General features: G+C 36.9%; 1 protein-coding gene across 1 annotated transcript; it reads left to right on the top strand.

Moving 5' to 3' along the window:
- Nucleotides 1–33,889: 33,889 nt before the first annotated feature.
- fut10 (fucosyltransferase 10) lies at nt 33,890–67,827 on the top strand. The gene is made up of 4 exons (XM_028805399.2): nt 33,890–34,067; nt 57,552–57,831; nt 64,967–65,802; nt 67,114–67,827. Exons 1-4 carry the CDS (start codon nt 33,987–33,989, stop codon nt 67,336–67,338), a joined length of 1,422 nt encoding a protein of 473 aa, XP_028661232.1. The 5' UTR covers nt 33,890–33,986; the 3' UTR covers nt 67,339–67,827.
- Nucleotides 67,828–72,089: the final 4,262 nt, after the last annotated feature.

The raw sequence follows: 72,089 nt of genomic DNA, 5'->3' as shown, positions 1-72,089 counted from the left end.
ACGGTATGTGATCGTCTTCGAACCTCCGACTTTCGTTCTTGATTAATGAAAACATTGTTGGCAAATGCTTTCACTTTCGCGCAAATTGTTGGTGGGCGGGGCTCTGACGTGCGTGTGCCATGGTCGACTGCTTAGTGAATTGTTGATGGGCGGGGCTCTGTGAGTTGGTGTGCGTGGCTCCGTCGTGCATATCACACGGTCTGTCTTGCGTGCAGCTTCTTGTGTGCCCTGGTCAACAAACAAACTGTTTTACATGCTGCATACAGCGATTCACATCTGCGACAAACATGCCGGCTGCCTGGCAGGTCATGGGAATAACGCTGCTGGATCGCCAGTCGGCATGGTTTATGGTCGGAATTACGACGGTATGTGATTGTCTTTGAACCTCCGACTTTCATTCTTGATTAATGAAAACATTCTTGGCATATGCTTTCGCCCTCGCATGAATTGTTGGTGGACGGGGCTCTGTCATGCGTGTGCCATGGAGATGAAAGCGACTTTTATGGTGTTTGTTGCCTGGAGAGCCAGGGTGGAAGCGGGCCAGGGAATAAGGAGTATTGTGTAGACAAACGTTTTCCATGTTCCTGTAGGACCATCTAAGAAGAAGCATGTTTGTCGTGGATGCGAATCGCTGTATGTAGCATGTAAAACAATTTGCAATGGTGGATGCGGTCGTGCGTTATAACCGAAAAGTCAATGTGGCTCAGAGGTGCATGTGGACTGTAGCAGAGACGAACGCAAATGACGTTGTGTTTTGTGAGTTGCTGCGTCCGAGTGGGTGGGCGTGGCTCTGCGAGTTGTCGTAACATGTACATGTAAAGTCTTAATTACTCTCGAGACAGCATTCTGCTGCCATCCAGAGGATAAAATAACATCGTGCTGCAAAAAAAAAAAAAAAAAAAAAGCGAATATTTCTCTGCATTTTGCAACTCTAAAGAAACTCATCAGTATTTAGAGTGGGGTGGTGCATTCATCCAAAACACACAGTGGCATGTAAATGAGAAGCGGTAAAGACCGTTTTAGATCAAACTGAAACTGAGCCATTAGTTGAATCAAGCAATAATGATGATAATGTGAATTGGTCATCAGACATTGACACAGCTAGTGAAACTACATACACACCGTATGACCAAACTGCCATGATGTGACTGGTGAATTCAGTCAAATGAGGCTTCAGCATGGCAAAACTCAAAATGATTGTGAGCAAGTGGAAGGATAAGCAAGACATTAGCCTCCTTTCACAATGTAGCAACTGTCAGTGTTCGTGTTGGTGAAAATGTGGAAGTCACTAAGCCACATGCTGTGATAGCCTACAACAACACAACGGGCACGTCTGTCGTGCTGATCAGGCATTGACATTCTATCCTCTCATGTGCAAGCAGCAGAAGTAATATTATAAAAAAAGTGTGCAAAACAAACACACTTGTACAGTCCGGATTGCAACATCGGGCTGTGTATTGCTGACTGTTTCAAAACATATCACATGAAGGACGTGTTTTTGTTTCTGCATCAGTACAGCAGTGATAGATATACCTTCCTTTCTGTATTTATGTTGATGCTTCTGTATTAACATGTTTTTGTTACACATATTAACATTTTTTCTTCTTGAAAAGAGTATGTTTTTGCCCTTATTTTTCCGAGGGTAAAGACTGTGCTAAGGAGGTCAATGACTATTAACATGTTTAGAGCAAAAATTAATAGGTATTTGTTAAGCTCAATGAATCTTCTTAACTAGAAACATATTTCTTTCTTAAATATGTGAAATTGTTTTTTGTGCAAGCTTGTTTCTGGGTTGCTTGGCCAGACTGTTGGACTCTGCAGTGTTCCTGGCGTACCTGACATTTTCAGTTTTGCCTCAAGCCTTGAAAAATTGATCCCTTTGAAGCAATCCATTGGTTGATTTTTGTGACACAATGTTGAGTGTGCGTGAACTTTCACATCTTGGTTATTTTAGAGTAGTTGTCATCATTATTATGAGTCATGTCAATTACTGATGTACAATATGATTTAGCCCTTTGCTTATTTGAACAAAAATGAGAAATGTATGAATGTTTGCATTTCTGCTTTTGGAGTTGATTATTTGATGTTGAGACATATTTTAATACTGCCCTTTGATGGTTGTAATTTAAGACAATATGTTGGTAGATCTGCATTTTTTGGCTGACATTTAATCATCACTTTTGCTGGTAGCCTAATACATTATGACATGCAGTGTCTCACTCTAACTCTCTCATCTGAGTTTTACTAAAAGCTGTCTCCTTGCTTGGCCATCCTTCAATGTCGCTACCACCGCAGAAATCTTGAATTGTTCATTCCACACTGCCTTCCTGCTCATTCATACTTCACATTTGGGGTCAGAGGTAACAAAATGTGCAATCACTTTCAACTCTGTGAGGGAATTCCAGACAGGATTCTTCCCAAGACTGCTACTAGCTGTATAGTCAGGCCAACAGATTTAAGTAGATTTAAGGTTTGCTCTTTAAGTTCTTGATCATCTCTTTCTTGTTCTCTCAGTCTGACACTCACTCTCACATAACACACCATTACACATACCTTTTGCAAAGTTTCTCTGGATATTTCTGTCACTTTTGAAAGCATCTTTCCCAAGTCCATGTGACCTCAACAAAATTTTCATGTCCAAAAAGTCACTGGACATAATAAATATTAATTTGATATGTTACACTTACACCTATTTACATGTTCATATACGAGGGATGTTCAAAAAGTTTGTGCACTTTTATATTTTCATTAGAAACGGTGAAGGCATTAGGAGTATGGTTGTGTCTGAGAGTGTCATGTGACGATTTCTGTCTGGCAAGCCAACTGCCCTTGCAGTTTAGTATAAGAGTTGTCACTCTGTGGTGAAGATGACTGTGAAACTTATAAATTGCATCAAAGAGGAACAGCATTCTGTGATATGTTTTTTGTGGGCAGAAGGTGTGATGGAAGCACAAATTTATTTCCGCATGTGTGCTCAGTATGAAGATAAAGTTCTCTATCATAGAACCGTCTATGAGTGGATTGAAATGTTTGAAAATGACCGTACTAGTGTGATGGATGCAGAGCGCTCTGGATGCTCAAAGAAGCTTTAATGGGAAGAATATTTTCATGTGATGATGATGTGAAAGCAACGGTGAATCAGTGGCTACACACTCAACCAAAAATATTTTTTGCTCATGGCATTAAAAAGTTGGTACGACACTGAGAAAATTGCACAAAGGAAAGTGACTATGTGGAAAAGTGATGTAATTTGTTTTTGAAATTCTTAACAAATAGAGTTAAAAAAACTGTAGAAACTTTTTTATATCCCTTGTATATATATTTATTTAAATGTAGCATTCAATGCGTGATGTTGTGTTCATTGTCTTTTTTGTATGTTATTGGAACTGTATTGTTTTCACTAGTGATGAGAGAAACATTAGAATATCATTTTGCATGCAGTTTTGCAAAATTGTCCTTAAAATTCATTCTGCATGCAAATTCCCAATTGTGAAAAGCAAAACTCACTGAAATTAGGAATTTGAGGGTTTGTGTAAATATTTATGGAGAGTAAAGCAAAGAATGCTGCTCCCTGAAGGTTATTTCGCAACTGAAATCTCTGTCTCCTTCCGTGTCCACCATCCAGTGCCACCCTAATCTTCCACTGGGAGCTTACATCACTGAGAAAAAAGTTTAAGGTGTCAGCCCCTGTTTTCCTTAAGAAAGGTATAAAGACATAATTGTTAGGACACACCCCAGGAATAAGAAAGCAGGAACAGGTAGAGTCACTTTGTTGGAAGGCTGGAAAGGAACTACTCCTTTTGTGCCTTGCTCCACCTGGAGTCATATAACCGCCAGTGTAGCAGACAGAACTGCAGTATGCATCTGGGCAGCAAATGACAGATGTCCTGGAACTGTGAAAGAATTATATCTGTAGGTGTCTGTTTTCAATAAAGTTCTACTACAGGCTAAAGAAATGTGGATAAATTGTTGAATTCTAACATTATGTTTTATTCCTTGTTTTCTGTCTCACCAAGCACTGTGTATCAGTCACTGTGAGTATATATATATATATGACTGGCATGATACCAGCAGAACTCCTCCAGACTGACAGATGGCAGCAAAAGGCTCCTACGTGAGCAGGAAGCAATTCTGGAGCAGGCTTGAGATCAACACACAAAATGCTGTACACTTTTTTTCTGTAATACCATTGTTTCTTCTGATTGTATGTGCATTATTGTGCATGATTAGTCCATTCAGCAGCGTATGCCATCCATACTGAGCTAAGTTTTTGTTTTTTTTTTGTTTTTTATTTCGCCTTATACAATTTCTTGTATTAGGAATTTGTTAGTTTTCACATACCCCTTGGGGTCAGAGCACAGGGTCAGCCATTGTACAGCGCCCCTGGAGCAATTACAGGTTAAGGGTCTTGCTCAAGGGCCCAGCAGAGTAGGATCTCTTTTGGCAGTGACGGGGATTCGAACCGGCAACCTTCGGGATACCAGCGCAGATCCTTAGCCTCAGAGCCACCACTCTGCCCTAAAGTTGTGCTCTAACAAGCTTGTAAAACCAAGCATTAAAGCGAATGTTTATTATGATTTGCTATTGTTTCATAGCACACAGTTTTTCATTTAGATGACTGTAATAGGGATGTATTCCTTTTACAATAATTACCTAAATGAGGAAAATTTAAATTAAAACATCAAGTCATGAAATGTATTAATTGCAGAAGTATGTTTCTTCACCTGGCCTGTGTCTATAATGTTTTGGACTGACATGTTTTGCTATGTGTATTAACAACACACAAAAAAACACACAACATAGGAAAAAAGTTAAAGCTTAATCAAGATTAGGAAAGAAAGTTCACTGATTTTGTGTGTGCAAGATGCAGAGGACAGAAAGATATGGAAGAAGATGATCCGCTGTGGCAACCCCTAACGGGAGTAGCCAAAAGAAGAAGAAGAAGAATATGGGGACTCATCCAGTATTCACTGAAGACAAATCTGAGCCAATGCCTCAGACAAATCAGGCTCTAACTGCAAATTAGAAGCCATTATTATCAGAGTACATCAAATTATATGACCAACATTTTTATTATAAAAGCAGTGGCTGGCTAATTGATTTGTTCAGGGTCACGCCAGGTTAGAGGAGAAGACTGAACAGGCAGCTCATTACCTCAGCTGCTATCTAAAACAAGATTGCACAATAATAAATCACCCAAAAAAACAAAGCTTACCCCTTATGGGAGGCATGTGAGTAGATTAATTGAGGATTGTGTAAACTGGGGAATGGGAGAACAGAGAATTTAAGACAGGCCAGGTTTAGAATTGTACATGAGGGGACAATCAATAGTGTAAAAATAAATATGCACAGTGATCGAAATTCTAACCAAAAGTTTAAGTGCAAAAGTAATATAAGTAACACATTAAAAATAGCTTGTCTGAATTCTAGGAGCATCAAAAAGAAAACAAGTAAGTTGGAGTTATATGCAGCTGTACATAATTATGATAATATAGCGATAACAGAAACCTGGCTAAATGACAAAAATGAGTATAACATACATGGGCACACATTTTTAAGAAGGATAGACAGAGCAGAAATTGGGGTGGGGTGCTGTTTATCCAAAACAGAATTTAAATGCATGTCTTCTTCTTTAGTTGGAAGATGAATCCCATCTTAGTGGGGATGTCTGGATTCATCAGGAAAGCAGTAGGGAAACAGGCCCTATTTTAGGAGTGTTCTATAGACTCCTGAATGCAGGCAGTAATTTTAGTGTGGATCTTTATAATAATATTAAAAAGACAAGTTTATAAGGGGATATTATAGTCAATCGGGTAGCTGAACTACTCAAATGCTCACTGAGCTAACTTTGCAAGGGAGTTTTTAAATGTAATTAATGACTGTTGTGACAGATTAAGGTCTCCGTGACCCCTTGAACCCTCAGACTAGACGTCAGACACCAGATAAAAGTCCAAATAATGTTTTATTGTTAATAATAATAATAATAATAATAATAATAATAATAATAATAATAATAAATGTGCACAAAGCACCCTCCACACCACAATACTTAAATAATAATAATTCCAATAACCAATACAAAATCCTCCACTCCCAGACGCGTTGCCACCCTTCCACCCAGCTCAGCTCAACGTCTGGGATTTCCCATCGTCCTTTTATATTCCCTGACCTAGAAGTGTTTCCCATCTTACAATCCATGTGATTTCTTATCACTTCCGGGTCAGATAAAAAGTCCTTCTTTTCAACCCGGAAACACGTCGTTCCCTCTGGTCATATGATTATGACGTGCTTCCGGGTTATAGGGCATGTATAAGTCCTTGAGCCTCCCTGCAGCGTCCTCTGGTGGGCCCCTCAGTGTCCAGCAGGGTTGGGAATAAAAACTCCATTGTCCATAATTCCCTGCTGGTCTTCGGGGCACTTCCATGCTACAGGGAGGGCTCCATCTAGCGGCCTGGGGGTATTGGCCGGGGTAAATGGCCGGCCATCCCTCACACTGTTTTTTAACACAGCATGTTAAAGTACCAATTTCTCTAGATTTAGTATTTTGCAATAATCAGGATAGAATTCGGGATGTAGAGGTGATTGAACTGCTAGGGTCAAGTGACCATAATAGAATAGAATTCTCAATGTCTTGGAAGAACGTAAATGCAAAGACCAAAAAAGTTAAGTTTGGTAGTACAAATTATGAGCAGATGCAGCAAAGTCTCAAAGTCATAGATTGGGATAAGCTTTTAAGTGTGGAAAATGTCGAGGAGCAGTGGAACAGGTTTAATAATGTTTTTCATATAATGCAGGACAGTTACATCATGACATTTGGAATTAGTAGCTAAACAAAAGTCCACAGTGGGTAGGTAAAGAGATAAAACAGAAACTGCAAAGGAGAAAATAACTCTATAAGGCGTATAAAACTAATTAAATCTATAATGAATCATAGGGCGTATGAGAACATGCAAGCAACCATTAAGAAGAATATTGGGGAAACTAAAAGCCTGTTACAGAGGACTATTGCAGATAAGGTACAAGCTGACCCAAAGAGATTCTTTTAATATTTTAGTAAAGGAACAGTCAAAGAGGAGGAGAAGTGCATCAGGAATAGTAAAGGTGAATTAAAATTTAGAGACAATGAAATAGCAGATGCTTTAAACTTGCATTTTTCTGAGGTCTTCACTTGTGGCAAAATGGATAACTTCTCAGCGGTAAAAGGAACTATTAAGGAGGTACTTAGTGATTTGGAAATTGCAGAGGGAGAAGTACTGCTCAGATTAAAAACACTAAAATCAAACAAATCACCCAGACCAGATAATATCTACCCTCGAGTGCAAACCACTGGTTAACCTCAGGCATAGGAAGGACAGGTTAGACTTTGACAGAAAACATTTTTTAAAGTTAATTTAAAAGTTCATAAAACATTATTTTTTAAAGTTCTGGAACAATCTTCTTTGGACAAAGGAAACTAAGGTCAATATATACCAATATGCAGGAAAGAGAATATTATGGACAAAGACAAGAAATGATCATGCATGGTTGGAAATGAAAGTCAGCCACTAGTGTTTATTGATGATATGACTGCTGGAAGAAGTAGCAGGATGAATTCTGAAGTGTATAGAGCTATACTGTCTGCTCAGATTCAGCCAAATGCTACAAAACTGGTAGGATGACGCTTCACAGCACAGATGGGTAATGAGCCAAAACATACTATGAAAGCAAACCAAGTGCTTTTCAATGCAAAGCAGAGGAATATTCTTCAAAGGCCAAATCAATAAACTGACCTCGACCCAATTGGACATGCATTTCACTTGCTGAAAACAAAACTGATGGCAGAAAGTCCATCAAACAAGCAGCAACTGAAGAGAGCTGCAGTAAAGGCCTGGCAAAGTATCACCAGAGTGGAAACGAGGCACTTGGAGATGGCCACGTGTTCTACACTTCATGCAGTCATTAACTGTAAAGGATTTTCAAGCAAATATTGAAAATGAGCATTATATTTATGATTATGTTAGTTTGTCCAAATACTTCTGAGCCCCTGAAACCCTTTAAATTAAAGCTAAAGTCTACATTTCAATCATATAATGATTGCTTAATGTCAAATTCATTGTACAGAGCCAAAATTAGGAAAATTGTGTCATTGTCCAAATACTTATGGACCTGACTGTAATTTTGCACAGATACTAGGAAGGTTTTCTTCACACAGAAAACCATTGATACACGGCATAAGCTACCAAGTATTGTGGTAGACAGTAAGACTTTAGGGATCTTCAAAAGTTTTGAATTTGGAAAAATTAAATGAATTGGACTGGCAAGCTTTGTTGGGCTGAATGGTCTGTTCTCGTCTAAATATTATATTCTCGTCTTTAATCCAACAAACTAACATTTTGCTATGCCATGAAGTTTCAGTCCAGAAAACTATAGGAATAGAGCTTTTGCAGCTTTTCATAACTTCTGGATGCAAAATGCCTAATATTTCTAATCAGTCATTTTCAATGTGCTTTGTCCTGAACAGGGTCGTGAGGGTCCTGGACCCTATCCCAGCTACCATAGGATGCAAAGCAGGAACAAAACCTGCACAAGGTGTCATTCAATCGCAGGGTGAACACACATACACCCCAGCCACACACTATGGCCAATTTAGTATGGCCAATCCACCTAACCTTCATGTCTTTGGACTGTGGGAGGAAACTGGAGCACACAGAGGAAACCCACACAGACATAGGTTGAACATGCAAACTCCAGGGAGGACCCAAGAAGGGAACCCTGGTCTACTTATTGTGAAGCAGCAGTACTACCAGTGTACCACAATGCCACGCAGAATGCCTATTATATGTATCAAATGAGGCTCTCTCATTCCAGCCCAGACTGACATTAAAATGAATTTACTCTCTAGAATTAACTTTGTTAGCTCTATAACAACAACAGCATTTATTTATATAGCACATTTTCATACAAATGATGTAGCTCAAAGTGCTTTACATAATGAAGAAAGAGAAAAAAAGACAAAAAAAATAAATTAGAAAATAGAATTAGGGAACACTAGTTAACATAGAGTAAAAGTAAGGTCTGATGGCCAGGGAGGACAGAAAAAACAAAAAAACTCCAGACGGCTGGAGAAAAAAATAAAATCTGCAGGGGTTCCAGGCCACGAGACCACCCAGCCCCTTTAGGCATTCTACCTAACATCAATGACCACACGGAAAACCGGAAAAAGAACAGAAGAGAAAGTAGGGGTTTGTACGGATTATGGGGCCACCGGGAATGATATTGATAATTAAATGCACATACAGAGTATCAGGATTAAACTAAAATGAAGCTATGATAAAGCCATGTTAAAATAATGAGTTTTTAGCAGTTTTTTTAAAGTGCTCCACTTTATTAGCCTGGCGAATTTCTATCGGTAAGCTATTCCAGATTTTAGGTGCATAACAGCAGAAGGCCGCCTCACCACTTCTTTTATGTTTAACGTTTGGAATTATAAACAGACACTCATTTGAAGATCTAAGGTTACGATTTGGAGTGTAAGGTGAAAGACATAATGAAATATAGGATGGAGCAAGATTATTTAATGCTTTGTAAACTATAAGCAGTATTTTAAAGTCAATTCTAAATGACACAGGTAACCAATGTAGTGACATCAAAACTGGAGAGATGTACTCGGATTTTCTTTACTATACTCCCTCTTCTCCCCCTCCTAAGTTCTGGCAATCTCTTAAGTCTCTGGTGTCTTCATTCCTTTGGATTCATTATTAAACATCCCACTCTGATCCACAACAGGTCAGACGGTGGCATCTCCCATCCAGATTTTTAGCTATACCACCTTGTCTTTACTCTAAGATCAGTCTGGGGCTGGGTATGCTATCCCCAGCCTCATCCTACCTGGTTTCCCATAGAAACAAAAATGATTTCTACCCATTGCTCAACTTCATTTACATTTCTTTCTAATAAAGGTAAGTCCCTTTCTTGTATTATTGACCCATTGTGTCTTATTCCCTTCAAACATGGACAGACAAATGTTGAAAAAATCAATGGGTCCTCTGCCAAGATGGCACCTCCATGCTCCTTTATTTTGTAATTCTGCCCTAAGTATAGAAGGTCTTCCAAGTTCCTCCTCCCCTTGGTGTCAATCTGGTATATCTGTGCTAGGAGATATGTTCAGTGAGTCATCCTATCCATTCCACTTCCTACTTTTTCTATTTACAACTGAAGTCTGTGATCAGAACATGTAGAGTCTCCCTGTCTTCTCTTCTTTCAATTCATCCCCGGTACTCATTTGTTTCATCCCTTTCTCGTCCCTTTCTTCTAATCACTAAATTTAAATCTGTTCATAGATTATACTCGACCCCCAGAGACTTTATCTAATGGGACTAGAATTGGTCCCCTTCAAATCTCTGGCACTTTCCTCCACATGATCTGGGTATGTTCTCCAGCCATGACTCTCTGGCACAATGTAGCTGAATTCCTTTCTATAATTCTTTCTTTCACCCATTTTCTCCCATTCACCTCAAGTTCTTCTCTTCCTAGACCTTTCTTCTCTTTCCTCACTTTCCCTTTCTCCCCCGCAGTGGTGGTTTTTAATGACTGCTGCCATTGCAGCTAAGATGCTTTTAACCTTTTGCAGGAAATGCCCTGCCTTATCTTTCTTGAAGTCTGGAAGTCTTCATTTTACAGTGTTACCCTTCTTGAACCTTCTGCATCACAGATCAACAACTCTTTTAGATCTAATATCTACAATTGGCTTCAAATTAGTTCTCCACCTTTCACCCCACTTACTTCACCATGCACTCCTGTGTGGGGTATGTTGTACACATCTGTGGGTGCCAGTTAACCTGTTGACTCTTTTTTTTTTCTCTCTCTTATTATATTTCTTTTTAATCAGCCATCTTAGTTATTTCCAATGGGGGTTTGTTTTTGTTCTTACATAACCCACAAATCAGTTATTATTGTTGATTTCCTTTTACTATATTTCTTTTTCACTTTATCAATGAATACTTGATGACATTATTAGATACACAGATGAATAGCATACTATGACCACTTAGAACAAGTTATAACAGTACACAGCAGGGCTCCTTAAGATAATACATGAAAAATGATGCACAGAATTCTTCCTTCAAGTTTTTTGCTCTGTCTTGTAGATAGTTGCAATGTGTTTAATTTAAAACTAAAGTGTCTATATTATGGTCATACAATAAAACGAGATAATTTTTGCCAGTATTATTAGTTATACAGTATATACTACATACAGTATAAACAGGTTAGACAAAAGATTTGAATGCAAAGGCATTGCAATTCAGGGAAATAGAGAAGATCAGATGTTTGCATTTGATTGTATTAATGTATATTAAAAAACTGATAATGTCAATGCCACTCAAATAATCCAATTTGGCTGAATGTGCTAATTGTGAGTTATATCCTAGCACTAATTTCCTCTGCTTTTCCTCACAAAGTGTCTTCCTTATGCATGGTTCACAGGGTCCAGTTTTCATTGTGTTTCGGAAGATTTACTTTGTTCCATTTGAATCAAAATTATACTATTAATCTTTGTTTGTTTCACTCTGTATCAGAGAAGAAGATAATGCTTGATGCTGAGTCAGTGTGGCGGAGCAGGGTGTGAGGGATAAGTGTTTGATGAAACATCGATTACCATGAAGGCTGAATGCTTTTAGTCCACTTAGGCATTAATCCAGCATTAATTTATGTGTTTTCATTATAATAGGTAATAAAATAATTAATTTTTTTACTTTAAAATGCATATCTATAATTCACTTATTATTTATAGTTCGCTTAAAAAGAAACTGATTTTATTTTATAAAATATTTTATTTTCAAACACTAATTATAGTTTGAAGATATTCTCCTGTGAATCAGTAGTATAAGTTGTCATTATTTTTTCTAATTAACAATAATAATTAATAACAATAATAATTATAAATATAAAAATAATAAATATAATAATTATGCATAAAATAATTTATTATGCAGTTAAGCATTTTTGAATCTCACATGATCAGCATATGTTTCTTTAATTCTAATTTAATAATGTTTATAAAAATATTCAATCAATAGTTTTCTTAACCTGCTTAATCTAAGCACTCTGTGTCTGTCTCCAAAAAGCTCACTACATGTGAAAAAACTGAACTGATAAAAGCTTCCATATGTTCAGATGAATAAGAAATTATTAACACTTTGTCAGCTACACGGGTTTCAAGAAATAGCTGACTAAATTCAATCGCTGAGGCAAATGTAAAGTGAACCATTTATTAATTACACACTGTAGAAGTGATGAGCTGAGAAGTTATAAATAATATGTGGTGAAAAGGTCAGCAAAGACCCAGATGTGAACACTCTCAAAAAACATCAATAATTTTATTTTAATTTTTCACTTTTCTGTTTAAAATATTTATGAGTTAATTAATTGATTAATCACTTACTGAGGCTGATAAGTGCTTCAGTCATGATGTGGTAATTAATTGCAAATGTGGTATGCAGCAAATATTGACATTGAGAGGTTCACCTAAAAACAAATGAGTTGTGTGTGGATATTTTTTCTTTCTTTTTGTTTTTAAATTAAACAAATTTCTTGTCCAATTTGTTACCTTCCTGTGAGCTCAGGGACCACAGGAAGGGAGCATACTGTCTTATCCCTGGCCATGATCTCTAAGTTAACACTCCATGTGCACACCACATAGACTAGTATATGGATACTGGACATTTACAATATTTCTTCAGGATGTGAGTGGGCACTAGACCAGAATTGTGGCATCTGGAAAACAGAGTCCAGGTAACCCCGAACATTACAATGTTGCTAAACCTTCGACTGGAGAATGTCGCTGGCAGATGTTTAGAGGTCTAACATAACATTTTCAAACCCGCTTAAACCATTTCAAGAATGAGGTGGGATAGAGCCTGTCTTGGCATTATTGGGCAGAAGACAGGAAACAACCCTGGATGTGAGATGCTAGTTGATTGCAAAATTCTCTTACTCACCTGCCTTCATCAAACTCAGCATAGCAGAATTGAACTAACACACAAAACTATCGCAGAAACAGGGAACCCATACAGCCATACAGACATAAAATAACATAAATAATGCTAACTTCATATAAACAACAACCAGGTATGGTATTCAGACCTAGAACACCAGATGCATTGGGCAGCTTCACCAACTACTAGGTCAGACCCAATGTAGGCAATTCCTCTAAGTCATGCCACAAGAAACTGGGCTCTGTATGTCTTGGGTTGCACTAGTACTCTTTATGTAAGAAATAGTTCTGGGTATTTACAAAGGTAATTTTTATCTATTACTTTTTGTCCGTTTTATGCCAGTTTTGTTACTGTTTGTGTTCACCAGTCCTTTAAGTGGTAGAAAATAGCAGCTATGAAGTTAATGGTTCATTGGTGTCTCCTTGTCCTAGCTACAGATTATTTCTCTTATTTCATAATTTGTACCGTTTTGAGGCACTTTTTTAATTGCTAAACAATCAAACATTTACAAAACATTGAGGTCTCTTATCATTTGCTCAACTACAACAAAGTTAACTTACCTAATGTGTGACTGTAATGGAGTTTTGTGTATCTGTCGAAGAAATGTTATGGCTTTGTTTACACATAAGCAGACCCAGTGATTTACTGGCAGTTCTAACAGGTCTTGACCTTGAAAATTACTGAGTTTAGTTTAAAAGGATACTTCATTCTGGTTTTGTTCACATATGTCCTTGAACTGGTGATTCATGTGATAATCTCTATGAGAAAAATGGGATCTAAACTGATGTATAAACACAAAAAACATCATTTGAAAATGAAGATAGATCCCAAAAGTGAGTGTTCAGAGCTAACCAGAAAGCAATGTTTTTTTTTAAATTCCTTTTTTATTTGGAAACAAAATATTATACTGCGGTGGGTTGGCACCCTGCCCAGGATTGTTTCCTGCCTTGTGCCCTGTGTTGGCTGGGATTGGCTCCAGCAGACCCCCGTGACCCTGTGTTCGGATTCAGCGGGTTGGAAAATGGATGGATGGATGGATGGACAAAATATTATAAGGGAGCACAGACAGACAAATGGGAATAACATAGCAAGTATAATATCATTCATATAATGCCCCCAATCAACAAAGTGAGATATACAACTAAACAGTTCCTCTAAAATGGGTAAAACAGCAATTAATTAAAAGGGTTTAGCAGATGTTTACTTTAGGATTATATAAATAACTGAACAGATTCTCATAATGAGAATATGATTTTTCTTAATTTCAGATAATATAGAATTATTATCTTCCATCTGAGCAAAATAACTCATGTAAAGTAGTGTGCAATAGATAGATAGATAGATAGATAGATAGATAGATAGATAGATAGATAGATAGATAGATAGATAGATAGATAGATAGATAGATAGATAGATAGATAGATAGATAGATAGATAGATAGGAGGGGTTTTTATACTTCAGCATCTCATGATTAATAAGACAGAAAAACATTCTTATCATCTAAGTAGAGTTAAACAATATGTCTGTTGAGCTAAGCATTATCTGTGTTCTCAAAGCTAAGCACAGGAGAGACGCCTTTGCATAAACTACATGTACTTTTCTGCAACCTTGTGACCTTGTCCCTGAAACATTCACTCTGAGAAAGGGAAAACAAGAAACAGCTTTGATTTTATTCATGTGGACACTATTTCTCCTGAACCCTGGAATAACATATTTTTGTTAGTTCATAAGCCAATGCGTCTCTCACTGGCAAGTTATAAATTAGTTGTTATAAAATTCTAATTAACTATACATGGTGCTGAGGAGAACATTCTTCTTCTACATTCCCCCCTTTTTGAACCAACAAAAATATGGGTTACATAGGAGTAACGTGGGAAAGAGTAGGAGAAGGGGAAGGAGTGGAAGAAAAGGAGGAAGAAATTGGAAGCATGCATTCTTCATGTAACATATAAGCCATGGCCACGGAGGCAGTGAAATACTGGGACACAATATATCTGATCAGGGGAATGATACAGCAGGCCACAAGCAACAGAATGATAAAAGCAACGGCCAGTGAAATAAAAACTGACCTGAGCCATCAGCCCCAGGATCCAAAAGTAGACATAAACCATTGATCCCAGGGGTTAGAAATACCAGAATTGGTAGCTAACTCATTTGAAAGGGCAGTTAAACCTGTCAAAGCACAGGTGATTGATACATCGGGAGCCGTATTATTAGGGATGCAAGTGCAGCACGCATCACCGAACATAGCACATACACCCCCCTTTTCGGCGAGAAGCATGAAGGGGGAACTATAATTACTAGAGAAGCAGGTATAATTGCCTTCATGAGACTGGAACATCGGGGGAGTCATATGAGAAGTGGGGGGAAAGAGGAGAGAAAGTGTAATGCAGTTAGAGTCTTTTGGTGTGGATGGAGAGGTAAAAAGGGCAAGGAGACAAGTAAGACCAACAGGGTCAGAAATATTAGAAAGAGGGGAAGGGACGGTAGCCAAATGTGGCCTGGCCGTAGCACAGGCGTAGCAATCAGATTGATTTACTTGCTTAGCCGAATATAATACCCACTGCAACCAACGGTTCTGATTGCCATAGCCAGTTTCAATTGAAAAAGTGGATGAAAGGGTGGAAATATTCATAATCGTAACAGGAGAAAAGTCTGAACCAGAAGTTGGGGAGACGGGTGTGTGTGCAGGAGAATGAGAGGTGTTAGTAACAGGATTGTGAATCTTAATTAGAAATCTCCCTAAAGGGTCTGTTCCAGATACATATGCCCCTAATATATAGGTTACTGAGTCATGTAAAGAGGGGTTCTTCAAAGTGATGATCAAGGGGTTACAATGGTTGTCAGCACATTCATGAGAGGCATGTCCTTTTATGATAGAAAACCGATTTTTTCAAACTGTATTTTTGGGCCTCAAAGGGTTGATAACCCCAGTCCTCAGTTCCAGTGTTAGCAAAAACCCATTGCCAGTTGTCGCAGTTACTTCCCCAATAATACTTCGTAACAGTCATACACACGTATTTGTCAGACCAGGTCCACTGGGCTTGTCGACCAGTCCCACAGTTGATAATAGAGCAGAAATCAACCTGCACTGATGTGGTGATTCCTAATGGGAAAGTCAAGGTGAGCAGGGCAGTAGACAAGGGAAAAGAAAAGCATAGTAGCATAGCAATCAAGGGTGCCATCTCTTGCAATGTGAGGCGTGAATCCAGGCGGGCAATCCTTCCATTTTCACTGCATGTGGTGTGGACAGAAGAACTTGGAACGGTCCTCTCCACCTCGGCTGATGCCAATGTTTCCTCCGAGTGTCACGGACGAGGATCCAAGTGCCTAAGGGAATCGGCGTGTCTTTAGATGGAAGATTAGTCCTCCAGGCCTGGTTAACCTGCTCGTGGACTTCTTTCAGAGAAGCTCGGAGACCTGTAAGACAAGAGAGAAGATCATTGTTCACAGTATGCAGGTTAACATTTCCCATAACCATGCCCACAGGCATGGGTCGTCCGGTCAGAATTTCAAACGGCGACAGTCCTAATTGCCGGTGTGTTCTTCCCCTCAATCCCATTAAGGCCAGAGGCAAAGCGTCCGGCCAGGATAAATTTGTCTGCTCACAGATTTTTGCTAATTTAGATTTTAGGGTGCCATTATCAGTTTGTAATTTCTGTGGTATGCCCCACCTAGGAATAATTGTCTTTGATTAAAGCTTTGGCTACAGTTTTAGCATCAGCATGTTTAGAAGGAAAAGCTTCTACCCATCGGGAGAACACATCAACAATTACTAGACAATAACGGTAACCTTTAGACGGAGTTAGTTCAATGAAATCCATTTGGAGGTGTTCAAACCCATTGGATTAGGTGTAACGGTGGGACTTACCTGGACTTACCTGGGTGCCCTTTTCCTACATGAAACTTTTGACATAATGCACAGTGCCTGCAGAACTGCTCTGCATATGTAGAGAAGCCTACAGCTTCCCAGTGTTTTTCAACATCTTGAATCATGGCGTCCTTTCCAGCATCGTCTAGGCCATGAGCGATTTTTGCCATACCTGGGAAAGAAGCCTTTGGGAGGAAAGGTTTGTTAGTTTGCCTATGGGTCCAGACACCATCAGAGAGGGACCCTTCTTTGGACCATTTTCTTTTTTCTCTGTCCATGGCTGCACTCTGTAAAGAAACAAGTTGATTATCAGGGTCCTGGTTATTTCTCTATTGGAATAAAGAGATTGGTGTGTTATTATATGCAGCCTGTTTAGCAAAGTGATCAGCTAATTCGTTTCCTTTGCTGACAGGATCTTGTTTTCCTATGTGAGCTTGACATTTAACGATTGCTAACTTTGATGGTTTAGTTATAGCTTCTAAGAGGGATTCAATCAGTTTTTGATGTTGGATCGGTTTGCCAGCGCTGGTCTTAAATCCTCTTAATTTCCATAAGGCTCCATGACCATGGCAGACTCCAAAAGCATATCTGGAATCCGTATAAATTGTAATAATTTTCCCTTCGGACAACTGGCATGCTCAGGTGATAGCTATCAATTCAGCTGCTTGCGCGCTTAAATTTGATGAAATTTGGTTTGCTTCCAGCAGGTGGTCACCTTTGACCACTGTATAGCTGGTTGAAGATGTTCCATTTTCCAATCGTAGGTTTTATAATCTTAGTTATTTCGTCATGACAGTTGTGGGGCTCCCCTTCTTCAGTTGGAAGAAGAGTGGCTGGATTTAAGGTAGAGCATCTTTCAATGGTGACATTTGACAAAGTATAGAGTACATTTTGATAGTGTATTGCTCTTGCAGTTGTGAGATGTGAGGTCTTAGCCTGTACTAAAATAGAATGAACGGCGTGAGGTACCTTTACTGTTAGGGGGCTCATGAGCACTATATCCGTACTGGCCAGTACAGCTTCAGTTGCAGCAGCACAGCCCTAATCCTCACAGGTGGCGCAGTGGTAGTGCTGCTGCTTTGCAGTAAGGAGACTGTGGAAGATTGTGGGTTCGCTTCCTGGTTCCTCCCAGTGTGGATAGCGCTTTGAGTACTGAGAAAAGCGCTATATAAATGTAATGAATTATTAAGGCAAGGTGGGAGAGCTGTAGCTACAGGATCCAATTTTTTCGAAAAATAGGCTATTGGCCTTTGTTTGTCTGCATGTAGTTGCGTTAAAACTGCATTCATTCATAGAACTGCATTCATTAATCCCTCCTTCACTCTGTTCTTGGACGAGAAAATAGTCAGTGAGAGTAGTGCATTTTTTTTTTTTAAATCACATAGAGCCTTGTCAGCCTGCTATTTCCACTGCATGCAGCCAGATGGCAATGTTCGCTAGATTTTGTAAAGGCTGTGCTCCTCCTGAAAAACTTACAATTAAACAACTTCTCAGGCCGCAAGCTGGTACTACTTTTAAATTAGGAATTCATCTTACCGTGGTGCTATACGTGCTAGTTTCCAGATCATGAAAAAGTCCGTGGCGGAACCGGGTCAGCGACAACAAGGAAACACTAATTTCCGTGGCGACCCAAGTGCCAGCGGCAAACAAAGACAATCCATTTCGGGAAACACACAGCACAACTCCACAACAAGAAAACATATCCATCAAAAGCTATGCAGCCACAGAGAAATATCCTGACTTAACCTGTTGTTTTGTGACCGGTCTTGGAAGGTTTTGAATGATGGTTATACGGCCGCTAGAGAGAGCTCTTGTATCACAAGAAATGTCATGACCTAAATATTTAATGGTAGTTTGGACTAACTGCAGTTTTGTGTTCGACACTTTTTTATGGCCATTTTCACCTAAAAACAATAGCAATTTTTCTGAGTGTCATTTGCATATTTTTTTTCTCTCTTTTTTTTTCTTCCTCTTGTTTTTTTTTTCTTTTCCGTAGTACTACGCACCATTATATCATCTACATACTGTATCAATACACTGTCTTTTTCCGGCCAAAAGCCTTCTAAATTTGAGCAAGAGCTTGGCCATAAACACAAGGGGTTTCAGTATATCCCTGAGGCATGATGGTTCAGGTCCTTCGGCAATTATGAAAGGGAAAAGCAAACCAGAATTGAGAATCAGGGTGCACGGGAATGGAAAAGAAAGCGTTAGCAAGGTCAATAACAGAGAAGTATCGGGCGGACGGGGGTATCGTGGAAAGAATAGTGGAAGGATTAGGAACAATAGGTGTTCTAGAAAAAAACGCAGAGTTAACTTGTCGTAGGTCTTGAACAAAACGCCATGAACCGTCAGCCTTTTTTACAGGTAAAATGGGGGAGTTGACTGGAGAGTATGTAATTGGAATAATCGCTCCTCGCCTCACGAGATCAGAATGTACGGCGGCGATGCCAGCCTCTGCCTCTGGGGACAGAGGATACTGGGCACCGTACGGGTGGAAGGAAGATTTTGAGAAAATCACCAGTGGCTCACAGTGTGCTATCCTTCCATAATCATTTTTCCCTTGGGACCACAGTGCTAAGGAAACATGGGGATCCGAATCTCCTAAATAGAAAACGCTTTGTGAATATGTGAGGTGCACTGAAGCAACAGCTTTAGTAGACAACAAAAATACATGGAATGTGCAAAGTTTCAGGGCATGTGCTGGAGAAAAGAAAAGATTCTAACCAAGGTGTGTCCACTTCAGTAGGGAAATACTGGGCAGTACAAGGCAGGGTGTCCGGGACTTGTAAGTGAGGAAATAGGCATGAGGGGAAAGAATGAAGGGCTTTCAAGAGGAAGGTGTGCGGTGAGATGTTCAGGGTCCAGGCTGCAAAAGAGGGCTTGGGGTGTGAAGTTTGGCACAGGAGCTTAGGAATGGAGCAGAGGTTTTAGACCAGCAATATATGAGGCTGTCCCGAGGCAGTAAGCACTTTTACTGTATCTTTCGAGGCAGGAACCTCCTTCAGCACGTGGCTCCTGTGTCCATTTCAAAGGCAGTTTCTTTGCCATTAAAGTCAATAAAAGATCAGTTTCAGCATGACGAGTAAGCAAAGGAAACTGGAAAAAGTGGCTGGGGTCCCTGATAATTCTTAGGACCAAGGAATGTCATTAGGCTCAGGGAGAGGGGGTGACGGAGGCGTTTGTGTGGGCAGTTGTGTCTGAAATGTCCAAGTTCACCGCAGCCGTAACAGGCATATGATGCTGGTGTCTGCTCCGAAGGGTTAGGCATCTGAGCGAAAGGATTATTAGGGTTTGATAAATGGAACCCGCGTCCTCTTCCACGCCCTCGACCTCCAAAGAATTTTCCACGTCCTCTCCCCCTAGCCAGGTCAGTTCTTCCAGTATAGTAATTTATTTGTGCAGCCAAAAATTTGGTCTGTGTGTCTGACTCTTTTAATTTAGTCTGTCTGTCAGCATGCTCTGCATGACGCTTGACTTCCTTGAATGTTGCGGTCTTTCAGCCTTTGGCAGGACGTGCAGACTTTGCTTTGAATGTTACTTCTCAGTCCCGAGATGAAAGGAGGCACTGCAGCACGAGTTCTATCGTTTGTATTGTCTAGCCCAGAGTGATTAGCCATCAGATCTTGCAATCGGTGAGCCGGGTGAAATTAGTGACCAGTTTGTGCCCTTTTTATATTTTTCTGCCAGGGCTCCTTTCAAAGGCTCTCACTGGGCGAGGAAAGGACCTTCATTCCAACGCCAAGGGACACCGTTATGATCACCGTGATTTACAGTTGCCCATGTGGTGCTCAGCTGTCGACGGAGCACCTGTGTCCACTCTGCAGCATTTGCTTTATACATGTTATCCAGCTGCTGTAACGGCTCCACAAATTGCAGTCCACCGACTGCTTTGGGGTCGGGCAGTTCAGACACCACATCTTTTAATTCTTGAAAGTCCCAATTTCGGTGAATCATTACAGTAGTGGGATTATTATTGCCTGGAGGTTGTGTGGGATCATGTCGGGGGTTGGGGGACTTCAATGAGGTGGCAAGAGAATGTCGAGCCAGAAGGCTTAGGGGAGCCGAAGGGGGAAGTAAAACCACTCATTAGGTTTAGAGCGGAGGGTCTGACTGCTCATGCGCTGGGAGACAGATGACTCTTTTAATTTCTGCCATTGCAACCCAGTAGCACCTTGTGAATGATCTGAATTATCTTCCTCAGGGTCAATATGTGAGGACGGGTCATAATGATATTGTTCATCATAAAAACCTGCTCCAGACGGTTCGTCTGTTAACAGGGGTGCAGTTGGAGGAGAGGGTGCAGGAGGTGGAAGCGGGGGAGTTTTGGTAAGGAGGGGGTGGACAGATTTACGGGGTATAGGGGGTCTTTCTTTTCGGTCTGCTTTCTTTTACTTTCAGGCTTGGGCGCTGTCTCTATCTTCATTTTCTGCAACGCTAGCAATAATTCTTCCTTGTCTTTTCTTGTTTTGACTTCAGCAGCCAGCAGGTTGTTACGCCTCTGCTTATTCCACTTCTTACATGCCCTTTTAAAATCCAACCCAGTCTGCTTCTCTATTAACTGTTTAGGGGACCCGCCTTTCAATCCCGACGGTGTACTAGGAGCCTGGTGATTCTCTGAAAATAATCCTTCTAACATTAGGTTTTGAGGACCCTGGGGGACCTGTTTGACTGGCTTGCTATTTATTTCCCATAGTAAGCGGCAGGCCTTCAACAGAGAGCAACTCAATCCCCGATTATTTCTCGTCCCACTTATCGTCCCCGGAAATCAACCAGTCGACAAGTGGAAAACACGATCTCCCCTCTTCCAAATTTCACACGTACTCTAACTGCCCCTTTCACCCCTATTCCTCTTTATTTTTAGGAGCGTGCCACTCGCTCCTTTCTACTCGAATTCCTAAGGGGTGACTTACTAACATTCACACTGTGCCGTCACTCTCTATGAATCCCTAAAACCCTTCTATGTCGATACGGTATTTTTCTCTATTCTTTCCGCATGCTTTTTTTCTTTCTTTTCCTTTTCCTTTTCCGCGTATACGTCTATTTCTTCCAGCACACCAGTCAAACCAACAGGAATCCCCTGAATCTACTCACCGCGACTCCTTCTGCCTGCCTGGAAAAATCCCGTCCAGTTGCTTTTCGTTTCGGTCAGGAGGAGGTCAGCGACTCCCCACGCAGGAAAACGCCCGAGGTAGGCCAGTCCTAACTTTTACCAGAGCTGGTCCTCGATCCGCGGAAATCGGTCCACTTGGACGAACCCGCTCAGGGAGTTGTCTGCCCATCTCCTGCCCCGCGGTTGGGCGTCAAAAACTGTGGACGAAAAAGGCACACTGAAAGCAGGCAGATAATATTTCTTCAGTTCTCTTTATTATTCATTCGGAATCACAGTAAGTAGAGATTCAAACAGCATAACTTATTGCCGCAAAACTCAATTTGAACCCTGATCAAAAGCCAGGAGGGGTTTTTTATACTTCAGCATCTCATGATTAATAAGACAGAAAAACATTCTTATCATCTAAGTAGAGTTAAACAATATGTCTGTTGAGCTAAGCATTATCTGTGTTCTCAAAGCTAAGCACAGGAGAGATGCCTTTGCATAAACTACATGTACTTTTCTGCAACCTTGTGACCTTGTCCCTGAAACATTCACTCTGAGAAAGGGAAAACAAGAAACAGCTTAGATTTTATTCATGTGGACACTATTTCTCCTGAACCCTGGAATAACATATTTTTGTTAGTTCATAAGCCAAAGCGTCTCTCACTGGCAAGTTATAAATTAGTTGTTATAAAATTCTAATTAACTATACATGGTGCTGAGGAGAACATTCTTCTTCTACAATAGATAGATAGATAGATAGATAGATAGATAGATAGATAGATAGATAGATAGATAGATAGATAGATAGATAGATAGATAGATAGATAGATAGATAGATAGATAGATAGATAGATAGAACTTTATTTAGGATATTACAAGTAGGTTGTATAGCACATTTTCATCCCATCTGGTGATACTACATCTGTGTCTGCTAAAATGTTAGGTGATTTTAATCTCAAGGCCATTTGAAGGCTATACCAATACTGTATTTTTGTCAAAAACAAAAGCCATAATTAACCAATAGAAACATTAAAATTGGTCTGGACAGGTAAATAGTGTTGCAAGAAACATCAAAATGTCATTGACCTTGCCATTCTGAAAGGTAAGGGACCATGAAGAAGCTATTATGTGCAAGTGAATTTCTGGGGAGTGTTAAAGAAAAAGAGAGGCACAGGAGAACTAGGCAGAGACAAGTGAAATCATTTTGAGTTGTCAGCTTACTACTAGATATATTCTGCTTAATAGACTTCGGGGGAAACTTCAGGGGAGCAGGGATACCTGAAGCCACCAAGGGACACTGTGATGCTGTGGTTCTTTAACTATAAGTTACCATCCCTTTTTTCTGGAAGTTATTTTAATCCTTGGCCAGAAAGTAATCTCAAAATGGGGTTTACAAGTCTGCCCACAGCAGTATCTAATTAAAGCTTGCAATCAATATGTGAGTTGGGTGAGGCTGACTGGCAGGGACAAGAAAAGCCAGAGTCTATAATGAAAAAGATATAGATGAGAAATAATATGTTATGTTCTTGGTATTAATTTGTATGTGTGCAAGCCGATCAGCCACACAGTGAGGCACTCAGCCTGTATTGTTATAGACAGTAAGACTTCCGTTTTATATGTGGTATGATTTTCTGCTTAGATTCATCATTATAAACATCTCTACTTCGTGTGTTTTAAACAATAAATATGTTTTACTTCTCTTTTTTTTACTTTCTCCTTAATTCTTATATGAAGAAAGTATTGATTTCATTAAAAAATAGACTTATGGTTTTCTTTGGAGAAGCATGTTTTGATATCCCTACAAAATGTGTCGATCATCTTTGAAAACCTATTTGTCCATGTGTCAGTCTGCTGGTGTGTTTGTGTGTCTGTGGTTAAAAAAAATTGAAAATTTGTAACTAATGAATAAGTGGACTACCATAATTCTTTTTAAATTTTGTGGACAATTTGCACTTGTTGGTCTTGAGAGCTAATTAGGTTTTGAGTGAATGCCAACTAATCAGCTCTGTGCTTTCTAAGGTCAAAATTTTTAAAGAAAATTCCAACAACAACCAATCCACTTCCAAGAAGTCTGCATTCCAAGAAGCATATACATTTAGAACTTAAAGAAAAGACTGTATGAATTTGTGTTCAATCCAAAGCTTGAGCTTTGAGCTTTTAATGTTCAGAATTTTCAAAACCAGTCAACACAGCAGCTCAGATGTAATTACGAAGAAACCCTGATTACATTTTACACCTTTATTAAATGACCACAGTGTCTATTTTTATGTGCAGTACATTTCTGAGTAAAAGGATTTTCCTACCTAGAGATTTTGAACACTTTCAGGCACCATCAGGTTATGAGTACCAGTGACCATTCTAGCTGCATGGCAGAAGAACAGGTTTAGTGAAGCAGGTTTCTATTCCTTCACCACTAATCTTTAACATATTAAAAGAAATAAACCACAAGTAAAGGAATAATAAGTAGCTTGGTTAATTAATGAATTGTTCAAATTTTTAAGTCCCAATATTTCATACTTTTAGTTGTGTAAAAAAACACACACACACACATATTTATATATATATATATATATATATATATATATATATATATATATATATATATATATATATATATATAGTCACACATTTGCGCATTGGGAGAAGTCGAATGGACCAAGTGAAGGTAATTCCACACCAGGCCAGGGGGTGGCGGGGTACACTAAACCTTTCTCTGATGTTTGTGCAGACCAGACACAGGAAATTCTGTCTGATTCAACCTCGAAGACACTGCTTTCAGTTCCAAGGCCAAGACTGACATCACTTAACGGTCCCAGCCCCAAGAACATCACTTTTGACTCTGGCCCTCAATGACATCACTTCCGGTTACCTGCCTTAAATAACAGACCACTTCCTTCTCAGTTCAGCTCAATCTTGGACTCCAAACAATACACTACAGAGTGAATTTTTATACCCTTTTGCAGCCAGGGATAATATACGTGTGACTGCCCCAAACCTGATTATTTTCATATATATAAAACTTCATCTTTTGCTCTGATGTTATGTAAGGCACAGCTGCTTTTAAATCAAATTAGCCAGTATTTACTTTCTGTAAATTGCTCATTCGCACAATTTTCCCTGCAGCATTAAAAGATAGTTACTGGCTGAAAGAGCCTAGAGGGAAACACATGATTAATTTTTGAATCTACATGATTTGTTTAGGATAGACTGGTGCGGTACAGTATTAAAAAAAATTGCAGAAGCTGGGATTGGGACAGCATGATGGTAACATATGTTAGGAACTGAATGACCAGTGTGCATCACAGTGTTAAAATGTCTTCTCATCTTACAGTGGCTGCAGGCTCAAAATCATTAAGCATGATGCAGAAATACTCATTGAAATAGTAAAAAACAAGATGACAACACAAAAAATGGAAACATGCCATTTTACACATGAAGTATTAACTTTATGAAGTGCATATTAAATTACTGACATTACTGTATCTTCACTCTTCCAAGTCCATGTTGTTAGTTTTGCTCAAAAGAATAACATCCACCTTTCAGAAAGAGTGGTATATTTGGGGAATGTGCCATTACATTTTTTTTCAATCATTTTTTTTAAAAGATGCCATCACTGTGTTTTAACGCATTCTTTTCTTCAGCACATTTATAGAAGCCACTTTCTTAATATGTAAATAACAGAGTTTTTATTGCACACGGACTGGGGATAAAACTGATATTTGAGGTATTTGGTACAATAGTCTTTAGAAATGTGCTGCAGTTAGATAAATTAAATGACAAATCTGGCAATTCACTAAATGGTGTCTTTCATTTGAAGAGACATTTTGCTTTTGATGTGTGCACCTTTTTGGTAGATTTTTTCCCTGGTGCGTGATACCCTGCATATACAACAACATCAATCACTACTCCATTAGATGGATTATTCTTTTCTTGTAGCTTAAAGAGGCAGCACTGCTCCTTGACATGAATAAAACTTTAGTATCTGGTAGCAGTGAGAGTAAAACTGTTTGCATCCTTGTGAAATTAACAACATGGCCTCGAGATAAGAGTGTTTGTTAAAACTACCCTCCACCTTAGTTCTGACTAAAACTGTGTCAAATTCTGCCTAATGGCAAAGATTGGGTCTTTGTGTGGACATGACTCTAGCTGATCCCAGCTAAGCAGAATGGCCATAACCCCTCAGATCAAAAAATGTTCCCAGTGCTTGCCAGCAACTGGTAATACCATTCAGCTTGATATATGGTTTAAAGTGTATTCAAAGATTTAAACTATAGCCAGCCACAGAATAAAGGAAGTTAAATGTTTGAAAACTAAAAATATTCCAAGTCTAAACACGGCCTTAATGGCATTCAGTACAGTTTATTTGCTGCAAGGTATCACTTGAGCTCCTCCACCACCACTTAAATCAGTTTTCTGCTTCAATTCTGAACACTTAAGAGCCTGTACTAGAAAGAAACACACTTAGCTGCGGGAATTGTCTACTGATTAGAGAAAGTGTTAAAACAAAAAATGTCATTGATAATAGTCACCCAGGATGGAGAATAAGAAGAGTGATGGGCAGACAGAAATGCTGTAGAAGCTAAATACTATCATTTGAACAGGAAAATGCTGGCTACTCTGACAGAATCAAATTAACGCCTCTGTTCAGCACTCAGCTTTCACTATGTGACATTTCATTTTGACAGTGCATCCATGTACTTTATTTATGCCTTGTATATTAAAGGTATTGTTTTTTCTATTTGGTATTGCCACTTTTGCGTTGGTAAAGCAACTTGTGATCAATGTTAAGGAGCTATAAAAAATGTAGGCTATGATTGGTTATCTACTGGCTTCTGCAAATTCAGTATAATGTAAGATGGCACCATTGTCACAAAAGCTTACCAGATAACAAGAATGAAAGGATCTAGCAGGTGTTATGTCTTAATGGCTAAGGTTTTCAGCTGTAAACTGCAAGACTGCAGGTTCAGTTCTCACCAGTAACTCAGTGTGTTAAACTTAGCAAGCCACTTAACATGACAGCGATGTGGGAACAACAAATGAATGTTATATAGTGCTTTTACAAATAGAATCTGAACATGTTACTTTCAAGCAGAAAAGATGGGAGTTGGGGAGGCCTGCTGACGTTTCCCTCTGTCAATTTCTGAACTGGCTTGCCCAATTATGGAGACTGGCAGGCCAGGGACTATCACTAAAGCATAAGGTGGGGACCTACACCCACAATCTCTTGATTTATTTGTGCTTTATATTAATTATGAATGTCTACAGCTTGCCATTGGAAATATAATACATCACCTAACATAATACAAACTTAAAACTGGCTTCAAATATCTTAAAGTAACATAACATTTTTAGGTTTAAGAGGAATGGGCAACTATCCTGGCAGCACAGAGTGAAAGGCAGGAAACAGTCCAGGGCAGGGCACTAGTTCACTGCAGAGTATTATTTTTAGTGCTTTCTGGAAAAAAATAGCAATGTTAGTAGTATTGGAAGAAACATACTTCTTCCTAAGGTTTTGACTGTTGCTGTGTTACTGTTTGACTTTGCCATTAATGCGGCAGAGAGAGAAATTGCATTAATCAAGTGAACAAGACAGCATACAATGTGGGAGGATTGAGAGGTATAAAATGAATAGCTCAGAACTGCTGATGGTGTATGGATTTTTTTTGTATTTGGCCAAAAGCTGCCAACAGAATGTCCTCATGATAGTAAATACATACAAAAAATCTATAAATATATGCACAAAACAAATTACTGACAATCATGACATAATCAGAAAACAGTATAGAAACAGCATTTGAACTGTGTGGTTTCTTCAGACAATATGAGGTAAAAAGGAGACTTTCAATGAATATTAAAATGGCTCTCATTCAGACAATTAATAATAGGAAAGCAGTCTTGAAATGTATACCTGCCTAGATGGTATTACATTCAAGTGGAAAAGAGCATCAGGGCATAAAGGGTAATGTAAGGTAAGGGACACAGCAAAGCCACATTTGATAACAAATGTCATTAGAAAAAGAGGAAACCATCCAGGCTTTAGTATGGATATCATATAGCCTTGTGTATACCATTGTCTCCCATATCTCTTGTGTGTCTCTGACACTCCATCTGTGCATATACAAATTGTACGCTACAGAGTACAAAAATATTGATCTCATAATCTATCTATCTATCTATCTATCTATCTATCTATCTATCTATCTATCTATCTATCTATCTATCTATCTATCTATCTATTATATTGTCCCCTTTCCATCTATCAGTCCATAAGTTTATTACATCTACTATATATCGTTGAATGAGTTTTTTTTTTTTAAGAAAAAAAACAGAATTTCAGCTTTTCACTTGTAACATTGTTGGTAGTAAAAGGAAACTAGAATTCAAATGTGCCCCCTAGTGGTAAGATGAGAAAAGGAAGCAGATTTTTTTTCCTCTTTTACTGTACATTCCTGTATTGTTTTTCTCTCTGACTTCCAACTAAATTGCCTTCTTGTTTACCTGTTACACATTACTTTTTTCGGATATATTTTTAAAGAACCAGATTTCATTAAAATTTATTGCACTTCTATTTTGAAAGGGTAAAAATAATTTATATTATATATAATTATATATTTTCCACACTAAAAAGGTCAAAAGAAGCTTGGAGATACAATATGTTAGCTGTTAAAACCACAATTTTAATAAATATTTTTAAATCATTTTATTTAGTATAACATTTCTAGAATTTTAAAAAACATACTAATACAACATTGAAATATATACTGATTACATGAGAGAAAATGATAGAAACAGGAATCACTTTGTTGGTTTGGCAATTCTGAATTGTCTTGGTACTTCATCCATTGCTGATTCCTGACTTGTAATCTTTTTATTCTGCCATTGTGGCCTAACAGCTAAAATATTGGACTGTAGACCATGAGGTTCCTGCTTAATATCTGCTTGTCTAGAACAAATCCCTTAACTTTCCTGGGCTCAAAAATATACATTTAAACATTTCACCCCTTTGAGTATGTAAAGTATCTTACTATAGAAATACATTATATAAAAGTAAAATAGGCTGTGTTGTGTTGCAAAATATGTGTTTCCAATAAGAGTAGACTCTGACTCCTGATCACTCAGGTAAAAACCCAGGTAAAAAGCAGGCATAGAAAATGAAACATAGTATGTGTTTATCTTCTTCTTCTTATTGTTTCGGCTGCTCCTGTTAGGGGTTGCCATAGTGGATCATCTTCTTCCATATCTTCCTGTCCTCTGCATCTTGTTCTGTCACACCCATCACCTGCATGTCCTCTCTCACCACATCCATAAACCTTCTCTTAGGCCTTCCTCTTTTTCTCTTCCCTGGCAGCTCTATCTTTAACATCCTTCACCCAATATACCCAGCATCTCTCCTCTGCACATGTCCAAACCAACGCAATCTCGCCTCTCTGACTTTGTCTCCCAACCGTACAAACTGAGCCGACCCTCTAATGTACTCGTTTTGGCTTATTTAATCAATGGCTTTCTTGTCAAATACAAAATGTCAGTTGCTTGTTTAAATGGCACTTTTAGTCAAGTACCCAAATAAAAAAAGAAGGAAAAAGATAAAAAAAAAAACAAAACTCTGTCCTTACAACACTGATGTTTCATAGAAATCAGATGAAACTACAGTGGAAGACTGGTGCACACCATGATGCTAATTTGTCCCTAGGAAAGATACCTTCACTTTCTCAGAGATCCTGCAGTGCTGGAGCATACAGATATAATCCAACTTCGGCATATCACACATTCTCCCCTAGGATTGTATTTGTGTTTCAGAGTGGCCTTGCATTTTATATTTCTTATCATCACTACTGGTTATCTTATGCCACATTTATACCTGTTTTCTGTATTTAGTTTGTGTTTGCAAGACATAATGGAAGTGAGAGATATATTTTTCTCCCACGATGCTGAATGCCAAAGGACAAATATGTCAGCCCATTTCTTTAGTCACTTGTACTGCATGCTTTGAAACCAAATTTTCCTTTCTTTTGACACACAGTTGCTAGGTAATGCTTGCTGCTTGTTTTATTGTGTTTTAGGTTTCTCTGTTATTTCCTTAGATGCATTTAAATGCACTCAAGCCTTTCATTTGCTTACCAGGACACAGAAAGCAATCCTTATATCAAATATTACTTTTTATTATTATATGTTAATATATTTAATTTTTCCTCAGCAAAGGTGGCATCTTTACCGAGTAACAAGCCAGTATAAATTATCATTTCATGCATCTGTTAAGTCTACAAAGCTGTCATCGTTGAGTTATTCTGCTGTTTTTGCTGTATTGAAAACAAAACACAATTATAGCCAATTGATAAAAGTCTTCTTTTATACAAAGTTTGGACATATTTACATATCCGAACATGTAAATCAACCACATGGTGCCATTTCAAATTAAGTAAAACTGAAAATAAATTAAAAATGCTCCTAACCATGTTCACTTAATTTTAAATCTGAAAGGCTTATGAAAGAGAAGTGTGTGCATTTAACAGAAATATTCATCCATCATTTAATCCCTCCATCCCTCATTAGACTTTCAAACACAACAATGGACTTACATCTTCTAAATGGCTGGTTTCCAGATTTGGACCCATTTCTGCTGAGGCTTCAGCTCTATGTATTTCCTAAATAAGAATAAAATGATGGATGGATCCATCCATCCATTTTCCAACCCGCTGAATCTGAACACAGGGTCACGGGGGTCTGCTGGAGCCAATCCCAGCCAACACAGGGCACAAGGCAGGAACCAATCCCGGGCAGGGTGCCAACCCACCGCAGGACACACACAAACACTAGGGCCAATTTAAAATCGCCAATCCACCTAACCTGCATGACTTTGGGAGGAAACCGGAGCAAACCCACACAGACACGGGGAGAACATGCAAACTCCATGCAGGGAGGACCCAGGAGGCAAACCCGGGTCTCCTAACTGCGAAGCAGCAGCGCTACCACTGCGCCACCGTGCCACCCAATGGATGGATGGATGGAAAAAATATTGATTCATGTGTTTAAATAATAAAAAAATACTACAGGTCCAGACAATTTATTAAAATAGTATAATATTACATAAATTAGAAATCAAGATTGTGTGATCTGTGTTTTTCAATCTACTAAAATATGATAAGATTATACAGTATAACTCTCGAAAGTGCTCTTGTGGAACCCTCTTGTTTTATGCCACCCAACTCTTATCATCTTAGTGCCTTATACAACTGCCTGTTTAATAATGAAATGGTTTGCACCATTTTTGCACACAGTGGATGGCACGGTGGTGCTGCTGCTGGTGCCTCGCAGTAAAGAGGTCTTGCATGTATGGAGTTTGCCTGTTCTTTCTGCGTGGGTTTCCTCCAGGTGCTCTAGTTTCCCCCTGCCACCCAAAGATATGCAGGTTAGGTGAATTGGCAACATTAATTTGGCCATAGTGTGTGTGCGTGTGTGTCTGTGTGTGTGTGTATATTCGCCCAATGATGGAATGGCACCCTGTCAAGGGTTTGTTCCTGCCTCTATACTAGTTGGGATATGCTCCAGACTATTGCTCATAATCCCATAGTCTGGATTATGCAGATTACAAAATGACATGACATGTTGCACACAGTTGAACCTAATACCAACCAACTCATTCCCAAAGTAAACAAGCCACACAACACATATAAAATGCAAAACAGGTGTTAAAGTTAGTAAGCTCAATATACCATACTTACAGTGCATCCAGAAAGTATTCACAGCGCATCACTTTTTCCACATTTTGTTATGTTACAGCCTTATTCCAAAATGGATTAAATTCATTTTTTTCCTCAGAATTCTACACACAACACCCCATAATGACAACATGAAAAAAAATTACTTGAGGTTTTTGCAAATTTATTAAAAATAAAAAAATTGAGAAAGCACATGTAAATAAGTATTCACAGCCTTTGCCATGAAGCTCAAAATTGAGCTCAGGTGCATGCTGTTTCCCCTGATCATCCTTGAGATGTTTCTGCAGCTTAACTGGAGTCCACCTGTGGTAAATTCAGTTGATTGGACATGATTTGGAAAGGCACACACCTGTCTATATAAGGTCCCACAGTAGACAGTTCATGTCAGAGCACAAACCAGGCATGAAGTCAAAGGAATTGTCTGGAGACCTCCGAGACAGGACTGTCTCAAGGCACAAATCTGGGGAAGGTTACAGAAAAAATTTCTGCTGCTTTGAAAGTCCCAATGAGCACAGTGACCGCCATCATCTGTAAGTGGAAGAAGTTTGAAACCACCAGGACTCTTCCTAGAGCTGGCCGGCCATCTAAACTGAGAGATCGGGGGAGAAGGGCCTTAGTCAGGGAGGTGACCAAGAACCCGATGGTCACTCTGTCAGAGCTCCAGAGGTCCTCTGTGGAGAGAGGAGAACCTTCCAGAAGGACAACCATCTCTGCAGCTATCCACCAATCAGGCCTGTATGGTAGAGTGGCCAGATGGAAGCCAATCCTTAGTAAAAGGCACATGGCAGCCCGCCTGGAGTTTGCCAAAAGGCACCTGAAGGACTCTCAGACCATGAGAAAGAAAATTCTCTGGTCTGATGAGACAAAGATTGAACTCACGTTTGGAGGAAACCAGGCACCACTCATCACCAGGCCAATACCATCCCTACAGTGAAGCATGGTGGTGGCAGCATCATGCTGTGGGGAAATTTTTTTTTGCAGGGACTGGGAGACTAGTCAGGATAAAGGGAAAGATGACTGCAGCAATGTACAGAGACATCCTGGATGAAAACCTGCTCCAGAGCGCTCTTGACCTCAGACTGGGGCGACGGTTCATCTTTCAGCAGGACAACGACCCTAAGCACACAGCCAAGATATCAAAGGAGTGGCTTCAGGACAACTCTGTGAATGTCCTTGAGTGGCCCAGCCAGAACCCAGACTTGAATCCGATTGAACACCTCTGGAGAGATCTTAAAATGGCTGTGCACCGACGCTTCCCATCCAACCTGATGGAGCTTGAGAGGTACTGCAAAGAGGAATGGGCGAAACTGGCCAAGGATAGGTGTGCCAAGCTTGTGGCATCATATTCAAAAAGACTTGAGGCTGTAATTGCTGCCAAAGATGCATCGACAAAGTATTGAGCAAAGGCTGTGAATACTTATGTACATGTGATTTCTCAGTTTTTTTTATTTTTAATAAATTTGCAAAAACCTCAAGTAAACTTTTTTCACATTCTCATTATGGGGTGTTGTGTGTAGAATTCTGAGGAAAAAATGAATTTAATCCATTTTGGAATAAGGCTGTAACATAACAAAATGTGGAAAAAGTGATGCGCTGTGAATACTTTCCGGATTCACTGTAAAAGAACCCAAAAATTTGTAGATGATAGCTGACTTTTAAGTAATGCTTCTCAATTGCTGCTCATCAGGGTTTCTAAAACAGCACCATATTGTCCCTTAGGAGCTATTACGAAGCACACACCAGCCAAGGAATGTGTTTCAGCTACATTATGTTAAATTATTTGCATCTTATTAATATTATTAGTATTTCATTTTTTTAAATTATTCACTTTATGACGTCATACAATGTTATTAAAATATCCACATTAAACTGGATTAAACGAAGCTTAGGTGCTTAATACATTGAGAAATTTAATCTTTATTACAACTTCCTGTCATTAATTTTAGTTATTTTTTATTTCTCTTCATTTTCCGTATAATCTGAACACAATACGTATGTAATTATTTCATTATCAAAAGGAGACTGCGCTGCTCTTTCATCATGCAGTCTTGCTTCTTAGATATATACTGTAGTACTCAAATGCTTTTGGACTTCTGAAGCCCTTCTCATGTGACCAAAAATTCTATTAATATGGCGAATTTCTCAACGACTTCAATCACTAGTTAATTGACAGGTCTATTTTCCAATAAAATGCCAGCATTAACACCGAGGGGAGATTTCATTGGAGCTTTGGTGAGCGGAATTCCACGGTCTTGGAAACAGAGGCACAATGACGAAATGTAAACTATAGTACTCCTGCAGTAAAGTGGAGAATATCATCTTCAATATCATGGCACGGTGGGGTTCGAAGAAAATTTGTGTGTATTGCTTCTGTTTTTCAACGTTGTTTTTCCTTATAATTACATTCCAGGTACAGATGAAATGAAAAATACACTTTTTACTTTCTTTAGTGTTAAGACTGATCAGGGCATCATTTTATTCCAAACGAGAGAAGCAAGGTTTGAATGTGGGAACTTAGCTGTGTTTTTCTTTTGTAAATGTGCAGCGAAATCAGTTCGCAGCACTTCTTAGGAGCTAGTCTGGTGTGTTAAATAGTGTTTTTTATGTTTGTAGCTATACGCTTTGTAATGAGAATTTAAGTAACTTTTTTGCTTGAATCTTGTTTTCTCAAATATTTTGAAACGGTAACATTTTTCTTGGGATGTGCTCATGTTTTATTCACCTTTATACAGATGTGGTAGTACTGTGTAAACTACACATGAGTTGTTTGTGAGCTGGCTTCTTGACTTCTGATTTTTAGATCAAAACCGTTTATTGAATTTTGTATAGCACGTCCTATTTACAAGCAGCCATAAGGCAGTCCTCATGACCCTTTGTGTCTTTATGCGTTACGTATCAAAGATTCTCATACATTACGAACCATTAACTCCAGCATGTAGCAAACTTCGACTTTTCCATTTTAAGTATTTTTTGTCCCATTCTATGGCTGAGTTGTACTGTTTTCTACTGTTATACCATTTTAAGAGGGACTGTGCCATTTTTCATTTTATTTTTAGTTTATTCTGACAATTGCAGGGGGAATTTGGGTTTGGCAAGCTTGGTTAGCGTATGTACAGTATCAGTTGTGTGTGCTATTAGAAATGTGCAGAAAAACATAACATTTTAAATAACTTTAAGCATTCAGTAAGTTACAAGTATAATAAAATGAAAAATGTACGAAATTCAGGCAGCTGAAAAAAAACGACAGAATGGTGCACCAAAATTACAGAAAAGTATTTCTAACTCTGCTTACAGGAAAAGGGGGCGTGGCTTAAAAAGCCTGTATACAGCATTCCATTTAGAACATGAAGACCAACCATGTGCAAAGTGTGACCAGCTGTTTGGTGGTTCTAATTAAATTTGTTAATCCATGCATTAAGAAACACCTAACTACACATACTGTATATTCCATTGAAACACTGAATCTTTATTGAAAGTATACTGTCAACCTCATTTTACTATTTATGTTTTTTTAATAGTAATATACTGGAAATAATTTAGTTTTCAGATGGTTGACTGGTACACTGGTAGACATCAAATCAGATATCTGAAATAGTCACTATGTCATGCTGATTATAAAATTTGTAGCATTAATGTTTAAAATAGAGTATTGTTCTTATTTTAAAGGTGGATATGTCATGTCTGCTGTTAAAAACTATCGCAAGCAGGTCATTATCGCAAAAGTAATGTATGTTTATGACACCCTATAGTATCATTCCCTAGCCCCAACTTCCTACTTGTTCTAGCAACACTCTTTTAACTCCCCCAGTGGATCTCTATGTGTAGTTTCCCCTTTATTGCTTATAATAAATGTAAACACTTTTGTGACAAAGGTGTTGAAATAAAACTGTTCTTGTTTTCATCAAGTTGAGAGTTTGTACTGCTGTTTCACTTTTTGATAAGCTGGTGCATCTTCAGTGTCGGCTGTTCAGGGTAAAATATTAAAAAACAAAATTAAATTTCTTCTGCCCTTCCTGATATTTTGATTTGTTTTCATGACGAAAGGATAGTCAAATAAGCTTAAAAGGCCACTGATAAAAGCTGAAGAAAATGGACAGTGTATTCTTGAAGTCCAATGTTGACACTGATGGGACTGACCTGCAAATGCAATTTGTATGAGTGAGTCATGTGGCTGATCATTGCAGTTTAAGTTATAATCACATAAGAAATAGAAAAAATAAGTATAGAACAGGTGTATCAGATACTTTATATAGATAATATGACTTAAATAATTTTGTTCTGTTAATTCTGAAATAATTACATGTACTATGGGTTTTTATTTGTTCCAAATTTGAACATTAATAGGGCCAATTTGATCTACACCACTGTTATATTACTTTAAGGGCTGCTAAGTTTTCTAGATAAATGTTATCCCTTCTTAGCATGCAGGATTGTGTTTAGTTTTATTTACAGACTCTGCTCCCTGTCAGGAATACATTTTTCAATTTAGCAAGTCGTCTTTCTATATTTCATTCTGTCCTCAAACAATATCCTAATAGAAGAAGTACTATTTTTCTTTATTCATTATGACCACCAAGTAGGACTTTTGTATAAACTACTATTTAATTTTCTTGGTTCTGTTAAACCAGAAAACATGTCTCCAGGTATTTTAAGCAGGTTCTATACATTTATTGTTTCACTATACTGTGACATAAATTGTTTTTACTGTTAAGCAAATCTTAGCAATGTGTATTGGTTGCACATTTTCAAATTAAATGGTTCCTTAGATTAACGTTAATAGGTTTTATGGCACAGACCTTAAACGCAACATTTCTTTTTCTAGAACTTGAGTTCAAATTATAGCATACAGTATTTCATTAGGAAATGAAATACACTTATTGATATACTGTACATTTTTGCTGGCATTGGCAGTGAGTAAATGTGACTTCTGAGCCCAGCCAGAACTTCATTGGCAGTACACTATATTACTAAAAGCTTTTATTATTAAATTAGCATTAATGTGCAGCCTATACCCTACCCTTTCACCAGTATGGTATTATAGGTAAAACAGTATGCAGTATTTTTATTATATTTTACATTGAAAATGGGTAGATGGATAGGACTTTATTTATTTGTCTCCATATAGTAACTTTTTGATGGTGTATGTGCAGTAGCTGTTGCAAATTCGTGGCTTCACCATTAAAAAATAGTAGTTATTGTTTTGTTGGTTTATCTTTTCTCTTCTTCTGCTCCTTTAGCACCTACACACTTACAATCAGCTCAGAACATCTGAGCTTAGAGGGCTAGGGTATTAGTACCTTTCAGGATGTCTCATTCAACAGGTACTTTCTAAAGTTTGGGTAAATCACATCTTGACTGAAACATGGGTTGTACATTTAGTACACATCGGACAAATGTGTAAAGGATAAAAAAAATCAATTTGAATTAGCCCAGGCTTGGGAAATTATACATCTGTGGGATACAAAGGATTTGTAAATGAGGCACTGCTCTAGATGGCGGCATTTTGAAAATAAAAGCATAAGGCCGAGATTGTGTTGACAAAAACCATTCAACCCTAGATATCATACTTTCTCAATTTCCATTTATCTGATGTAAGAAGTTTGAAAAACCAGGGAAGGCTATTTGGTCCATTAAGCTACTTTGTTTTGCAGCACTGCCACATAAATTTGTGTTTCTGGTTTGTCTTTTGTCTCTCTATGTGAATCCTGTCTCCGTCTGAGCATACTGTAGCATAAGATGGGTGAGTTGGATAGGGAGGACCTTTGTGAGGTTTCGGGCTATCATTGTGATTTCCGGGAGTGCCATGGAAATGAACACACTGTTGAAAAGGAGCGCGATAAGGCAGGAAGAGGAAAGGAAAAAAAAAGCCCAAGCTTTATGGCTGAGTGGAAAGACACAACCTATCTAAGGCCAGGAAAAAGATCGTTTCTCGTGGAGCACCAAAAGTCCAATGCAGTTTGGGGTGGCCACCTCAAAGATTCTTGATACACTGAGGGAAGTGGACTAGACAGTGGATGGAATCGGAATCAGTGTGAGCCATAAATCTTTTATTCTGGGATTGGCATGTATGAGAAACTGAAATATTGGGAGATATGATAATCTGATAAAGAGACTAAATTGAGTGGACGTTGTGGGTTATTTTTGGGGTACATGACTTTATGACATTTGTTTACAGTACTGTATATGTTGGGACAGGGTGGGTGGTTTTCAGAATCGGTTTATGTATCGGGAGTTTGTGGGATTGTAGATAAAGTATTAATTACATTTTTTTTTGCCGCATCTTTTCTCTGGATCATTTTTTTGTAAAAATCACTTTTATTAGTGGATGTCATTTTCAGCGCCATGGAAAGGGGTCTGAAGACAGTTTGGGGTTGACATGCAATCCGTAGGTAAATTTTCATTATAAACTTAGTGAAGCGTAGTGGTTACAATCGCTGTAGTTTAGTTAATAGCTAATTGTGTTTGATCCAGATTTTTTTTGAAAGCTATTAATATTTCTGCTTCAACTATATAAATCAATTCGTTTGTTCCAGATCCCTGCAATGAGTTCAGATTATAGTTGAATTATAAAATGAATTTCTCAAAGGTACTGAATTCGGTTATGCATGTTCAATGTATCTATAGTTTCCTGTGTGAAGAAATGCATTTTTAATACTTCTAAGAGCTTTAGATCAGCCAGCTTCTATTTCTGGTCCTAAGTCCTTAATGAAAAATGTTTTCTTTTTTATACTGACAACTGGTATCACCCAGTTTTTCTTTATAATTTTAAATAATTCTGTCATGTTGCACAGCTGCTTTTGTTGTATGTTTTGTGTGGTAAACTGTACAGGACCATTAGCAGCCATACCAGCAGTTTATGGGACAGTTTCTATCCATAAGTCATGAAGTTGCCGGTCAGCGTCAAGCTAGGCGTTGAACTCCTCCAACATTCAGTTTTTCTAATAGATTCAATGTATTGGCATAACATGATTTGTGGTGTAGAAAGGACTGAGTGACACAAACAGCAGTTAATGGCCTTTGGTAGGACTGGTTATTCGCTCTTCCGTGACTAGACCCAGACTAACTTCTATCATCTGCCTATGGATATGCCCGGTGAAGTGCTTGAACTTTCTTGGAGGGTCACCATCTTTGTGAGCTCTCCTCATAGTGCTATCTGCCTTCTAATTCATTTCCAGTCTGACCTATTGCTCTTGTTCAGTGCAGCTCCTTTTATGCTGCTCCAGCACACGTGGGTTCGACTTCTTCAATTTCTCACCTGAATATTTCCTTAGTGTCAGAGTCGCAATAGGATTACAAATGCTAATGTAAGATATATGCACTATATTTGGAATATATGCAACTATTTAGCCCACAATATACACAGAAAATGAAAATAAAATCTAGGCTAATATTATAAACAAATATAGGTGTTATACAAAATAATAGTTTATCAGAATAGTGAAATTGACTTAATTAGTCTCATTAGTAGTAAAAAGAAAATTACAAATCAAGCAGTGCATATTTCTTTTTATTGAAAAAAATATTGTCACAACATTTGAAATAAGTAATTTATTGATCCAGTCACTGGTAGTGAAGTGGCAAAGTCAAGAGTGCACCACACCATCTGCATTATAGCCATGTTAGCATAATTCCACTTTGCACATAAATTTGCATATTCATTTTACTAAAGGTGTTTATAGTATGTTATTTATTTCAAGGTGCTTTTCTCACACGATGTTTGGTTTTATATTTTCCGTCTTTTGACAGTGACTTTCTCAGCATGAATCTTTACTTCTCCCTGTGCGTCTCACGCTTATGCATCCTCTTTTGCCCCACCACCAAACCCAAACTGAACAATCCTATTGTTCTGAGGGACTGGACACACAGACCTTGGTGTTTTATTTTATAGTAGATACACTAGGAGATGCAATGCCTACCCTTTGGGGAAAAAACTTTAATGTATGTACCATATTTACCAAATTAACACGCTAGTCATACAGTAGTAAGGGGGGGGGGGGGGGGTCAATTATAATACAACTATGGTTTAACTATAGCTGTGACTATAATGCATTAGGAAGTGATATAAAATATTGTAACTAATCACTGTTAAACACTTTAAATTGCATTTCTCAAATCACATATTGATTTACAATATAAGCATCTGAAAATCTATTTCTGTCCTGCTTTCCTGACAGAGTGATTCCTTCCATTGTCATCAATCAGTCTGAGCATGGTGCTGAACAATATCTGTGCGTTTTCAAACTTTATTTTTAAATCTACATATATTGTAGTTTGTCAAAGACCATGTAGTAAATGTAGATGAAAACTCTTAAGTCAGAAAGTACAATGACGCTAGGGAGCTACATTTGTTTTCATTATTGTTGGTTATTGGAAAAGAAAAAAATAAATATGTTTGTGTCCGATTCAACATATTATGACTTGGATATACTGAAATAAACAGTATATGTTTTGTCAGTCTCTTAAATATTGCATGTAATTTTGTTGCTGTTTTTATAGAAAATCTATTTTTTCCTATTTTTCATTTCTTTTATTTAGATTAGAAACATCATTGATTAATTTGTTGATTTTTTTCTTTCAATTTTACCTGTCCCTAAGTAGTTGTGAAATGTCTACGTCACACTCATTTATAGCAGCATCATTTTAAAATTTTGTCTTTATGTATCTGTCCACCTGTACATCCTGCCTACCCGTACCTGTGCAAGCCTGTCTTTGCTAAATGATGTGTTTTTATTTATGTTATACTCATTCCTATCTCTTGGATTTAGTCGGGTTTCTGTTTGTATTATAGTTTCATATTTACAGTATATGCTAGATTTAGTTCCAGGTCATCAGTTTTCATTTTTAATGTTCTTAATATTAACCCTAACCATTTTGATCACATCTCATAGTTTGATACTGGCAAATTGAAAAATCTCTCCTGGAACATTACTGAAGCCTAGCTACCTGTAGCTGAACTGCTTGAGATGACAGGTTACTATATAGGGAAACCAAGAGTACTGTAAAGAGAATAGCCATTCATTTTTATTTTATTTATTTATTTTGAAATGGTAGACTTTCAAAGAAATAAATGTTATTTTTGTGAAAACCAAATAAACCTTCACAAATATGGAATGTACACGGAATGTACACAGGCCTCAGCACAACTAGCAACTGTCTTTGTCGTTCTTTTTATTGTGAGCAAAGAACAAAAAAAAAAACAACTCTCCTACCTTCACCCAAGAACAGGTGCTTGCTAGATTTTTGAAGGCTAGTTTGGTATAAGGAATGTGTGCAACATTTTGTTTATCAATTAAAAGAAATTACTAAAGTCTAAATTGATAAACTGTTTGTTAGTGAAAATAGGTAAGTGAGACATAGTGAAACATTTGAACATACTCCTTGGCAATATACTGCATACATTTTTGGTTAGAAGCTCCAGGATGAGTGTACAGGTAAAATTCCGTTACAACGAATATCTTTACAATGAAATTTTCATTACAATGATGTATTTTTATGGTCCCGACAGCTTCCCCATATAACACGAGTCTATAGAAATCTCGTTACTACGAAGTACATTCAGCAGATACTTTCATTATAACGAAGTGCACAAAAGACCTTGAAATGCCTGAATGAATCATCCACAGAACAGTTAGTTCTGTGGCTGCAGCTCAGTTGTGCACAATGATCCCCAAACAGAAACACTGTAATTTTTTTTTCTTCTTCGAACTTTCCTCGTACTGTTTTGCCTTTTTTGTTTCCTGCGGTTTTCAGTGATACCTTTTAGTTATTGCTCGTCAACATTTGAAAAACATCCATTGGAATTTAACTCATTGTCACCCTCCTATAGAAATGGCAGACACGAAAAAACGATAACAGTTCATATTAGAAAAAAAAAACTTTAACTTTTTGCATCTCTCAATTGCGGCAAAAAGAAAAAAGATGTTGCCAGTGAATTTGGAATTTCGCTATCGCTATCAACGCTGTCTCAAAAGAGTTCAGAAACTTCACGATATGAAGAAGAAATAATGATTCGGCTCCTGATTGATAACTGTGCATCCCACAACATGCTTCCACATTTAGATAATGTTCACATTGAATTCCTCCCATCCAATTGCACGGCAGCGCGTCAACCATTGGTTTTGGGCATCATTCACACCCAGAAAGTGTATTATCACAAGGAAATGCTGAGAAAAATTCTCGTCAGCATAACTTGTAGGCTATTATCGCAAGGAAATGCTGAGAAAAATTCTCGTCAGCATAACTTGTAGGCAGGAGGAGATTAAAATTAGCGCGAAAGAAGCTATTGAAATGATTGCAAACACCTGGATACAAGTTAAAGAAAGCACTTTAGTAACAAATACAGAATCTCATTACAGCAAAATTTTCGTTACAACGAAATATTTTTTAGGTCCCTGTGAGTTTGTTGTAACGGAATTTTACCTGTATTTGTATTTTGCATCTCGCGGTAGTAAATACAGTACTATTCCAAAGAAGACAGCATGTAAAACTTAGTAGAATTGTTTAAAGTGTTTTTTTTTTCTTCCTAATTAGTGAATACGCAAGTTAAGTGACACCACATATACGAGTTTTGAAATTTGCAGAAACATTTTTCCAAGTTCACGTTGACAGTTCTGGTAATTGCTCAAAATCAATGCTTTTATAATTTTATACAAAGCCAAAATGTTAATTTCTTACATGTAGTCTGCATTAGCATAAAAGTTTGATTCTCAGTACATTAGCTTTCCATTAACCAGTATTTGATGCATATACTCATCACCCACAAAATGTTCATACTCCTACACAATATTTATGCTTTACAACATAACGTCCATGTGTTTGTTTAATGCTTGTTCAGACCAGGCAATCATTACTCTTCTTGCTACCACGATCGCTTACACCTGATAACATCACATCACTATGATCTCACTCACATATTATTCACTTTGGGGGGGGGGGGGAAATCAGAAACTACAATGAGATATGAGAAAAAAATAGTTGTTTTGTGACTATTGAACAGTTATTTCTCTAATTTTAAAATTTCTCAAAAATAAGGAAGTTAGATATGGTGTTGAAAAAAGCTAGGAGCCCACTTGAAGATATTATTGACCATTCATAAGGTATAACATTAAATTATTTTATCACACTTATTCAGTTTAGGGGCACAGAAGGGCCAGTGCCTGTCTTGCCAGCATCGAGCATGAAGCAGGAATTAGCCCAAGACATTGTGCCAGTTCATCTAAGGGTGCAGTCGTGCACACAACATCCCTTATTTCCACTGGGGTTAAATTCAGAATTGACGGTCAACATAACCTCTCTGGGGATTTCATAAATAGGCATCCATACAATTATAATACAGTGTATTAAAATGGTTTTGAAAAAACTGAATTAGTAGTTTTGCTTTATGCTAACAATAAAAATTATGCTACAATAAAAATTCAATTGGAATGATACTGTATGTACTTCAGTAATCTGTTTAAAAAATTATGTGCTATATTTAAATTTCTGTACATAAGATCTTAGTCAGAATGGGGATTACAATCCCCTGTGAAGAATAATAATTTCATTGTGTTTGACTTTGACCTTTTTTTCTTCTTGTTAATTTGGGATATGTTGGTATTGGCATAGCTACTGCATCTGGCTTTACCTGTAACAACTTAAAATACATTTTAAGCAGTCCACAGTGCCTTGCACCAGTGAGTAGTAATTTGCTTAAGACCAATATTGAAAATTAAATCTACTGCTGTAGATTAACTTTCATTGCAATAGAAATTTAATATGTGTCACTGTAAATACATAATAATCATGCAATTTTGTTTTTCATTGACTTTAGCCCTATATTAAATTAAGATTCAGTTTTATCATTTTGTTATGTATTCTGATGACTGTGTGTAGATTATGCTATAGAAAATATTGTTTTTGTATAAATACAGTATATTTTCATTTCTAAAGAAAAAAGGTGTATGTGCATAAAGCTGTATATGTATATATACATATATACATACATACAATGGATTGAGAAGGTATTTAGACCCATTCACTTTCTGCATGCTTTATTGTGTTGTAGATTTAATTTTTAAATGTGTGCCATTTTTGCCCATTAACCTACATTCTCCAATCCATAATGACAAAGTAAAAACATGTTTTCAGAAATGTTTTTGTTTTTAAATTTATTAAAAAATTAAAAACTGAAATCTCCCAGTGAAATGAGTATTCTGACCCTTAAGTCAGTACTTTGTAGAAGCTCCTTTGGCAGCATGCTTTGCACACACAGATTGGGTCTTTTATCCAATTCTTCCTGGCAGATCCACTCTTTGTAGCTTTGATAGATTGGAGAGCAGGTGTCTGTAAACTGCCATTTTCAGGTCTCTCCACAGATGTTCTATGATGTTTAATTGTTGTCTTTGGCTAGGTCACTCAAGAACAGTCAGTTACATGTCCTGAAGCCACTCCAGTGTTGTCTTGGCTGTATGTTTCTGGCCACTACTGCTGAAAACTTAACCATAGCCGTACTCTGAGGCTGGGAGCAATCTGGAGCAGGTTTTCTTCAAGGACCTCTTAGTCTTTAGCTGCATTCACCATTCCTTCAGTTCTGAGCAATCTCCCTATGCCTGCCACTGAGAACTGTCACCAACATGTTTCACCTTAGGGATGGTATTAGGCAGGTGATGAGCAGTGCCAGATCTTCACATTACATAGTGCTTAAAGTTCTGCCCAATGTGTTAAATTTTTGTCTCACCAGACCCAAGTATCTTTGGCTGTCATATGCCTTTTACTCAAGACTGGTTTTCGATAGCCTCTATAGCTCTATCATAAACACCTGATTGATGAAGTTCTGCTGAGATGATCATCCTTCCAACAGGTTATTCTCTCTCAGCACAGGAGTTTAAAGCTCTATTAGAGTGATCATTGGTTGTTGGTAGCTTCTGTGACTAAGGCCCTTCTTGTCCTGCTACTCAGTTTGGGTGGATGGCCAAGTCTAGGAAGGGTCCTGATGCTTCTAAACTTCTTCCATCACACACACATTGAAGCCATTGTGCACCTGGGAACACTCAACATTTTAGAAATGGTTTTATGTGTAACTTTGCCCTAATCTATGCCATATCACAGTTTTATCGTGGAGGTCTACAGAGAATTAGGTGGACTTCATGGCTTGATTTTTATCTTGACAGGCAATGTGAAATGTAGAACTTAATACACACATGTGTTTGCTTTTCTAAACTATCTGTAATCAATTCAATTTGCCACAGATGGATTCTAATCAATTCCATGATTGATTTCTAATCAATCTCAAGGGTAATTAAAGCAAATAGGATGCACTTGACCACAGTTTGGAGTGCCACAGCAAAAAGACTGAATACTTATAAAAATGAGAGACTTGGTTTTTGATTTTTAATATATTTGCAAACCTTTCTGAAAACATGTTTTACTTTGTCATTATGGGCTATTGAGTTTAGGTTGATGGGCAAAAATTGCAGATTCCTCTGTTTAAAATTAAATCTAATCCATGAAGTCTGCAGTAAGTCAATAGGTCTGAATACTTTCCAAATCCACTGTACTTGCATACATACATAAACTGTATAAAGGATTTTTTTATATATTGTACCATATGCAGTAAAATACATTTTTCACTGTTCTGTTTACCTTTCTCCAAGTGCATCTATCTGTTTATTGATTTTTACCAATGAACTTCTTATAATTAGCTCATAATTGTATAATTAATCACCATTTGCTAATTACCTAATCACTGCTGCCTAAATAGGTCAAAGTCTAGAGAGTATAGCGGATAGCGACTGAAAGTAATTAAAAAATGAGGGTTTAAATGTTCAGTAGTTTTCTTGCTCCATTTATTTTCTATCATTAAGTGGTATTAGGCTACATGCCTTCTGTAATGAATTCCAAGTTTGCAGTATTCCAAATCTGCCATATTAACAAGAGGATGCCACTGAATTTAAAATATAATTCATAATGGGACAATAAATCACATGTGATCGTTAATGTGTATATTTTTCTGTGCAGTTACTGCTTGAAGTTTAACATATACAGTATGGTCAGAACCTCAAGCATTCCAGGGTTCAGATACTGAAAGGGAATGTGGACAAAAGCCTAAGGTCTTAAGCTAATTTTGAAATAGTTTTCCCTCCCACTACTACCATCTACCATAGATGACCAGTCTCTAACACAGTTTCTTCTGCATCAAAAACTTTATTTCTTCAGCTGGTATGCCCAGTGAATAATCCACCTTTGACAATCAGCATGGGCAGTCTAGAAATGTTGGCCAGCTGTGAGGAGACAACTGAAGAGACTATACACTGGAAAAGCTGAAGCACTTGATAAAATTAGTCCTTGAGCACTTAAGGTCTGTGCTGGCCAACTTTATGGTATTCTCTGCTACCTGTTCAGTCTATCACTAAGGCTCCAGAATGTGCTGCTGCTGTGGAAAAAAATCTGTGTTGATCTAGTTGTAAGGAAGGCTGGCACCTCTTCACTTAAGAACTACAGACCAGTTTCTCTTACACCCCACATCCTAGATTAAATTTGCCTTCTTGAGAACGACCACTTGGACCCACTACAATCTCCTACTAGACAAAGATTGAAGTGGATGACACAACTATCCATCTGTTTCACAAGGCTTATTACAATCTGGAGAAAGTGAACAGCACTGTGAGGATTATGTATTTTAATATCTCTAGTGCCTTCAGCACCATCTAGCCATTCATTAGGGGGGCAAGCTCGGGAATGTTCAGGTGGGTGAGTCCATGGTGTCCTTGATAATTGACTATCTTTCAAGCAGGCCGCAGTTTATGAGGCTGAAGGACTGCATCTCTGATGCACATGAGAGTGCCGCAATTAACAGTCCTGTCTCCTTTTCTCTTCTCCCTGCACAACTCGAACTTTAAATATATAATGTCATGTCACTTGCAGAAATTATCTAATTCTGCTCTAATGGGTTGTATTGACAAGTAGGCCTGGGTAGAGAGATTGATTTTCAGATTAATCGTTATTTTTTGTTTAAATGATTCCATATCGATCCTTAAAGTCTCAAGATCAATCTTGTGAATCTCTATCCTGCTCAATTACTGTAGATTTTTGCTTATCTTCGTTTTTGCTGTCTGATCCAGTAGATGTCACTAATGTACCTGTTAAGTCTTTCTATGGAAAAATCACTTTACTACATCGCATAGAATGAGAAGGGTCCAGTTGTAGGTAGGACTTCATAAAACGTTGTATCCTCTTCTTTTGAAATCTGTGCCTTAGACACTTAAAGCAGATGTGTCGACTTCCTACGAATTCAAACGGTGTGTCAATAAAGAACTGGATAAAAACAAAGTCATATGTAACCTGTGCAGCTCAGAAGTTAAATATTGTTGTAACACAACAAATTTGAAATATCATTTATCCTGACGTCACCCATAAACATAATCCCAGTCAACATCCAAATGAGTAGAGCCTAAGCAATTTACACTGGAGACAGCGGGTAGCTCCAACCTTCCGTTTAATTTGCCTCGTGCCTAAAAAATAACAATCTATAGTAGTATTTACCTGTAAAGATATGAGACCCCACATCATTGTTGAAAATGAGGGCTTTCGACAAATGGTACAAGTTTTCAAACTGTGGTATGCCATTACCAACCAGAAACAAAGTAAGTGATGTTATTTTACCTAGGCTTTATGAAGATCTTAAGCAAAACATTGCCTCATCTCTCAGAGCAGCAGAGAGAGTAGCCCTAACTTGAGGCAGCTGAACAGGGCAGCAGATTCCTACATGACGAATCACATCACTACATTAGAAATGATGGGGCAACTGTGGAGAATGTGTTCCAGACAAGCACCCTGCATTCCAGTCAGACCAGGAGAAACCACTCTGTCTGTCTATATACATTGTGCAGAGCTTCTGAGATGGCTGGCTGGCTGTTGCTCAAAAAAACTTTCTAGCATTTCCTATGTGCTGATCCATCGCTTGACAGTATCAATCAAAAGTTTGTAAGTTGGCAAATCTAATAAATGTTGCTAACTGTACTTCTATGGTGGAATAAGTTTGCATCGTGCCTCACCCAGCTAAGTAAGTGGTCAATTATTGAAATTTTTATAGCAGCCTGAGATATCAACGTGAGCATATGCACAAAGCAACCGGCATTAAGTATCTCCATAAGCTGTACTGCACAGATCTTATTAGCGAAGTTGTCTGGCCTGATGGCCGTTTTTTTTCTTTTATATTCCATTCATCCAATGCCACTGTCAACAAACATCAGCACTAGATCCTCATTTTAAAACGCTTCTGTGAGGAATACGAGGACACATTTTTGAGACTGCTACACATAAGCAGCTGAAGATATGTGTAACTTGTAAAATTATAGAAAGATAGGAGTCTTACCACTGTATCTTTAATTTTGACTAGTTCATGATTATTTTAAATGACCAATTGGGGAATAAATTTAGCTACCAGTTTAGCTGAAGGGTGTCAACATGGAGATTCATAACACTTATTTAAAAAGCAATATTTGATTATGATGACATTTTTTTGCAAGATGATATAGATGTTTTATAAGGTAGATGCCATTGCATTGTATGAAAGCAAGTAGCCACCCATAATATGTGTGGACTCTGATGTGGCGATACATAAGTTAGTTAAATTATAGTGAATTTTGAATGAGTGTTGTGCTGTAAAAAAGTATTATTTTTTTTTTAAAGAGCAATGATATTTTGTTCCACATCTTCCCAATACTGATGTTAACTAATCAAGTATTTCTTCCTAAATGTCATTCCATGCTTATACATATATTATGAAGTCACTATATAGACAAACTTCAAATAAAGTGTTACTGAAATTTATCACATTATATTAATGTTCTCTATGCATGTTTAAGTAATTGCTAAAAAGCCACCACTTCAAATATATCAGTGCATGCTAATTCAGTCAAGATAAAATTGATATTAAACTGAATCTGGGCATTGTGAATCGGAATTGAATTGAAATGGAACATCAGTGCTAATACCCAGCCCTATTGACAAGAGGGATGAGACAGAGAATAGAAGTCAGATGGAGAACGTTGTTCCAGGGTGTGAAGAAATTTTCCTACAATTGAACATCAGCAAAAGCAAGAACAGGTTGTTGATTTTCACCACACCATAGAGCCTCTATGCTTAGTCACTATTCAGGAAGTGGATATGGAAGTGTTATACTACTATAAGTACTTGGTAGAGGGGAGTGTCAAGCTGGACTGGTCTAGTTACAACAGAGGAACTGCATAAGAAAGGGCAGAGAAGACACCCTTTTTTATTTTCATAGGGAATCTGTTCCTTTAACAAGCCAATTAAGAAGCAGGTTTAGTTATGGGATGCATTCTCGAACCACCGGAGCGGGCAAAGGATGAGAGAATGAAGACTAAACTGATGGCCATTGTGAACAAAGTTGCACATCCTCTCTTGGACATACTAACACTGACTACATTTAACTAGTGAAAAATTCACTGGAAATGTGTCAAGAAATGCTATTGGGGCTTCTTATCTATAGCAATACACCTTTAAAATCCTTCACAGTGACTGCTCTCTAATCTTTAGCCAAGTCGGAAGTTTTATTCTTTTTTGTAATTCTTTGTGTATACTTGATTAGGGTTGTTGCTATTTGTTATAATAGTTTGTCTCCTTTAGGACCAATAAAGTACTGTCTGCCTAACCAATCCAACTAAGCCCACCTCCCTCCCTCCCCTGTAAACAGTTCGTTATTTTTTTTTTCCTTTTTTGCCAAGCAGGTGATGTCTTTTTCTTATTGTTTACAATTCATAGCAATTATTTTTTTTATACATGACCTAAAACCACGAAATACCAATATGATTAACATTTCCTAGTTCTCTAGTATAACTGACCTGTGAACTTACAATTTGTATATATAAAATTGAATGTATGTCAAACTGAAGCCATCGCACCTATTTCTAAAAACCTTTGCAGTTATTTCAGGTATAGTCTAATTTGGAATATAGGTTAATAAAATTTTTGATTTTCTGTATATAAATATCTAAAAAAAGATAAAATCTAAAAGTTGCTGTTGTCGGCTAAAATAATACCAAACTAATAGCATTACATATCTGCTAGATGGCAGCAACAGATCAATAGCATGCCTTTATTGAAGTTGCTTAGAAAGAATAGCACTTTGTTTATTTTTAAAATGTGTCTATTTGGTAAAGTGAGGTCTGCGGCTGGTTGGTGTATTTTAAATAAATAATTAATTGCCATACTCGCATCTCTGGGTGGGGCAGGGTAGAATGGCGAGTGCGGTTCCTGTGCACAATGCGGGCTTGGACGGCCTTGCATTTAGGCAACATGTGCAGGATTGGCACCAGGAGCTTCTGATTTCTTCAGCTGAGCCACACCCTTTTTTAAAAGGGAAGTGCAAGGGTTAGGGGGGGGGGGGGGGGGGTAGGGGAACAAAGCAGATTGAAGGAAAGGAGATAATAGACTGGCCAGCAAGATAGATGAAGGAGGTTGAAAGAAGTGAGAGTACTGAAAAGAGAGACAGGAGACCTACAGCCCATGCAGCAGAATGGAGGCAGGTGGTTGGGATTGGAGCTTCAGGGCATGCAGAAGCCAGGGGCTGGAGAAGGGGCCCTCCTACTGCGTTATCACCAGGAAGTAAGAGTGGCCTGACGGTAGACACCATTTCCGCATTATATAAAATCCTATTAGAGTCCCTACCTTTCAAAGATCCAAGAGGACATTGGGAAGAAGATCTCTTGATCAATATATCAGAAAAGGAGTGGAAGGTAGCAAAGCAGAGAAATCACTCGAGCTCCATATGTGCAAAGCATAGAATTATTCAACTAAAAATTATATATCGAGCCCATCTGTCTCGCTTAAAACTGCCCAAAATGTTTCCAGGGCAAGATCCAACCTGTGAATGCTGCAACCAAGCTCCTGCCTCACTGGGTCACATGTTCTGGGCCTGCACCAAACTAACATCATTTTGGACCAAAATTTTTAAGTGCCTTTCAGACAGCCTTGGTGTCACAATTCCTCCTAACCCATTAACAGCTGTGTTCGGTGTTCTTCCAGACGAACTTGAAGTGGAGAAGAACAAGCCAACGGTGATTGCATTCACTACACTTTTGGCACGCAGACTTATTCTGTTAAATTGGAAGAATCCTAACTCTCCTCTGATAAGTCAGTGGGAAACCGATGTTTTATATTATTTGAAATTGGAAAAAATCAAATTCTCAGTTAGAGGATCTGTACAAAATTTTTTCAAAACCTGGCAGGATCTAATCAATATTATTTTAGAATAAGAGAAATAACTATTACCGCATTTAATTCCCTTCTCCATCTCTTATTTACCTATATGTTTATTTCTCCCTTTCTTTTATTTATTGTTGCCTTATTAAAAAGCCCTAAGCAATTCTCCTTTGACTTAGCTCTCCTTCTCAGGGGTGGGGTTTGATTTGTCTTCAATTTTGTTTGGTTATAAATTGATCTATTTGTATGGAATGATTACAATAAAAATTAATAAAAAAAAAAAAAAGAGTGGCCTGACGGTAAAGTCTCCCGCAAGTGCCGCGCATGAGCGGCGGGAGACGAATGTGGCTCGGCATTGCACCCCAAGGTTGCCTGAGGAATGGCAATGGGGATCTGAGCCCGGACTTAATGAAGTTGAATACACTTGTTGGCAGGTGTCTCTATGCGCTGCAAGGTCCGGATAGGATAAGTGGAGGAGACGCCGGTTTTTAGAGGGAAGCATTGGGGCTTATGTGTTTGTAAAAGACGGTCTCTACTCAGATTTTAACTTCAGTTTTTGAAGGAATGTGTATTTATTGGATTTTAACCTCCATACTGTTCACCATTTTTATGGATTATATTTAGTGAACATTTTTCAAGCATTGCACTATTTATTTTGGACACTGTTAGGATTTGTTTTTAATAAAAGTACTTCTGCATCTTTTGCACCTACCCCTTGTTTTGTGTTGTATACTCATCTGCCAGCTCATCCAGTTAGTTTATCAATGGTGTTTGGTTTAAGATGCTTCCAGAAAAGAGTGGGAGCAAGGAGCTGACATATGTTTCATTCTTGTTATATAAGAAATTGAATTTCTGTCTCTTTGAGCATCATGTGAAAATCATCGCATGAAGTTCTATAAAACTTTACAGTTATTTCTGGTGTAGTCTGACTTTGAATATAGGCTAATTACTTTCTACACATAAATAATTAGAAAAAAATTAAAACTCAGATGCCAGTAAAAGTTGAGATTTTCACTGGACTTTTGCAATTTTTAACCTTCTTCTCTCCGGAACACACAAGAATATCCATGTGATTTTTACTTCAGACAAATTAGAAATGATTGAATAGAACACATAAAAACAATGCCAATTTCAGGTATTTATGTTGGCCACCATAATTATTAGGAATTTCTAAATATATGTGTGTTTAAAAAATAAAGAGTTAGTGAGCAGCAACTGAAAATCTTTCTAACAGTTTATCGTATCAAAAATCCATTCCCTCTTTTCTGAATGCTTATTTTATAACAAACAAAAAAGGTCATATTCAGTTTTTGTCTAGGGCAAATAATAAGTGATCAAATAAATAAATTTTGATGAGATCCATGCTTGAGCTGGTGTAATAAAAGTCTTTTGAGACAGCTAAAGTGAGAGGGACGGAAAGTTCATTTGTTGGCCACTCAGCCCTCATTTATCTCTGTGATCAAGCTGCATATTATGACTGTGGAGCACCTGCATGCTTTGTAACATTTCAGTATTATTACTGAACTATAGAGATAATTATTATTTCTGTTCTAGAAATTGTTCTTTGCTGTAAAATTACTTCTTTTTCCCTAAGATTTACACTTGATTTTACAGTAAAGTTTCTCAAGGGCTTAATAAGCTCAGAAATATTGCAAAAAAAAAACAAACAAACCTGCTTTTCTGACATGATTAGATCACAAGTGTCAGATTTACTTTTTATTTATTTTAATCATGTAATGTACATTTTATCACTCTTCTGGGCAAAGCTGGGTAGAACAGATAGTAAAGTATATACTAGTATATTTTATGCTGTTTAAACATTGCAATTTGTACTAGTACAGTGTTAAACAGTTTATTTATATTTTCCTTTATGGTAAAAAAAATGTAGTTTTCATATTTTGTTATTTGTTGCATTAAGATAATGTTTCAAAGGACCACAACATTTGTAAAGCAGGGCTTTTCCAGAAAATAATATTAATTCAAAGGTTTATTTACAGTATATTGGTCATTTTGTAGAGACAAGTTTCTGGAGTTTTTTATGTTCTAATTTATGTTGGGGTTTCTTCATTATTATTTGCATATTTGTTGCCCTTCCAGCATAAGTTAAATAAGATTGAATCAGAAAATTCACCAGAAAACTGCATGTGTCAGACAAAGTAGACGTAGTTAGACTAAAATATTTAATTTCCAAGTAGTCGTCCACGATTTTTGACACACACATTATAACACTTACCATGGCTTCTGCTGATAACCCAAACAGTTTTCATACCTTTAGTTTAGACTTGTAGTGATCCACATTTTATTAACTAAAATACTTATTTTGGTGGAAAGCCTTCTTAGATGCACTAAAGTTGAATTGATTGTTCATGTCATTGACCATAAAATACCATTTTTCTAAACTCACTGACTCCTGAGCAGGGTCACGGGGGGCTGTAGCCTATCCCAACAAGCACAGGTGCAAGATAGGAAGAAATCTCTAGACAGGGCACCAGTCCATTGCAGGGGAACACACTTGCACACACCCACTAGGGCCAATGCTTATGTCAAAAATCTGTCTTTTTTTAATAATTCACACCACATAATTAATGAAGAGTGTCTGTTCATTTTTCCAGATTCTAAATGTTACACTTGGTCAGGTTAAAAAAAAAAAAGATTAATTAATTCATTCATATTTCTAAAATATACTTTTGCCAGGGATTTGTACCTGTCTTGCGCCCTGTGTTGGCTGGGATTGGCTCCAGCAGCCCCCCGTGACCCTGTAGTTAGGATATAGTGGGTTGGATAATGGATGGCTGGAACTATGTAACCTCCTTTACTTCTCTACAAAAATCCTATTCTGATCAATACATTTGTTAGGATATAGCAGGTTGGGAAATGACTGACTGACTTTATATAATATTCTTTCTAAATGCATATAAAAAAAGTTTTGACTATAAAAATACTGATTTATTCCTTGCAATAACATGACCTAAAAAATGAGGGCTTAGCTTCGTTTTGAACGTCTCAGAAGCTTATAGATTGTAATGTTTTCGGTTCCATCTATTAATTGTCTATATACAGTCACATAGAGTGGTGTTACTGATTTTATATTTACATTATAAACCCAGCATATACTGTTAATGCTAGCTTAATACATGTATTCATTTCATCCAACCATCCATTCATTATCCAACCCGCTATATCCTAACTACAGGGTCACAGGGGTTTGCTGGAGCCAATCCCAGCCAACACAGGGTGCAAGGCAGGAAACAAACCCTGGGCAGGGCACCAGCCCACCGCAGTATTCATTTCATGTGTTTTATTTTTATTTATTTTTACTTGCATAGACGTTCTCTGCTTTAAAGTATGTTAAACTATTATAGACTCGACACTCACAAACGACAATTTGTCAGGTTGTACAGAACACACATTTGCGAACAAAAACAATGTAAATTTCAAACAAATTCATAAACAGAAAATATCCACTAATAAGAAACATTGTTTATTATGAAGTGCATGAGCATTCATATTATATCATAGTATTTTATAACTGATAATTTTGTCAGTTTTATAGAAGTAACCATGCAGTAAAAATTAGTAACTTTGCCTTTAAGATAAATGTAAAACAACAACAACAATAATAACAGAAGAAAATTTAAACTTGTTTTTTAGTACTATGCAAATATCATCCTGAATTTTACATAATGTAGTTAACCCACTTCTATCTGTCTGTCAGTCTATGTATGGCTCTTGTTGTTGTTGTATATGTATATATATATATATACTAGTCATTTAGCCCATTACAATAATGGGCGCTAGAACAGTAGTACATAAACATTAGTAGGAACAGTCTATATTAATTGGCAAGGGACTTTGACCTCATTCTTTTTGTTGGTCGTATTTTTCTTTCTTTCGGCCTTTCTTTTGTTGATGTTTACTTGCTGAGCTGACCGTTCTTCGTGGGCTGCTGCCGTGTATTGCGTGTCTTTAATTTTCTGTGACAGTAATACTGTCTTGCACGTCCGCTGGCTTGTACGTCTGTAATATACCTTTAATTTTCTCTGGCGGTAATACAGGCGTGTGCGTCGGTAATATGCCTTTAATCTCCTCTGACAGTAATACTGGCGTGTATGTGGCTGTAATATGCATCACTGTATTGTGTACCTTTAATTTCCTCTCGCAGTAATACTGGTTTGTATTTCTGTAAAACGCTTGTAACTTTCTCTGACAGTAATATTGCGCATCGCACCGTGCCCTACACATGCACAGTTCACCAGAAGACACACACACACACACACACACACACACACACACACACACACACTGACACCTGGACGCACACAGGGATTTTATTAAAGAGGAGATATATATATATATATATATATATAATATATTGTATACCCAACAATTTGGTATCTGGACTGTTCTTTGCTATAAGGCACATTTTATCAAACCCATTTCTGAAAAAATGTTGAAAGCTACACTGCTTATGTAAACAAACCTATTGCTGTTGGTACCCACATGCACCCATCCACCTCCTATGTTTTACTATGGTGCGTTTTTGTGCTTTGCCTGTATTTGTCAATATATGTCTAATAATATATCTCCAAAAAAAATGAAAGCAATTGAAACAACAGCATAGTTCTCTGTGAGACAAGTCAGTCTCATTTCTGTGTGAGATAAGTATGTCCACTGTGCTGGTTGGCCTAGGAGGCATACCTTTTTTTCCACATGAGAATGGTGAACATCAGGTTTATCAGTCATATCCTGAACATAGACTAACGTTTAGAAATATTCCCATTAATGACCTGATACAATTTCTTAAGTGGGTAATTGATGAATCAGCTGTTTTATATCATGGAGAAATCAGGGGTTAATGCTTATATAGGTGTTTAGTTATGTTTCAGTGATGTTTGGGCTTTCTGATGAGATGTACATGAATTATTTTTGCCAATTAAACTAAAATATATATATATATGAATTATTGCCAAAGTTCAAAAGAGAACACATATAGTCCTGAAACATTTATAATCCATCTGTCACAATACTTGAATGCTTTAAGAATATTTTGTGTACTGCTGTTTATTATGACACTGTTTTGCTGTGGAAGAATGGCATTTTTAGTACTTTTGATAAATGATGCCGGCTACTTTTTAAGTGCGTTAAAATGTACACAAGTTCAAGCACTTTGGATAGTGCACTAAAAACTATAGTAATGGTACCAGTTTCTGCAATTTATTTTTCAACCCAAATAGGAACATAAAATGATTGATTAGTAGTTTATATTTAAAACAAAAAAAACAAAAAAAAAACACAGAACGTGAAAATGTAATTGTAGAACTTCTTTCTGTATTAACTTCTGTGGGTTTTTTTTTTTTTTTTTTTTAAACCATTTTTAAATATTACATATATCAGAAAAATCTAGTTAGTGAAACTACAGTATTTGCCAGGGTTCATTTTGCTAATTTATTTTGCTTGTATTCTATTCCAGATAAGTTATAAAAGTGTACCAGTTATAATTTTTCAAACAATTTTTTTCAGCATTTAATTAAGTATAAATAGAACAACAAGATTTAAATGCTTTAAAGAGCAAGACTATCAAAGCATCATCACTACATGGATAAAGAAAACTGTGAATATACCATTGGCTTTCAAAATATATTTTAAAAACCATACACTATTACCAGTATTCAGTAGAAATATTTTAACTCTTCAAATTACATTATGATTACAAATACATTATTTGGAACATTCATTACACAAATGCAATGTTTGATTTTGACTAGAAAAAAAATTGTATACTATAATTCCTATAAAATCTATTTGTTATAAATTGTTATATATATATATATATATTGTAAATGTTTGAATGGTCAGGACTATAATAACAGCTCATTATGTATTCTCAGGGACCAGATGCTAATGTTTGTGTCCTGGCAGAGTTTCCAAAACTGTAGATAATGAAGCATCCCTGGAAATAACAGTTCCAGAGATGATGGTTGTCAGCGGAGAGGCATATTGGCTTTAGCACAGACACCTGGCTTCTGCAGGATTCTCTGGCTCTTGTTTTATACAGTAGATAGTAATTCAGATCTACAGGGAAACCTAGGGGTGAGTTACCATGGAAGTTATCAGCAGTTTGATGGAATATACTTGACCCTGAAAGCAATTTAATACTGGGGACCAGTAGTAGTCCCAGAAGAATAATAGCTATTCCAGTGTCCAGATAGATGTGACTGGAGTTGGGAGTGGAGTGGTAGCAAGGGCCTATTTGGTAGGGAGGAAGAGAAATGGTCAGTTACTGGTTGGAAATTTGGTCAGTACAGGAGCTGCTCCATCACAACCCTTTGTTTGTCTTAGTAATCCCCTGAGTGGCTAAGGATTTTATTATTTAGTTTATTGTTATTTATTTTATTACTCACTTTGATTAAAAAAAAAAACTTCTATTTTATTTTTTGGTAATAACACACCAACTTTTCCTTTTACCTGGGCTTTCCTGTTTTAATATTAATTACAATCCTATTCAGAAACATTAATAGTAAATACATCTAAGATATTTTTTTATCCCCTAAATAAATACTATTCAGGGTGTTGAATGGATTTTTAAATTTTAATAAAATAATTTACAAGATTTATTTATAGCGGTAGGATATATTTTTTGTTTTGAAATTGCTGAATAGGTCATTTTTTAAGACTTTTTTTTTAATTTAAGGTAGTCACGGAACTTGGACAGTTTGAAAAAAAGAAGTTGCTGAAGTCTCTGCTCAAAGGAAACCAGCAAGGTGTGGCCTTTCGTGGAGCCTTTCTGAGCAAAAAGAGTCTTGACAATATGAAACATCATAATCCAGGAATTTCATACCCTATCCTTGTCTGGTGGTCACCACTTACTGGTGAGACAGGCAGAATAGGCAAATGTGGAGAAGACACGTGTTTCTTCACCATTAATCAAACCTTTTATAATCATAAGATGACTCAGGCATTCTTGTTTTATGGTAAGTAAGGTTCATTGTGTGCTTCTTCCATTTAAATATATACCAGCAGCTGAGAATAGGTCAAATTTAAGACTTGAAGACTCAGATTAAGGTAGTTTAGATTTCCAGTCTACTCAGGGAATTTTATACTATGGCTGATTTGAGCTATTATCAGTTATGTTCTTACATTTAATAGGTTTGACTTCCCAATGCCACCTTTCTGTGGGTTGGGCTAAGCATATTATAGAAGCATTCTGCAAATTTGCTATTCATTGTCTGTTGATTATGGTTGCCATTCTCCTCATCTTCTACTTGCAGACTTTCAAGCAACAAATGACCCCAGATGCTAAGAAATTAATGAAAGATACAGAATTAATGCACACAATAACCTCACTAAGCAGACAGCCTTTCCAACAAGTTGGCAAAATAGGTTTTAACGACAATGCCAGCAGCTTGATAGAGGACACAATGAAAGGGAAATTTCATTTGAACACCATAATTTAAATTTTGTCAAAAACAAGCCATTCCATGGCTAAATATTCCATTAATTCCTAATTGTTGTGTTTGCATAAAGGTATTGGTTTGAAATTTGAATGTCCTGAAATTACTGCTTTAGTTTATTGTGGTTACAAAACTGTGTCCATATGTACTCTGTGCAAAAAAAAAAAAAAAATCTGTAGTTTCTTTTGCTTGCAGTTTACTCTATAAGAGCAATCCATGTGCTTAGCCATTCAATAAAACGTCTAATTCACTCTATCAATAGAAGTACATTTTAAACATCTTTCAGTGTTCCAAATATGAAAAGAAAGCATCTGTTAGCAGCAAGTGCATATGAATTACAAAAAATGTAATTCTTTGATAAATTCAAAGTGACAGTCATATAGTAAAGTCAAAATATTCATCTGTTCTTTTAACAATATATTTTGTGAAAGGAAAATTAAAACATTTGTAAGATGATAGCACAAAGTGTAGGTTCCTTTTTAACAGCCAACACGTGCAAACCAAGTCACTACCTAACTTTGATAAATAAACACTAGATGGCAGCACATGACTTGATGTCTTCATTTTCATTAAAAAGACATTGGTTTCATATTCCATATGGTTTTAGATTGGCAATGCCTATGCACCCTTAACCAGATGTGTTTGTTATTTGTGTGTTAACATTGAGTTGTCTCCCTCAGACTTGAAAGTGTCTCGATTGTTAATAAAAATGTACATGCAATATTCTTTGTATTCAAGTTTACCAACCCTTATAATTGTGTAAGGTTCTGTATGTTTGCCAGCCTAACTTGAAACTATTCTTCTTAAAAATAATGTCTTCCTTGATGTTAAAATGTTTTTGTCTTAAATCTAACAGTGTGTTTTATGTAGCATTTTTTTTTTTTTTTTTTTTTAACATTAGCTAAGAAAGACGACTTTTAGAATTTGTCAGTTGAAATGCCTATAATAGTATTAAGTTACAACTTCAAAACAGATTGATAAGTGTCACTTTAACAACATTGATTAGTTTCTTTGGACATGATGTTGATCATCTTTCTGTTGTTTCATTTAACTCCTATGGAAAATTGCATTGTGGGTATATTTAAGATGATTTTACTGTTGCTACAGTTTCAGTATTTTAGTTATAGCCCAGGGGTACACAACTCTGGTCCTTGACAGTTATAAAATACCCTTGCTTTTTATTCCAGCTCAGCTCTTCGTAGCTTAATTACCCTAATTATGTGCTAAATTGGATCAATATGGGGCATCTGGAGGCACACACATTATTTTAAACATAAGGTGTCTTTAATCAAATGCATTTTTAAAATGATGACCAGTGGAAGAAAATACCGGAAGAAATGAACATATGAAAGATTCTTAATGAATAATAATTGATAAGCTGAAATACCAAATTGTAATTTGAACACATTAAATAAATACAGTAAAGATTTACAGTATGGAATTAGCTATTGGAATTTAAGAAATGAATAATGATAATCTGATAAGTTAGTCACACTTGGATTTTTGTAGATTTTTATCACAAAGACTTGAGATTTAAGTGTTTAAACTGTTGCAGCCTGCAGCATGGTGATACAGTTGTAAGTGTTAATGCCTCATAGCTTTTACATGTTTGCCCTTATACTGTCTGTGAGGAGTTTGACTGCACCCCATTATTTGTGTTATTTCTTTATCGTTTTTTGACACTTCTCATTAGTATAGAAAAGTGAAGTAGAGTAAAGCAACTGCTGAAAGAATGTAAAATTTAAAGGTCATAGATAATGATCATTAAAGGATTGTTTATTGTAGGCCTGTGTTTGCTGTACAAAGATCAGTGGCTACAGATCATGTACTTAGATGGATTCACAATTTTATTTGATCATAGTATTGATTGTGAATGGCAATCACAGGCAGTAAGAGTTTTTTCATAGAAGAGAAACATAGCTACACCTCACAGATCCTACAGTATATACAGGCAGGATGTACAGAGGTGCTTCTTTTCCGGAACTAAATACAGTGCCTCATCGTGGCTTTATAGTTAAGGACAGACTGTCTTCTTAGATGAACAGTAAAACCACATTTTCCTTATGTTGTGATTTCACAATTTAATTTGATGTGTTTGTATTGAAAAATGCAGACATCTTGGCTAGTGTAATCATGTTCTTCTATTGTGTATTTATTATCTTTTTGAATCCTCTTATTTCAGTATACATTTAAGGTGTGCAGAGTCTGAACTGACAGTATCATGTGGCCAGTTCACTTTTGCCAGGCCATTTTACATTTATCAATCATCCTAAACTAAAAGCCTTTGGACATGGTAGAAAACTGGAGTGGCCACAGGAAACCCATGTAAACACATGGAGAATGTGTAATCTCAATACAAACAGTGACTGGTCAGGAATTTGAACCAAGTACTCTGGTTAGCATTAATGTCTTCAGAGCTCCATTCTATTACCATGCAGCCTTTTTACTCTCTAATGCCCACTGAATGTTACTAAGTAAGTCCAACAGTTTGAGATTTTTACATGGTGAAACCAAACACTGATTGATGTTTTAAGTTCAAAGTTTGACATCCAGCATTTTTGTTAGTTTAAATTAATACTGTTTGTACTAAGAAATTATCCATCTGTCGATTTTTCTAACCGACTTACTCAGTTCAGGGTCACAGGGAGCTGGTATCTTTCCTGGCAGCAGCGCTGAGCATAAGGTAAAAATCAAACCTGAGAAGGAAATTATTTTAGTTGTACTTATAGCAGAAGAGGATAGTATTCATACAGTTGCTTTAGATAATGAAAATATTTTTATTCTTTTAGGTTTTTTCTTTTTTTCACTACTCTTGTATATTGAAAAAATCTGTCACATGTATTTGTTTGTCATTTAAGGTACTGGTAAGTGTACTGCATTTTTTACTGAAGCATAGTAAACTGGCTTTCTTTAAGGAGAAATATACTTTACTACTAGATAGCTTTTGAAGACTCACTAACTAGCAAAATGGGAAATAAAGTAAAGAGAATTTTGTCTCTCACTGTTCATAAAATAAAGTTCTTTTGCTTCAGTTTCACTTCTTTTTTGGTTAGCATATTTTAACATTATCTGCCCCTCATATTACTTTATAAGAGTATATCTGATATAAGATGGTAATATGTTAAAATAATTCAATCCATTCCTTTCCCCATTTTATTAATATAAATTAATAAACTTTGATCCTAACTTTGAATGGGTTATTGTTAGTATATACAATTAGTTGTATATTCTAAAATTGAATTTTTACTACCGGTTGTATTTTTTTTTTTTTCTATTGTGGGGGTTAATAATGCTTATAATAATGAACAAGAAATACAGGAAATACAATTATGTGAAATAAGTGCCAGTTGTTGTATAGCTGTTTCCGTATAGCATGTGATTTTATTATTTTATTGCAATGATGGTTGTTTGCCCCTGCCATGCTATATTGGAGATATACCATAGTTGTAAATCTACAATAAAGTGGTGCTGAATGCCATCTAAATTTTGAAATTGGGAACTATAATTGTTCAGCCTTGCATAATAGCTGTTTGTTATTCAAAGAAATGTTAATATAACTTTATGAAAATTCATGTAATTACTTGTAAGGAAGCAGAAATTGAATTACAGGAAGTCAGTGGTTAGACATCAATCTTCACGAATAGTCAGTGTGAGTCAAATCGAAGCAAATCCTCTCAGTATTATTTTAGGTTAATTGTATAAATATATAGTGAAGTTATGTTTATTACAACTCAGTAATTATTTGTAATTTGCTTCTTTTCAGTTTCAGTCTAACTTCATAAACTCAAAATAAAATTTAAGCTATCTCCTGGACTCTATGAATCTTTTGTGAAGTAGAGTTTGACTGCTGTTTAGTTTCTGGTTCAAACACCAGAGACCAGAACAGTATAATAATTTTAATAGGAAACTTGCACTATGTTGTTATACAACAGTTCTTTAATGTCATATAGTGTATTATTCTAGTTAAAACAGTTCAATTACTTAATGTTAAACATATTATAAAACAAAAGTCATAGTTTAGTGGCAGTAACTTTAATGATAAAGCTTTATCAGTTATCATCATCACAGATTTAAAAGCCATTTTCAAGGTTTACCCAGGTTAGACAGTTGTCCCCCAAATCTTTCACCTTCCATGGTCTTGGCCATTTTTTGGGGGTGAGACCTATTCTTTTCGTATTATCAGACACAACCTCTAAATAATGTCTTTTTTTGACCCCTGTAATATAGATTAATGTTTTGATAATTGTTTGTAAATTGTCACTTAAGAAATAGTGACTTAAAAAACTGTTTTATTTAAACATGTCATTGTAAATTCCCCAAAGTTTTAGGAATGCTATCACTGATAAGAGCTTTTTGTTAAGTACTTCTTTGGGGAGTGGTATTTGTGGTGGGGAGTTTGAGGCATTCCTCAGTCTACTTCCAACTGGTTTCACAATTCAAGTTTTGCTAAAACTCTGTGCAGTGTATTCGATGAGCCACCTCCTCCACGAAGGCCATAAACTGTCCAGCTAGGCTGAGATGAAGAGGCAATAAGGTTACCCTAGAGATGGAATGAACTGGTATGAAGTACAGAGTTGGCATATTCTGGATTATAGCTGATTAGGATTGGTCATCGAATAAGGAGAGTCACGACGCTCCATTGGTCTGTGATCAGTACAAGTTTGTTCTCTCTATCTCCCTGTCTGCCGTTTTCCATCCATGAGAAGGAAGCCAAGTTATATTCATTCAAAGGCCATGCTGGACCAGAGGCTGACATAAGACATAGCCACTGGGTAGTCTAAGTAAATTGAACAGATTATTACCCAGTTCATATTATTATTATTTTGCCTACACTCCTTTGAACTCTGCTTATTTTATTGGATATATTATCTGTAATACATAAAAGTGTAACATTTTTCTCCTGCCTGTTCTTTTACTCTTTCTCTACTTGCTTGGTATTATACATGTAAAAGGGAAGGGTGAAGTGCTGAAGTACAGTACCTGATAGTACTAAGAGTATGGGATTTGACGCATTTTTGTTAAGGTCCACATAATAAAGAGTATGAAGGGAAGTACAGGATCATCCTAGAGTCCTAACACAACAAAACAAACTCTCTTTAATTCACCTCCACCCCTTCAATCTTGGTGCACCTCGTAACCTTGTCATCCTCAGTCTTTCACACCATATACATAACCCACCTTGGTCTGCTTCTCCTCGAGCACAACATCTATCATCTCTAAACCAAATCTCTCTTTTTACTCAGTATTTGTCTGCCTCTCACTCCATGAAACTCCACACAACTGTCTGATTATTCTTTTCTCCATTCTTTCTGGTTTTGCTTCACATTTGACTTTCATCAGCCATGTTTCAGACTACAATAGTTTGCTATCTTTTTTTTTTTGATTTTATTGAAATCACACAAAATTCCATACAAATAAATCAATTTTTACAAACATAAATCGAAAATAAATCAACCCTCACCCCTAATAGTTTTCTGTCTTGAGCTTGCCACACAGTGCAAAAATGTTCGCTTTATATTGTAGATGTTTTCCATTGATAAGGTAATATTTACAGAAATGAGTTTTCCTATTTTTTTTAAAACTTGGCTTTAGAACATACGAGATTCCTCATGGCTGATCATATTACTGTCACTTCACACCATTAAGGCTAGCCCTTTAACAAATTCTTATAATGCCTGAGGCATTTTGTTAACAAGCTTGTCTTGCTTCTAGGCATGCATAACACTTTCTATGACAAGCATATTTTGATTTGATTAATGCTGCACAATGAGATACATGATTTGTTCCACAAATGCATTAGGAGCTTTAATGTTATTTCTATGCTTGATAAAAAATCTTAAAGCAACCATTTACAGTATTATTGTTAGTTACATAACCTTTTGTTAGGTAACCCACTGGTAGAATCAGTGAGCACTATTGATTATCGCAGCTGACAGAGAGGTACATACAAGCAAGCCACACCAGCTTACTTCAGCTGCTGCTTGGGGTAAGTTAACTCTTTAAAAAAAAAAAAAAAAAAAAAAAAAAAAAAAAAAAATGTCAAAAAGGCATTTAACTTTAAGAGAATGTAAAAGGAAAGAAATTATTTATGCGGTATATTACCTTAAGACGTCAACAGAGAGTTTAACACTCTATCAGGTATATCTTTCAAATGTTTTGTTTAAGTAATTTGAACTACAGTTTGTTGCAGACCTCTACAACTAACAGTAGAACATTGAACAAAGTAATTTGTACATCACTTGAATCTGAATCTGCTGTCTATGTCTGTCTATATACTGAACCCCAGAGCAAGCCTATTTGGACTATATTTTTGACTACCCGACATGGTAACATATTGTTTAAAAGAACTTTTTTATTTTATATAGATTGTATTTTATGTATACTACTAATGCATGTAATTGGAATTATGTTATGCCTGTTATTTGTAATATAACTCACTGTTATAAAAAAATTTTGAAACACCAAGATTATCACTGATTGATTAAGTAACTAAAAAAACTTAAAATGTTCCAACTTTCAAATTAATTAACCCAGTCCCCAAACACACTAGGCTATTCTGCTATATGTACATTTTCTAACTTGTAATTGTGTCATGTGGCTAATTTTTTTAACCTACCTGCTATTACTGTATTTGTTTTGTTTCCTTTGTCAATAGGTACAGACTTTAACATTAAAAGTCTTCCACTTCCTCGTAAACCAACACATCACTGGGGCCTGTTTCATGAAGAGTCTCCAAAAAACAACTATAAACTTTTCCATGAGCCAGCTATTACACTTTTTAATCACACTGCAACATTTAGCAATAACTCTCACATGCCTCTCACCACACAATACCTGAAAAGTGTACAGACTTTGACATCCCAAACTTATTTTGTTAATTTGTCGGAAAAGAAGAGTTTGCGACAGAAGCTGGCTCCATTGGTATATGTGCAGTCGGATTGCAATCCTCCCTCTGATAGAGACAGCTATATTCAAGAGCTTATGAAGTACATTAAAGTAGACTCTTATGGGGAATGTTTGCACAACAAAGACCTTCCTGCTGACCTTAACAGTTCCTTGGCAATGGACAATGACCATTTTTTTAGGATCCTGGCAAAGTATAAGTTCAGTCTTGCTTTTGAGAATGCTGTTTGTGATGACTACATCACTGAAAAACTTTGGCGACCCCTCTCTCTTGGGGTGGTTCCTGTTTACTATGGGGCCCCCAATGTTGTGGACTGGCTGCCTAGTAATAAAAGTGCCATTCTTGTTAAAAAATTTTCTTCACCACAGGAACTGGCTGAGTATATTAAATATTTAGATGAAAATGACACTGCATATGAGGTGTACTTGAAGTGGAAAAAGAAAGGTGAAATATCAAACAAGAAACTCTTTTCTGAGATAAAGCGTCGCCGATGGGGTGTTCAGGATGTTTTCCAGGATAATTACATTGATGCATTTGAATGCATGGTTTGTAACAGAGTGTGGGAAAATGCCAAGAGAAAAGAGCAGGTAAGCCGCAACTGGATGTAATTCATTATAAAACAAAAACTAGCAAGTTGCTTTATTGTAGCTTTTTTTAGAAATCTCTGCAAAAATGTCTGAACAGACTGCCTTAAGGAGTTAAGTATCACAGGCAAAGGCTTTGCATTATTTAGTAGCTGTTGCTTATTTTATAGATCTTGCCTCGAAACAGTCTGTTGAAGGTTCCAACACAGCAGTTGTGCCACCCTTTATAGACTAATCTTCCTTTCTACTAGTAATTTAAAGCAGGTGGTCCCAAGCTATGCCTGGTTAAGCACAAGTGCTCTTCTGCAGTATTTATGCTACTTGAATTGGTTTTGTTTTGTAGTTTAAGGAGTTACAGATACCTGGATTACAGATGAAGCCCAAGTGTTTATTGCAGTTTGAGCTGATGACAGTTTTCAAAGCAACTTGAAAACATTGAACCATAGTAAAATGTAGCATGCAGGCATATATCCGAGAGGAAACGGATATTGTGTTTCATGTAAAGCTATACTGAGGAAATAATAACTGTAACAATACTATAAAAAGCACTAAAAATAACCATTAGCACCACAGGCAAGTAATTCTGCAATTATCTATTACTTTCATTTAATATCAAAAGTGTACAAATACCAACATTTTTAGTGTTCCTGAATGTAATGGAAAAACACACAGAACCAAGTCATCAGCCTAAATTTGGTTCCAGATATTAGTGGAAATGTGCAAAAAGAGTTAAAACATTGAAGAACAGCTGGCTCCTTGTTTTTCTGTTAAAAAGTATAGCACAGATGCACCACAACACTGCAGGGAAAGATAAGAAATCTCATAAAGTAATGAAACACAATTACATTAAACCAAACACCTCAGCTCATTCCCATGTATACAAACAAGTGCCATGTTTTCACATGTTGATATGTTTACACATATTGTCTTAAGCAACATTTATAATAATAATAATAATACATTTTATTTATACAAGGCGCCTTTCAGGGAACTCAAGGACACCGAACAACAATAAATAAATAAATAATTAAATAAAAGACACAATTATAAAAAAAACTTAAAACATCAGAAAATCTAGAAATTAAAACCAAACAAAACCATTATAATCAGGAGGAAAAAGAAAAAGCCATTTTAAACAGATGCGTTTTAAGTTTACATTTGAAGGTTTTATTTTTTTATTTGAAGTTTACATTTATAGCTATATTTATTTGGTTGTTCTGGAATGCCATTCCCCTTCTCTTTCCTTCTAAGACTTTCCTGTGTCACTTTTTCATATTATACTATTTTTATTTTTTATCTCTTCTGTTACAACAGGGTTTGGCTCCAATGTTATGGCAGGCTCAAGCACACCATCTTAGCTGCCCAGCTCCCAAAGCCTTCTCATTCTCAACAGATCACACCAAGCAGTCCCCACTACATGAGATATGGCTACCAAGTTTTGAGCAATCTAAGAAGGAAGCAATTGCACTTAGAGCTCTGGTTGAGAGAAATAAAAATTTTACAGCTCAAGAATTCTGGAAGCTGGTTTTTAAGAACTAAGTTGAGTCCAGTTTTTCGACCAGTGTGTTAACTACCACTTGCTGCACTTCAGGATAGCATGGCATGCCTGGAAAATCAATGTTAACACTCCTCTTCAAAGAGAAATATTTATGTGGCTTGTAATTGCCTATGAATTGATTTTACATAGCACAAGCCTGCCATACATAGCTTTGAAGCTGCTCATTGGGACTTTTTGACTTATAATAGAAGCATTTGTCCTTGGATTGTTTGTTCTGCACCTGTCTGACAACAGGAGTTCTGTTAGAGCATCACTAACTAATGACAGATAATGGATACAGTGTTTGCAAGCATTAACAAATATGCCAGCAGACACATGGACTAGACATGTTTCCTAAGGAAGATTTTAATTAACATTTTTTAAGGAACATGTAAGTTGCTTTAAGATTTGTTATATCTTTTAATATGATGAGAATTTTATTTTGTATGCATATGTTTCCAGAATTTATATCAATAAAGAACCATGATAAAAGACTTTGGAGAATGTCATGTTATGCAGATTTACTAGTATTTTAATGCAGTAGAACATTTTCAACAGAAGTAAATATCTTTTTTTTCTGCACCTTTAACATTGGAGTTTCCATCTGTAGCAGTATACTATACAAGTAAGTACATCATTGTTTCTCACCTTTATTTTTTGACAGTTGGATCTATATTATGATGAAAAAATACATCTTTCTTTCTGTATTTGTCTCTTATTTATGTCAGTATTTGTATTTGGTTATAGTATTTGACAGTCTAAATGTTGCTTGTTTAGAGCATTTGGAGCCTTGTTTAAAGTAATCCTGCCAAGAAACAGAGTTTGAAAAGAAGCCTGATCCCCTGTCTGTGTGGAGTTTGCACATTCTCCCATTGTCAGTGTGCCTACTCTGGTTTTCCTCAACAAATCTGATATACAGATTAGGTAGATCAGAAACTGTTTGTGTCAGTGTGCATTGTGATAGAATAATGCTCCTTCCCAGCATCATTCTTGCCTTGTACACTGTGATGGAAAGATGCATCCTTGCGTTATTAAAAATCATGTGGTATTAAAATACATTCTTAGTAATTACATGTGTGTGTGCGTGTGTGTGTGTACTATCTTTGAGAACTGTATTATTGAATAGCATTTAATTGTAAATAATATATTATTGTTACTCACACATGCATGTGTATTGGTGGAAAAATGTATTGCTGCAGTATATGGAATCTCCTGTAAGAGTAGGATCCCTAAACCAGGGGTGGCCAACTCCCTCCCCTGGAGAGCCATAGTTCCTGCAGGTTTTTTCCAAAACAGTTGCTTAATTAGAAGCCAATTCTTTCCAATAATAGATGTTATTTAATTTCATGGCTTGTTATTGTTTTAACTCTACCATGTCAGTTCATTCTTAAATCATAGATTTTTTTTTCCTTTCTATTGATACATGTATCATCCAAATGATTTGAGGCCTAAAATGGATGAGTAACTTTCAGTTCTTCACTTTCTCTTCAGTTTCCTTCTGAGTAGTTATTTAAACAAAATAGTGAGTGATGAATACACATGGGTGGAAATGGAGACAAGCTAGGTGTAGAACTGCTGATTCCTTTGTCATTTGCATCTTATTTCTAATAAGGAGCAGTTCAAACAGTGAATACATCTGGTTAAGACTAAAATAAGCAATTAAGGGTTCAAAATCTTAACTAATGTGAACTAGAAAAATGTCATTTGAACAAGAATTGCTTTATCAGCAATGAATGACTTCTCATGAAGCAATTGGGTTAGAACAAAATCCTAAAGCCACTGCAGCCTTCCAGGGCCAACTTTGCACCGCTCTGATTTAAAGAGGTTGAGTCTTAAATAGCAAATAAATTAAATGAAGTTAATTAGTAGCAAAAACTAGTCACCAGTTATGAAAATGGTTAGAATAAAAACCTGTAGCCACTGTGGCTCTCCAGGATCAGAGCTGGCCATCCCTGCCCTAGACAATGGAGCCCTTGCTAGACGGTGTGTGCTAAGACTGTAACATCAACAGTGCAGGGCATAGTTTCAAGAAGCAATACTTAAATGGGAGCAAACGGCTTGTGTTATAGATCCAAAGATAGCTGTGGGAATGTAAAAAATATGCTTTTCTATAACCAGAGCTTTGAACAATAAGATGGCTGGGGATGGGGGCTAATAAGTTACTAGGAGAGAGAGGTTAGGAACACATGCTGATATAATGCATTGCAGCACCCACCACATGACGAACCAACTCAGGATCCCAGATTGGGACCCGAGTGTAGTCATGCAACGGGTGACACCTCAGCACCACGCAAGTGTGAAGATTTTTTGTGGTGGCCAGAGTGCCAATTCTGCCGCCAACCCCCAGGTTTTTCCCTACAGGTTGAAGGGCCTACATGCAGGGCTGGATGCAGATTAACATCATACCCAGGACAGAGCAATTGCAGGTTAAGGGCCTTACTCAAGGGCCCATTGAAGTAGAGTCACTTTTTGGTGTTTACGGAATTCGAACTGGCAACCTTCCAATTGCCAGTGCAAATCCCTAGGAGGGATGTTACTAAGAGGGATGTTCGATATTTTATCTACCTGAGCATGAAAGAAAGTAGGAAGCATGTTGAAACAAGTCTGGGCATATTGTGACATGTCTCAAGGTTACTCGTGCATAATTCATGGCTCAATGCAAGTCTAACATTCCAAGAGACCGGATGTCAGGAGAGTCCTCGTGCGAATCAAGTAAGTTTCTTCACGACAATGCGGTGGTTCACATGTCACATCAATCAGAGGCTGTCATCCAAGAATGTGGGTTCCAGCAGCTGAACCAACCACCCTACAGTCCTGAGCTGGTTCCCTCAGATTATTTCCTGTTCTGAGTTTTGAAGAAATCTCTCTGTGGACAGCGGTTTTCAAGTGATGAAGATGTCAAGGCAGCTGTGACGTCCTGGTTTGAAGGTCAAACAGAAAAGTAGATGAAGTGTATGGAGCTATCAGGGAACTATATTGAAAAATAAAACACATTTTTTGAAAAATCTTCATTTCTACTGAGGTAGATTAAATTATTGAATGCTCCTCATATTTCTGAATTTATTAACAAGCCTGTAGCCAAAGTATAACAGACAATGCTCTCAGATTTTCTGTAAATCCTACCAGAGTGCATGCAAAATTAGACTATTTCCTTTTTGTGACATAAAAACTAACCTGAGTTAATTGGTTGCAGAAGTTGTCCAAGTTAAGTAAGATCAGCAGAATGATTAGGAAATGTCATAATTATAATTTTGAATATATAATAATAATTGTGAATTTCTCCTTGGGATTAATAAAGTATCTATCTCTCTACTGTATCTATCTAATTTGGTTTGTCATTTGTAGTATTTAAAAACACATTACAGCTATTAAGCATAAGTGTTCTATAGCAAAATCACTTTTCTTGTAGTATTTTTATCAATCAGTTATCTTGCAAATTTACCATGCATACAGAGACACTCCACCTCTAACCTGTTGTCTTCATTTTTTTTTTTAAAGGGGAAAAGCTGTAGACCTGTGTGTGTGTATCCTGTCCACTATTGCTGATCATTTCATGTAACATTTCATCAGCTGAGATGATTGCAAGTTTATTCTTCATCACTTTCTGACTTGTGTGTTAAATCATTCACATCAGCTACAGAGATTTTGGCTGTAGGTTTGGTAACCTTTTTCCGCTTTTTCAAATGTTGTTTTCAATGTCAGTTGTTAAAACCAGACAGTAGAGCTGGCGGTGATGGCTGACTGGATCACAGTGTGATAAAAGTAGAGAATGGGAGACGTAAGTGCTGATTGCATTTAGAATTAATACTTTTTGCATTTATAGTCAAATTTAGATCATTGTCTATGTGATTTCCTAGATATTTGTATGTCACTATTTCTACCTCCTAAACATACTTATTTCTGTGTTCTAAAGTTGAATGTCATTTCTTTAGTCTTTTTGACATTCAAAGAAAGATAATTATCTTTGTACCAATGTATTAAACAGTCCACTCACTTGATTGAAGTAAGGACTTTCATCCTCCCCTAGTAGCGTCTTATGACTAGAGTATCAACAGCATGGAACATTAATCACTGTTATGTCTTAGATCACTGGTATACAGTGTAAATAATAAAGGAGAGAGAAAAGAACCTTGAGAAACCCATATATTTTTATAATGACCTTTGAAAATGTGTAACCTGACTTTGAACAATATAGAAGAAAGTCCTGAATCCATAATGCAGTATTTGGGTTAACATTCTTATTTTTCAATTTCTCAATTAATATGAGAGGCTAGGTAGTATTGAACATTAGACATATCCACAAATAGTGCTCTGACATAGGAACCAGAGTTATCAAGAAAAGGTAGCAAGCAGTGCTTCTTGTACAGTTCTGTTTGTAGAGTAAGAAAAATGGTGGTGGTCTTGAAAGGCCTTTGCGTGTATCATAATTGTTTTCGTCAAAAGTATTCCTTTGGCATGTGGGAAAGTGACCTTGGCAACCTTGAGACCTCCATCAATGGCAGTTTCTACATCTCAGGCATTATACCACTGCACATGAACCAGTTTAAAACAAATAACTGGGAGAAAGCCACCCTGATAGGCCTTCTTTCCAAAGTGCTGTATTGAATTTAATCTGGCACATAGATTTCTACACTTTAGTTGTTGTTAGTTCCAACCCAGTACTATTTTTCTGACATATTTACAAAGCATCCTACTTAATTTTTCATTTTGGATACTGAAATTGTTGATTTCAGATCTTGTAAAAATGTCATTA

Source organism: Erpetoichthys calabaricus, chromosome 7 (assembly GCF_900747795.2).
Source record: "Erpetoichthys calabaricus chromosome 7, fErpCal1.3, whole genome shotgun sequence".
NCBI classification, from domain to species: Eukaryota; Metazoa; Chordata; class Cladistia; order Polypteriformes; family Polypteridae; genus Erpetoichthys; species Erpetoichthys calabaricus.
The sequence above is the reverse complement of the archived record's forward strand: the minus strand, read 5'-3'. Positions and strand labels throughout refer to the sequence as shown.

What these genes read in the sequence shown, in the direction of transcription:
- fut10 (XM_028805399.2), top strand. Translation starts at nt 33,987, where the DNA reads ATGGCACGGTGGGGTTCGAAGAAAATTTGTGTGTATTGCTTCTGTTTT. An exon ending in TCAGGCATTCTTGTTTTATG is followed by an intron (nt 57,832 to 64,966) that starts GTAAGTAAGGTT and finishes CTTTGTCAATAG; the next exon opens with GTACAGACTTTAACATTAAA. An exon ending in ATGCCAAGAGAAAAGAGCAG is followed by an intron (nt 65,803 to 67,113) that starts GTAAGCCGCAAC and finishes CTGTTACAACAG; the next exon opens with GGTTTGGCTCCAATGTTATG.